The sequence below is a fragment of the Peromyscus leucopus genome, chromosome 11 (assembly GCF_004664715.2).
Source record: "Peromyscus leucopus breed LL Stock chromosome 11, UCI_PerLeu_2.1, whole genome shotgun sequence".
Lineage (NCBI taxonomy): Eukaryota > Metazoa > Chordata > Mammalia > Rodentia > Cricetidae > Peromyscus > Peromyscus leucopus.
The window spans coordinates 45,240,796-45,312,884 of record NC_051072.1 but is presented as its reverse complement, the minus strand read 5'-3'; the positions used below and the strand labels follow the sequence as shown (position 1 = coordinate 45,312,884).

Below are 72,089 nucleotides of genomic sequence, written 5' to 3'. Positions count from 1 at the left end.
ATATCGTGCAGGCAGGTCATTCCCATAGATCACAGAGCTCATAGCTAGGTGAGATTGATGATTAATTTTCTCCTCTGGTAGTGTGTACAGTGCCTTCCAACATTATGAACACCAGTAAGTAGGAATGAAGCTTCTAGGTGGGTACCAGCTCAATTTCTCCACGTTCGATGACATAAGTCAGTACTGTCTTCAGGAAAGCTCAAAGCACTTCCATTAAAATCAGGAACAAGGAAAGGCTACCTACTCTTTCCATATCTATTCAATATAGTGCCTGAAGTATTAGCTAAAGCAATAAGACAACTGAAGGAGATCAAGGAAATTCAAATAGGAAAGGAAGTCAAAAGCATCTTTATTTACAGATGACATGGTTTTATACATAAAAGACATTTAAAAACCCACTAGAAATTCTACAGCTAATGAACATTTTCAGCAAAGTAGCAAGATACAAAATTAACACACAAAAGTCAGTAGCCTTCCTATATACAACTGACAGACTGAGAAAGAAACCAGACAAACAGTTATCTTTCAAAATAGCCTCAAAAAAATGTCTTGGAATAACTCTAACCCAGCAAGTGAAAGACATGCATAGTAAAACCTTTAAGACAATGAATAAAGAAATTAAAGAAGGCATAAGATGTTGGAAAATCTTCCATGCTCATGAATTGGCAGGATTAATATTGTGGAAATGGCCATCCTATTAAAAGCAACCTACAGATTCAACTCAATCCTCATCAAAATTCCAACACAATTCTTCACAGAAATTGGAAAAAAATAATCTTAACCTACACACACACACACACACACACACACACACACACACACACAGAGAGAGACACACACCAGGATAGCCAAAACAATCCTGAATAATAAAAGAACTATTGGAGGTATCACCATCCCAGATTTCAGGTTGTATTGCAGAGCTATAGTAATAAAAACAGCATAGTATTGGCATAAAAAATAGTCACATTGATCAATTAAATAGAATTGAAAACCTGAACACAATCACACATAATATGGACACCTGATTGCTTATGAAGAAACCCAAACTGCGTACTGGAAAAAGGACAGCATCTTCAAGAAATGGTGCTGGTCAAGCTGGATAGCTGCATGTAGAAGAACACAAATAGAGCTGCATCTATTCCCTTGCACAAAACCCAACTCCAAATGTATGAAAGACCTCAATGTAAGACCAGATACCCTGAATCTGATAGGAAAGAAAGTGGGGAGTCGGCTTGAACTCATTGGCACAGGAAAGGACTTTCTGAACAGGGCCCGAGTAGCCTAGCCATTAAGACTGACAATAAATAGGACTTCATGAAGCAAAACGTTTCTGTGTAGCAAAGGACACCATCATTTGAGTGAAGAGACAGCCTACAAAACAGGAAAAGTATTTACCAGTTATACATCTGACAATGGGTTATTATCTGGAATATGCAAAGAGCTCTAAGCTAAGCATCAAGACAAAATAAAGCAATTAGACATGGGGTACAGAGGGAAAAAAAGAAAGAAATGGGGTATAGAACGAAATAGAGAGTTCTCAGAAGATGAAACACAAATGACCGGGAAATACTTTTTAAATCTTCAACATCTTTAGTCATCAGGAAAATGCAATTAAAACGACCTGGAGATTCTATCTTGCCCCAGTCACAATGGCCAAGATTAATAAAACGAGTGACAGCTCATGCTGGCAACAGTTTAGGGAAAGGGAAACATTTATGCATTGCAGGTGGGCATGCAAACTGGTACAGCCAGTATGGAAATCAGTGTGGAGGTTCCTTAAAAAGCTGAAAATAGATCTACCACAAGACTCAGCTATAGACTCTTGGGCATGATACTTGCTCACTCATGTTCAATGCTGCTCTCTATTCAAAATAGCCAGAAATTGGAGACGGTCTAGATGTCCACTGGCTGACAAATATATAATAAAAATGTGGTGTATTTACACAATGGGATATTATTTAGCAGTTAAGGAAAATGAAATTATGATAATTGAAACAGTCATCCCGAGTGATGTAACCCAGACCCAGAAAGACAAATACTGCATGATTTATCTTATATGTGGGTGTCAGCCTTTAAGTGTTAGATGTGTGTGTTTCACTTAGAATATCCACAGTGGTTAGGTAACTTGCAAGGGACCAGGAGGGAGGTGGGGGATCTTCCAAGGAAGGGAAAATAGAAGACAGTGTTAAAAAAGGGTTAAATGGGGTGGAAGAGTCAAGGTATAGAACGGGACACTAACACTACAGCCTTCTGAAAAGTCACATGGAGACTACTATTCTAGAAGCTTCTTGAATTATATAAAATCATTTAAGTGGCTTTGCAATATAACAGGGGTGACAATGTCCCAATTAAGTACCATGTGCTACCAAGTAAAACCCAAGTACCAAGAATAGGTTACATCTTGTTGAGTCCTTGGCCAAAAAGGTTCCTTGGCCTACCCTCAAACATTACAAGTTCTCGCCAATGCTATTGGTTACCCTCTACAACAGGACAACGTGATTCAGTTGTAATAAGCGTTAAGTTATAGATGCTAGATTTACGGAACCTGGCTTAGACTCTCTTGTTCTCCACTAAAGTACACCATGACCCCAGGCACATCCCTTCACTCACTTGGTTAACTAGGGACAATAAGAATATCAACACTAGAGCTGGGCGGTGGTGGCGCACGCCTTTAATCCCAGCACTCGGGAGGCAGAGCCAGGCAGATCTCCATGAGTTCGAGGCCAGCCTGGGCTACAGAGTGAGTTCCAAGAAAGGTGCAAAGCTACACAGAGAAACCCTGTCTCGAAAAACAAAAACAAAAACAAACAAACAAAAATATCAACACTGGGTGATTACTGGGAGGAAGGAATGGGAGACTCCACTGTATTAAGGACTATCAGAGACGGTTAGCACATAACAAGGGCTCTATGATGTCACCTCAGGTCCCCTCCTAAAATCCATCCTAATATAATTTTACATTTTAAAATGTTTTGTGGGCGTGGTGATCTACTGTCACCTTCAATGGATTATGAAATGCCTAGGGCATTAGTGAGGCATACTTTGGGGTGAGTGTTCCTGGGATTAACTGAGGGGGTAAAAGCTACTCTGAATTTGAGTATCATCCCATGGGTTGGAAGGATCTTAGAATGAATAAAAACATAAACTGAGTCCTGGCATCCTCCTTCTTCTGGTCTGCTCAGATCTGCCAAGATACAACCATGCTCCCATTGGCATGGCTGTGAGGCCTTCCTGTGCCCATGCCTTTCCCCTCATCATGAACTCCATGCTCAAACTGTGAGCCACAGCAAATCTTTCTCAATAAATTCATGCTTGTCCGGTATTTAACCACAACAAGGAGAAAGGTAGCTGGCACACTGATTTGTTCTGGTGGTTCATTTCTTTAGAACTACCCTCCATTCCAGAACCTAAATGCCGTTATGGGTCTTTTCCCTCAAACACGGCCCTGCCAATGCCCACATCCTCAGGATTTCCAGGTCAGGGACTGCTACAGAAACACAAGACTATCCAAAAATTTGATTGAGATCCTGCTCATAGTTCAAGGACAGTTGTACCCACCCTGGTGCATCCCAGGATCCAGATGTGACCCAGGAAAACAACTGTAAATAAAACAGCACGACAGCCCTGCCATGCTGAGCTCTGTGGCAGGGCCTCCCTCAAAGCCAGCCATTGTCAGGAAGGTTTGGAGGCTAAGCTGTTTTGTAGTGAGACAGGGACATAATGGGATGAAACAGGCTGCCTACTGTTCCATTGACCTTTATTAAGCACACAGAGGTTTTATATAAAAACACTCACAAACGCACTGCTCGAATGAATTCTGCCAACCAGGTAAAGGCCAACACACATTGGCCTATTCATAAAAGATTGCCCTTTCTCTAACTACCAGAGAGGTCTATAGGAAGAGGCCCAGTTTCATCCATAAAGCTGGGATCTGCTCTATATAGGCTGTCACCAGGCATCAATTAAGCAGTGGAGGGAAGATCATGTCCTCATTTGGATCTGGGCATGATAGCTAAGAGCAGAGTCACTCTGTGTGGTCGTGTCCCCCCCCCCCCCCCCGCCGCACCCCCCCCCCCCGCTCAAGCCATAGAGGACCACATCTCGAGTGTTTAGTTAATTTTCCAGTGAAAGAGAGGATTCTGGTCTTCTTTTTTTAAGGTTTAGTTTCATTTTTAAATGTGTGTACTTAGGTGTGTCTGTTTTGGGGTATGTACACGTGATGGCAGGTACCTGCAGAGGACAGAAAGGACTGAGAACTGAACTCAGGACCTCTGCGAAAGCAGCAGGTGTTTTTAACTTCTGAGCCTCCTCTCTGGTGCCTGGGCTTCTTGGTTAGAACTTAGGGTCAAAAATGATGCTGTTTTTCTTGTCCTTCCCTCCCCGACTTCTTTCCTTCGGTGCTTGAGGATTAACACAGAGATCTTAGGGTTAAATTCTGAAATAAGCTGCATTCAAGGGGAAGAGAAAGATTTTTACTAAGCGATCAGCTGTCTGCTTACCAGAGTAGCACTTAGAAAGGGAACACTGCGGAGTTGGAAGATGACGCTTTCTAACCAGAAATGGCGGGGACATCACCCAACCCACAAACCTCTCTACTGCTAAAGTGAGCTCAGGACCTGCCCTTCTCTTGCACCTTCTCCAGCATCCTCTCTTCCCTCTGCACTCTGTTTATCCACCCAGGCCTCTGTAAACGTGATCACATAGACAGCAAGAGGGTACGATACCCTGCTTTGGGGAAAGGTTCACTCTGGGTTTATGGCTGTCCCCTCCCTCATCCCCGGGCTGCTGTTGGAATGTGGACGATCTCTTAGGTTCCTTTTATGCGTTCTGCAGATATGGCTTGTCATTCATTGGCAGTTGTTTATAGCAAGGATAGGATGTGCTACGAAGGGATAGTACACAACAAAGAGAGATTGGGCTTCCTGCTGCTCTCCTGACATTTATTCAGTTGGAGAGGGGAGTGTGTTTATATCAATATAAAGCAACTGCCGCACAAACAGCCTGCCATAAAGAAGCAAAAGGAAGAACAAAGTAAGGATGGGAGGAGGGAAAAGACCGAGCCTAACATCTGATGAGTGAAACGCTCTCTCTCTCTCTCTCTCTCTCTCTCTCTCTCTCATACATACATACACACATACACACAGAGAGAGCACTCACATACAGGTAGAGAACTGCTATTTCGGTTATTAAATATGTAATCTGGTAATGTTCTGGTAATCAAAGATATGAATTATGCAAATTCTCAAGTGAAATTGGAGCGGGCCAAAGCGCCGTGGTGACAGCTTCCCAGGTAGAACTTTGCAACAAGCAGCTGGTCCGGGGGTCTCCACACGGCTGCTGCAGCCGGAATCGCTGTTTGTGGTACAGCATGGCTGTGCCGACACTTCCACTTCAATTTGTGAAACATTTGGGTGCCACTTAAACCTTAGCAGGGCCACACAGAAACCACCTAACGGCCTCTCTTCCCACCCACCCACCCCCACCACAGGTTTGTGTGGGTGAGTGTGCACGGGTGTACAAAGGTTGATGTTGGAGGTTTTCTTCAAATACTCTCCACCTAATCTGGGGAGAATAGGAACTCTCATTGAATCTAGAACTCACCAGTTAAGCTACATGGTTGACCAGTAAGCCTCAGGGATCCTCCTGTCTATCCTGTCAGTGCTGGAAATACAGACTCTTCCACTCTGCCCTGCTTTTTGGGTCGAGGTTGTGAACTCAGGTCCTAACGTTTTCATGGCAAGCCTTTTACCAATGGAACCATCTCCCATGCCCCCAATAGCGTTTTCTGCTCCTTGCTGTGTGTTTGAGGCAGACTGTGTAGACTCCTAATGTGAGCGTTCACCTTTAGTGGGAAGGGAGTCTGATGGTCAAGTCTAGGCATCAGTGATGAAATCCAAGGTCACTTCCTGCTCCTGAAGGTCTGTTTACAGCTCTCAGTGTCTAGCAAGCACCGGTATCATAGGAAGCAGAGGTAGAACACACACTGCTGAGACCACCCCAGGGCTCCCCAGAGCTTGCAACATGTGTCTCTGGGTGAGAATGGAATCTGCATTTTAAACAAGTTCTCGGGAGGTGGGGGTAGGGGGTGGGGGGGTGGCTGTCGCTGGTCACTTGGGGAACTGCTACTTTAGGGCACCTCAGAAGAAGCCCCAGAAAAGTTCTGTGGTTTCAGAACACAAGCCTGTACTGCCTCTGGTATCCTGGGGGCGAACTGAAAGTCTTCTTGAATCTGGACCCATCCCTCAGACCCACAGCTGACAGGAATGGGCCCATCCCCTAAACAGAAGACAGGAACATTTGAGATGGATGCCTGCCCATGGGCCCTGACACCAGCTTGGAACATCTACAGGTCAGTTGGAGCCAGAGTTCCCCAGAGGCCATGGAGACCTACAAAGAAGCTCCACATCATTCCTCATGGACCGCCACTCTTTATCTCCAGAGTGATAGGAACTGGTTAGCAGTTCCTTCCTCCTCTTATCCAGGATGTTTCAAATTACTTGGTGCAGAAGAGCCCAGGAGACAAGAATAGAGATGCATGAGGGTAAGACATTCTTTCGTCTTGAACATTTGCCAGGAAATGGAAACTATGGACTCACTAATAAAGCAGGCTCACATCACAGGCCCCATCCCCTCTGAACTTACATGCCACTCTTACTTTACTCTTGTTTCATAAGCATTAACTACTTCTCATTAAAATGCATGCATGCATACATACATACATACATACATACATACATACAAGTAAATGGGGCTGGAGAGATGACTTGGCAGGTGAGAGCACTTGCTACTCTTACAGAGGACCTGCATTCAGTTGCTAGCATCCATGCAGTAACTCACAACCATATGCAACTACAGTTCCAGGGGATAGGACATCTTTTCTGAACTCCTCAAGCACTACACACACACACACACACACACACACACACACACACACACACACACACACACACACACACACACAGTGTACACACACAGGCAAAAACCTATACACATAAAAATAAATACAAAAAAATTAAAAACAGTGATACATCACAAAGCTCCTGCACATTCCACAAGTATTGAACTTCAAAGCCAGATTGAAATGTGGGTGTTTACTTGCTGGCTCAGGGCTGTGCTCTCCCATGCTAACCTTGTAATGTGTACTTTATCAACATTGCAACATATCATGGAGCTTTGAGATTGCAAAAGCAAATGCTAAGATCATCATGTGCCAAGCACTGACCAGCTTAGCCCATCTCAAAGTCTAGGTTCTAAGGCAGTCTCTCCAAGAACTGGACATGTGGCCTTGTACAGGGCATTTCATCTTTCTGGGTCCCATCCTCCTTATCTCTTTCATGTGGGCAGTTCCCTTGACCTGCCGGAAGATGGCTGTTTTTCAAGGCTGTAGATTCCATTGTTGGTTAGCTCACAAAGTTAAAAGATTCCTCTGTAATTTATGCCCATGTCTGCCTCCCCTTATCGTCCACTCACTTTTACTAATTGTGCCCTCTGGAAAAACACAGATAAGCTTCTACTCTTTACACAACTTGAAAAGAGCTGTCAAGTTCCCTTTAAATCTTTTTTTGGTGGTTTGCCTTGAGTCTCTCCCTCTCTTGCTGTTTCTCATAACAGATTGACCTAAAACATACCCTAACTCTCAGCAAACAAGATATGGTCAATATATATAAGTTAAATAAATGAATGAAAAATTGGAGCTGGGTATAATGACATACACATATAATTCCCAACATTCAAAAGCCTAAGGCAAGAAGATAGCTACTAGCCCAAGGCAAGGCCAGTCCGGGCTATACTGTGAACTACAGTGTGAGACCCTGTCTCAAAACAGCATCAAGCACATGGATGACACATGGATAAAACATAAATACAACCTTTAAACTATCTAACATTCTCCCCTCATTCTTCTAAATGAGGTGCCAGTCTTAGACCCAATACACCTTTGACAATCACCAAGTGAACACGTTATATCTTCATTTATTTCTGAGTAAGTCTAACATTTATACAACACAGTAATTTGTGGTTATGAAAGAAGCTTACTTACAATGATGAGAGGAGGCTAGTGTGACAGTTGACTCATTTAAATCATCTACGTAGTGAGTGAGCCCTGCTGACTTTCCAATGTCCAAAGCTCAGTTTGACTTTGCTGCATAGGTACTTTATAGCACAAGATATTCTGTAATGGTATCAGAAATTCTGGAAATTTACAATGATTTTAGCTCATATTCCTCTCTACTTGTAAAAGAAAATTTTCCAAGTGGGCTGACAGGGAGTCCAGGAGGATGGTAATTCTGCATGGTCCAGTCTCTACACTGCCCTGAGATTTGAGCTTCCAGGGTATTCAGGTTGTGCAGTTGGTTGATTTTTTATTTTTTTTAAATTTTCAACTTGACACAAACCTAGATATATCTGGGAAGAGAGAATCTTAATTGAGACAATGTCACGGTTAGATTGCCCCCCAGGCAAGTCTATAGGGCATTTGCTTAATTGATAATTGATGTGGAAGGGTACTGACCACTGAGGGTGGTGCCATCCCTGGGTAGGTTGAGCAAGCCATGAAGAGCAAGTCAGTTAGCAGCATTTTTCCATTGCTTCTGCTTCAGACCCTGCCTTCAGGTTCCTACTGAGCTCAGCAGAGATCAGCTGACTACTCCACTAGCCCTTAAACAAAACAGAACAAAAATAGACTCTGTATCTGAGTTTTTGAGCCAAGAAACTCCATAACAATACATCAGAATTTGCTGCTCAGCTTTGGTCTGAGTCATACAATCTAACTCCTAAAAGACAGATGTAGAAACTAAAATATCCCTTTAAATTTTCTAATTAGGTCTGTATTTTGTAATGACTGTGATACTTCTGTGTCATATGAAGGAGCTCTCTTCTAAAAACCTAGGGAACTAAAATAGAGTAATTGATGTTTACTTTATTAAGCACAGAATCAAATGTTCCTGGATCATAAGTATCTCTCTCTAAAACTGAAGTCCTTATGACATCTAAATACTGCCTTTCTCTTTGGGTCTAGATAACTACTGACAAATCCCATTTCTCATCATCTAAACTCCAGGCAATGCTTCTCCTGCCTCTTCGTTCTCTAGATAATAGAGAGAGAGAGAGAGAGAGAGAGAGAGAGAGAGAGAGAGAGAGAGATCTAGGTTGTAACTTTCTTAAGTCACAGTCTATTTGTGAAGGCTTTTAGTTCTGTATCAACATGTTGTTAGAATCTGCCTCTTAATATGAATGACTTTTCATCTATTTTAGCTTTCAAATTATTTAACTTTTAAGATAGATAGTACATGCACATGGTAAAGAATTACTTTTCAAAAAATACCTCCCAAAGAGTAAACAGTGAGAAGTTCTCTCTCAGTCCTGATTCCCATCTCTTCCACAGTTACCAGATGACCATGCAAAGATAATGTACCCACATCTTTCTCTTTTCTGTTACATGATGGTAGCACACAACATACTTTTCTTGCTTATAGATTTATTATGTTTTCTTTATCCTTGGCATAGAATGCCATTGTGGGGAGATAGCCTATTTATGTAATTAGTCCCAGGAACAGTTACATTTAGATCACTTTCAGGTTTTTTTTCCCATTGCAAAAATGGCTACAATAATAATAGTGTTGCTTAATTAACATTCCACACCTGTGCAAGTGTATCTTCAGGAACATTTCTAAATGTACAATTACACTCTTACTGTAACCGAGGTTGCCTAATATGTCTCCATAGCAATGATCTGATTTATATTCCTACCAACAGTTTATGAGGGTGCCTGCCTATTCCATACACTCGCTAAACAGAAAGTTCATTAGTTATCTGTTGCTGTGTAACAAATGACCACATGTTTAATAGCTTAGAACATGTCCTAACTCAGTTTCTGTGAGTTGGAGTTTAAAAAGAGGTTGGCTGGGTGATGCTGTTCACTGTCACTCACAAAGCTGGCCAATGAGGCAGTCATTTCAAGACTTAAGAAGAGTGGAGGGATCAATCTTCAAAATGTCTCACCCAGGTGACTCATGGCAGAAAGCATCAATTTCTTACCATGTGGACTTCACGTGGACTCTGAGGTGTGTTCATATCATAACTGCTCTTCCCTAGAGAGAAGGCAAGCAGGCATCAGCAGTGTCTTTCAAAAACTGGCCTCAGAAGTCACAACCATCATGTCTGTGGTGTTTTGAAAAGCAAATCACTAAGTCCAGCCCATATTCAAAGGGGACAAAGCTAAGCCCTACATCTGTGGGGCAAGACTTCAAAGAATTTATGAATATATTTTAAACCACCACATTAAGTTACCAACTGCTTTTGTATCCTCACTTAAATGATGTGTGGAAATGAATCTATTGTGATTTAAATGTACAGTTTCCTTATTATGAGTGACTGTATATTAGTAGCTTTGTTGGGGGTATAATTGATATGCAAAGAGCTATACATAATACTGAGTACAGCTTGATGCATTCGAATACCACATATAACTTGATCCCATCACCACAATCAGGGTCAGAGACCTGTCCAACCCTTTCCAAGAAAAACAATGGTCACAGAACTTTAACTAGATTAATTAAGAAAAAAAGAGAAAAGGCCACATTGTACAGTCTGAAATGAGGAGGCAGAGAGATGGCTCAGCGGTTAAAAACACTTGCTGTTCTTCTAGCATCCACATCAGGTGATTCACAATCACCTGTAACTCCAGATCCAAGGAGATCTGATACATCCTGGCCTCCAGGGGCATCCATACATGTGACATACAGTTACAGTCTCTCTCTCTCTCTCTCTCTCTCTCTCTCTCTCTCTCTCTCTCTCTCTCTCTCTCTCCACACACACACACACACATACACACACACACACACACACACACAAATAAAAACAAAATAAATAAAAATATTGAAAAAATAAAGTGAGAGATGAGACATTATGACTGAAATCATATAAATCAAATTTATAAAAGAATATTGTCATGTCAGATAACAAGATAAATGGATAAGTGCCTACATAGGTACTGAATCACCAAAAAATGGAAATTTTAAATAGTCCAATAATTGGTAAGGAGCTTGAAACTGTAATCAGAAACTTCCCAACCAAGAAAATCCCAGGCTTTGTTAGCGAATTGTTAGCACTGTTTCAAAGGCCCACTTATCTTCCCTTTCCATCCATGATCTTTGTTGTTTTTCCTGCAGGGGTCTTGGTGTTTGTCTAGGGCTGAGCATTCCAAGTACTTTTCCTGTTTGTTGACTTCCTTCATGGTGGGATTTTCTTTTTCATTTCAATGCTATTATGAAATTAAATTTTCAAATGCTTCTGTTGTCTGCAGCATGTTAAAGCTTAGTAATATCTCAATTCTGAGATTATGCTTTACAATACACTATGTTTCCTTATATATTCCTATGACATTTCTTTTTCAATCGCTTTGATTATCTGAGACATGTTTTAATATAAGGTCTGATGTGAGGACTCAAGTTCTCTTTCTCCAGAAGCTGATGACCCGTAATAACACCAATATCAATTATTCAATAGTTATTTTCTTCTTAAATTAGTTAGTGTGCTCTCAGGAAATCTGAAAGAATTCTAGATATTTCAGACAGAAAGTAATTTGATACGAAGACAGTAAACGGGTAAAAGAAGCAAAAGAGGTAAGGGGTTTGGTTGCTAGGAAGCTGTGGGAGCCTTAGGGCTGGGGACCACTAGGCTGTGCTCACTTCTGAGCTCTACACACACACACAGAGAGAGAGAGGGAGAGAGAGACAGAGAGACAGAGAGAGACAGAGACAGAGAGAGACAGAGCAGAGACAGAGACAGAGAGGGGGGTTATGGGAACCTCACTATAGACATCCGACAGGAACCCTGAGACCTGCCCTTCAATGATGCTGCTAAAAGCACAATGATTCTCATGAGTTCCCATAGCATCCCTGCTGCCTACCACTGGTGGCGTGGCTACCACCAGAAGAAGCCACAGTTGGGTAGAGGTAACACATACCTGGCACTGGCTGCTTCTGTGATAGCTCCGGTGCCTGAGAAAGGCATTTATCCCCATTATTGGGTAATGCCAATAAACTCTCTGTGTATGTGTGTGTGTCTGTACATACATGTGTATGTGTATATTTTAGGAAGCTTCTATATTAGGTTTCCATATGGCATTTTCAAAGATCTTTAGTGGTGGTTATCCTCCCCATACTGTTTTCTATACCTAGCATCCCATCTAGGCTCCATTTAACCTTTCCTGTTCCATCATTCCCTTTTCTCTGTCATGCTATCTTGAAATCTCCACCCCAATCACGGTCCCTTACTAGTTCCTATGGTGATACAGTGTGTACCCTAAATGTGGTAATATATTGTGTACCCTAATAAACTTATCTGGGGATCAGAGGACAGAGCCAGCCACTAGATTAGACATAGAGGCCAGACGGTGGTGGCACACATCCTTAATCCTATCACTAGGGAGCAGAGATCTGTCTGGATCTCTGTGAATTCAAGGCCACACTGGGAACAGAGTCAGGCAGTGGGGGCACATGCCTTTAATCTCAGCACTTGAGATCTCATGCCTTTGCTTGGAAAGCACACATGCCTTTAATCCCAGGAAGTGACATGGCTGGGTAGAGAACAGTATATAAGGCTGGGGAGACAGGAACTAAGCAGCAGTTCAACTGAGACCCTCAGGGGTGAAGACGCAGAGGCTTTCAGTCTGAGGAAGCAAGATCAGCTGAGGAGATGGTGAGGTGAGGTTGGCTGTGGCTTGTTCTGTTTCTCTGATCTTTCAACTTTCACTCCAATATCTAGCTCCGGGTTTTTTCTATTAATAAAACCCTTTTTAAATTCGTGTTACTAGTTCCCTGACTTATATGGGTACTCCAGTTTACATACACACATCCAGTGTATGTATGTAACTAAGTGGATCCAGTGGGGGGGGCGGAGGGGGGAGGAAAGAGTAGGGGATACCAATAGAGCAAGCAAATTCGTAAGTTTGGGAGATAAAATGGTGGGGGAATAGGAGCATAATTGAAGGGGAAGGAATGGGGGGTGGATTATATCAAAACACATTATATATGTGCATTCCATTCTCAATAAAAATGAAAGAAATCCAGAGGCTTCTTACCCCTGCACTCAGCACCAAGCTCATCTCAGCTGCAGAACCTAACTGAAGGCGGCTGACCATAGACTCTGGGAATGCAGTGCATTGGCTCCCAGCCAGGACCTTTGCAACAGAGGAGAGCATGGGAGGCGGGAACAGGGCTAAGCGCCACCATGTCATCAGCCCACCCACCGATGTGAAAGCTGTGTTTATCACACAGTGAGTTCCTCCATGCTCGGAGATCTATCTTCAGATTGGTTTTTTCCATGAGTCTATTTATCTGTCTAGGTCCAGTGTCACATTGTTCTGAATATTACATTTTCCTAGCTGATAGAGGCAGCCACGGGACAGTTATTTTTAATTTTTAGAATTTTCCTAGATCCCCAGCATTGTTTGTTTTCTAGATACATGCACTAATTAGGTTGCCTAGTTCCAAAGCCATCCAGTTTGTGTCTTACCGAAAGCATATTTTGATTTCTGTTTATCTTTGAGAGGACTAAGGTCTTTGTAGAGAGATGCATTAACTGAGTCACAGTTCATCTGTGTCACGCCCACCCCTTGTGGTCATGAGCGGCATTTACACTGTTCTACCTACAGACCATGCAGTGCTTGCGAGGCAAATTCATCAGTATTTAAGTGTTTTGCATTTGTTTATTTCCTATTGGCATAATTTGCATATATGAGGGTTATTGGTTTCCATATAAGATTTTTGTTCAGTTAACTTACTAAATTGACTGACTAGACAATATTTCAGTTTATTCTCTGTTACATTCTTGAGGCAGCCATGATATCTGCTAATGATTATAATTGTGTCTTTTTTCCAACTTTTAAACCATTGACATCTTTCTCTTCTCTGTCTGTGCTTAGAACACCGACAACTGTGATAAATGACACAAGAGAAAGAAGAATGTCCTTCCCCAGCTCCCCATATTTGGATAGTTGCCTCCTCTCATTCCATTAGGCACGAAGCTGGATCTTGCACAATAGGTTAATATATACTGAATCTCATTTTGTGAGGTTTTTTAAAACCAAGAATAGTTGGATTTTCTCAAAGAGATTCATGGAGATGGTCACTTGGTTTTCCTATCTGATCCACTAATGTGAAATACATTAGTAAATACAAATATTGAAACATCCTCACACCCATGGAGTAAATTCCTTTGATCATGCAATATTAATATTTTCATCTGCTTTCTGTTTGTGCATGTTTTATTTAGAGTTGTTCCAGTGCTTGTCAAGAGTGAAGTGAGGCTGTAGGCTACAGCTGCGGGGGCGGGGAGTGAAGGGGTGGGGGTGTAAGGGTGTGCAGGGGTGGGTGGGTGTATGGGTATGTGGGGGATGCAGGGGTGAAGGGGTGTGAGTCAGGAGTAAGGGGTATGTTATGCAGGTGTGTGGGTATGTGGGGGATGAGGGGGTGAGTAGGGGGTAGGGGTGTGTTATGCAGGTGTGTGGGTATGTGGGGGATGAGGGGGTGAAGGGTGTGAGTGGGGGGTTAAGGGGTGTGTTATGCAGGTGTGTGGGTATGTGGGGGGTGAGGGGGTGAAGGGTGTGAGTGGGGGGTTAAGGGGTGTGTTATGCAGGTGTGTGGGTATGTGGGGGATGAGGAGGTGAAGGGTGTGAGTGGGGGGTTAAGGGGTGTGTTATGCAGGTGTGTGGGCGTATGGGGGTGTGGGTGCATGCCTAGAGCCCTCACTCATTTTAAGTTGATTTCTTTCTCTAGCTTCACTGTTGGATAATAACCTTGCTGCTGATATCTTGGGTTCTTTACAGGGCCACCCCCACAATACCAATTTTAATGAAATCCACCTTTTGCACATAAACACTTGACTTACTGTTTGTCCTGGATCATTTCCTTCCATGCCTTTATTTATTGTCAGTTTAACCTTTTGATGTCTGACTTTTCTCAAGAGATTCTACCCTGTGACTTGAAGAAACAGGAGGCAGATGACCAATAGCTGGTGAGCTCCTATCGGCTCCCAGGAGGAAATGGGAGATCTGCTGAGAACTCTTCCAAACATGAAGGAGAACCACTCCAGAAGTCCCTTCCAGAGGACTCTTTCACGTGCATCACCCAGGACTTCATCCCACTGCCTTGGGGTTTAGTTCATACCTGTGAATTATGGAGGAACCACAATAGACACGCCAGCTTCTAACCCCCCTATCGAGGTCTCCTGGAGGCAATGAGGATGGGAAAGCGCGGAAGCTGGCAGCCAGGAGACTCTTGGACAGTATGAGTTTGGATTCCAGAGGGTCTCATTAGGCAGAAAGCAATCTGCAAGCAAAGACAGAATGGGTATTGTTGTTAGCATACAAGATCTGTACTGTAGGCCTGATTTACCCACTCCATAGGGTCAGGAATGAGGAAGCAGCTCCTGAGACACTGTCTGCCATATTGGCTCATAATGCCTTTCCTTGGATGATAACAGATGAACATAGACTAGCAAGGACACTTCATCAACTGGGAAACAACCAGGAGTTACTTCAGTAAGCTTTTATAGGATACAATACATATTAACTTTTTCTGTTTTAAACGGCACACACTTTCAAACCCGGCACCCAAGAGGCAGAGGCAAGTGGATCTCTGTGAGTTCGAGGCTCGCCTAGTCTACAGCACAAGTTCCAGGATAGCCAAGAGTGTAACAAAGAGAAACACTGTCTTGAAAAACAAAAATAAATAAACAAAAATTAGAGAGAGAGAAGTGTGTGTGTGTGTGTGTGTGTGTGTGTGTGTGTGTGTGTGTGTGTTCACCCTATTTTCTGACCGAGTCACCTACTACCTGGAGCTTACCATTTCAGCTAGGCCACTGGCTAGTGAGCCTCTCCCCACCCCCCCCCCCCCCACACACACAAACACACACACACACAATTTCATCTGGGATTATTATCAAACCTCCATGTCTGCTTTTACGAGGGTGCTGGTGATCTCACCTCATCCATGGGCAGTGTTCTGTGCAGGGCAGAGGATATTCTATGAAAAAAAAACCACAACGCTGGTTGAATGGGTGAGTTGATTAAGTATACAGTTAGCCAGAGCAAACAAGTAGCAGGCAGGCAGGCAGACAGACAGACATAAAAACATCATCAAATCAGGTGTTCAAACTATCCAGCAAAACCTGAATGAGAAAGCCCCTTTAAGGTCATCAGCTGGAGTTCCTGATAGAGTCCTTGGCAGAGCAGAGTATCCCCTCAGGTTTCCAAGTAAAAGGATAAACAGCAGCAGATAGAGATGACATCACCAAACTGCACACAAATGACATCCAGGAAACTGATTGGGGAAGTTGGGACCATCAGCTCAAGTTCCCAGGTGAGCTTTCTCTCCATGGCTGAGCTTCCAAGGGCTAAACTTTCGGGTTCTCTGTCCCACAGCAGGCATATTTTTACTATGGGACAAACGACAGTAACTTCTGCTGGAACCAGTTTAACCCCCTCGCTGCTCTCAAGGGCACAGCAGTGTTTACCCTTGAGTTGTTTCTCTCTCCATATCGCAGAGTTGGGGTGGACAGCCCATCTCCAGACAATGGGCCTTGGCAGATGCTTAGAGACACAATCATGGGGTCTGCGATGGGGATAAGGGCATTATCCAGAGCCAGTTTCTCGATATATGAACTCAGATAGCACGTGAGTATTTTCCAGCATAATGTACATCAGCAGCATGCTCGCCCCCGGAGCCATCTCTCAAGCTCGTAACTATTTGTTTCTAATAAAGACTGTATTTCTTTTTTTGGCTCTGCCTACAGTGCTCAAAGCAAACTGTTTTGAAAACAGCAAAACAAAACAGAAGTAGAATAAAATTTTAAACACATTATCATCTATTATAGTGACCTATTGCTTTAACTATGAGGATACTGTCTGAGAAGAGTATCCTCTGGACATCACAGAATACTCTTCCACAAACCAAGATGGCTACAGTGTCCCGAGGTGATTCAATCTTACGGAACCACAGCTGTGATGTGATCGCCTCTTAATCAAAGCATCACTATGCCATGTATGACCGACCACTTTCCCAAACTACAACAATGCCTCAGCATATTTTAGAACTTTTATCTTCCGTGTGGATCAATACCCCTTTCCTTCTAGTAATATTCCATTCTGAAATCATCATCGTCTAATATTAACACGGCACTCCATCTTTCCTTATTGTTTGCACAATTCATCTTTTTCCCATCTTTTAATGTTCACATATCTTTCTATTTAAAGATGTGTTCCCTGATGTGTTTAGATAATTGACATTGATTATTGCTTGATTGGATTTAAGTCTGTTGTGATATCATTTGTCTTATGTCTATCCCCACGGGGTTTTTCTTCCCCTCTGCCCTTCCTTTTCTCTCTTCTTTGAAATTATTGGAATATTTTTTAAATACCATTTTATCTAATAGTGCTATAGCCATATCTCTGGGTTATTACATGTTTACTGGTTACTCCAGAGATTATAATATGACTGCCTAACCTGTCTCAATCTATTCTGAATTAATATTCTATCACTTTTAGTAAAATATAGAAGTCTCACAAGCATTCACATCCCTTTATCCTCTACACTGAGCCCTGTGATATAGTCATTATAGGGATATGCATATGTGTATGCATGTGCTCATTAAAGCTTTGTGAACTGAACATCTTGAAAAACAATGAAATAGCTCATATACTCTTTGGTGAACAAAACAAAACATTGTCCTCTATTATTCAGAGAAGAAATGGAGATATTATTATTATTATTAATGTACTACTGGGTAATTTTTACAAATTTAAGTATTCATGCTTACTGACTTTTATATCACATCTAATTTGCTACTGAGCCAATACAGCAAACTATTAAGTTCAGATTTTCTTAAATTTAGAATTTCCATATTTTTACTGTCTTGCGCAGTTTCTCTGAGGAAGATGTCTATTATATCCAAGTATCTTTATCTTCCCTTCTTTAAGAACACTCACACTTTAAAGACTGCACACCTTTGAACATCTGAAGCTTTGATTTAAATGAACTGTTCTTGTTGACTGTTTGGGGCTAGTCACATTCCTTGGGTCTTTCTATAGTGCAGACGTTAGAATGTTTCCTAGCAATGTGGCATGTGCTGCACAGACTTGTCTAGATAAAAGTCTACAGAATGCGAGCAATCTCATCAGGTTTAGAGTGCAGACACCACTTCACATTTTCTGGGGGTAATTTCAATCTCAGTTCAGTTTTCAAAGTTCTTCCTTGGCTGTTTTAGGTCTGTTCTGCCTTTGTACAGTTCAGGACTGATCTAAATCTCAGGCAGAGATTTAAATACTTGTAGCCGGAAGGTTTCTCCAGTCCTGTCTGGCCTGCAGCCACTTATAAAATAATCACCCAGAGGCTTATATTAATTACAAACTGGATGGCCTGTGACAAGCCTCTTGCTAGCTAGCTCTTTTTGGTTTGGTTTTGTTTTATTTTTCGAGACAGCGTTTCTCTGCATAGCTTAGGAGCCTTTCCTGGAACTCACTCTGTAGCCCAGGTTGGCCTTGAACTCACAGAGATCCATCTGCCTCTGCCTCCTCAGTGCTGGGATTAAAGGCATGCACCACCACAACCCAGCTGCTAGCTAACCCTTATAGTTTAACTCCACTCATTACTGTTAATCTATATATCGCCACATGTTCCATAGCTTTACCTGCACCCCATGACATGCTGCTCCCAGGATGGCAGTCTGGTGTCCCCCCCACTCCGCCTTTCTCTTTCCTGTCTCCCTCCTTGGACTTCCCACCTGCCTCTAAGCTGCCTTGCCATAGGCCAAAGCAGCTTATTTATTGACCAATGGGAACAACATATATACACAGCATACAGAAAGACATGCCCCCAGCAAATACTAGTTCAATCTCTGGATCTTCCTCGAGGCTGCCTTGGGTCTGCTCATTGTATATATGTGACTGCGGAGTCAGCTCAGGACTTCTAGAGGTTCACACAGAAAATCGGATTATATGTTACTAAATTTGATTGTTACATTTTCCCAAATTGTATTGGTTAACATTTCACTAAAGATGGTGTATCTGGGGAGCAGGAGTGCTGGAGGGAGGGTGCAGAGTTAAAAGCACCTACTGCTCTTCCAGAGGACCTGAGTTTGGTTCCCAGCACCCATGTCAGGTGGCTCCCAACCACCTACAACTCTAGCTCCAGAGGATCCAATACTTTCCTGCCTCCATGGTCACTGCACTCATAGGCGCACACAGACATATGACCAAAAAAAATGTTTTTTAAAGATTATGAATCTGTATTCAGAAAGATAATGGCCTATAGCTTTCTTCCTTTGGATGCTCTTGGCCTGGTGGCATTAGAGTAATACTATGTAAAATGAACAGAGATTGCTCTTCTCTCTTCTGGCTTCTGAAAAAGATTGGGTATTTAGAAACTTTTCCAGTGGAACTGCCTGCACATCACATGATAGAGGGGGGGTTCATTTAGGAGAAATTAAAAATTGCTAATTAAATTTCCTTAATAATTATAGAGCTTTTTTTTAATTAAGAAACCTTTTATTCATTTTACATACCAACCACAGACTCCCCATCTCATCCCTCCTTGTGTTCCCCCCTGGCCTCCTCCCCTAACCTCACCCCCAACACCTCCTCCAAAAAGGTAAGGTCTCCCATGAGGAGTCAGTAGAGCCTGGTATATTCAGTTGAGGCAGGTCCAAGCCCCTCTCCCTGCATCAAGGCTGTGCAGGGTGTCCCACCAAAGGTAATGGGCTCCCAAAAGCGAGTTCATGAGCCAGGGATAGATCCTATTCCCACTGCCAGGGCCCCTTGAACAGATTAAGCTACACAAATTGTCTCCCTTATGCAGAGGGCCCAGTCCAGTCCCATGGAGGCTCCACAGCTATTGGTCTAAAGTTCATGAGTTCCCACTAGCTTGGTTCAGTTGTCTCTGTAGGTTTCCCCATCATGATCTTGACCCCCCTTGCTCATTGAAGGCCTTTTCCCTCTCTTTGACTGGACTCCTGGAGCACAGCGTAGTGCTTGGCTGTGGATCTCTGCATCTGCTTCCATCAGTTACTGGATGAAGGCTCTATGATGACAGCTAGGGTATTCACCAATCTGATTACTGGGGTAAGCCAGCTGAGGAACCCTCTTCACTATTGCTAGTAGTCTAAGCTGGGTCATCCTTGTGGATTCCTGAGAACTTCCCTAGCACCAGGTTTCTCCCTGTCCCCATGATGTCTCCCTCTATCAAGATATCTCTTTCATTGCTCTTCCGCTCCGTCCCTGTTACAGCTTGACCATCCTTTCCCTTATGTTCTCATTCCCCAACCCCTACCCTCTATTGCCCCCCCTCACCCTCAGTTTACTCAGGGGATCTCATCTATTTCCCCTTCCCAGGGTGATCCATGCATCCCTCTTAGGGTCTTCCTTGTTAGCTAGCTTCTCTGGAGCTGTGGGTTGCAGTCTGTTTACCCTTTGCTTTATATCTAGTATCCACTTATAAGTGAGTACATACCATGTTTGTCCTTCTGAGTCTGGGTTACCTCACTCAGGATATTTTCTAGTCCCATTCATTTGCCTGCAAATTTCATGATAGCATTGTTTTTCACCGCTGAATAGTACTCCACTGTGTAAATGTACCACATTTTCTTTATCCATTCTTCAGTTGAGGGACATCTAGGTTGTTTCCAGGTTCTGGCTATTATGAATAATGCTGCTATAAACATAATTGAGCAAGTGTCCTTGTGATATGATTGAGCATTCCTTGGGTATATGCCAAAGAGTGGTATCATTGGATCTTGAGGTAGATTGAGTACTAATTTTCTGAGAAACCGCCTTACTGATTTCCAAAGTGGCTATACAAGTTTACACTCCCACCAACAGTGGAGGAGTGTTCCCCTTGCTCCCCACCCTCTCCAACATAAGCTGTCATCAGTGTTTTTAATCTTAGCCATTCTGACAGGTGTAAGATGGTACCTCAGAGTTGTCTTGATCTGCATTTCCCTGATGACTAAGAATGTTGAGCAATTCCTTAAATGTCTTTCAGCCATTTGAGCTTCTTCTGTTGAGAATCCTCTGTTTAGCTCTTACAGAGCTTTTTAAATATCATATCATACTGTACCCTACAAATATGTACAATTACTACATGTCAATTAAAAAACAATTTTGCTTATTGTGATAGTTGTATTTTTAAAGAAATGGTCCATTTTGTGTATATTGTTAAGTTTTTGTGTGATATGTATATGGCTTTTGTAATATTTATTTATTGTCTTTTTATGTATCCTGACATTACCTAGATATCTTGTTTCATTCATGATATCGACAATTTGTATCGTCTCTGTTTGTCATTGTTGCCAAGGGATCATTACATTTATTGATCTTTCCAAAGACCTAAGTCTGATTTATTGAGCTCCTTTTAAACTGTTTTTGCTGTTATTTTCAATTTCTTTCATTCATGCCTTATCTTTACTGGTTCTTTTTTGTTGTTTGTGTTGATTGTGTTCTTTTTTTATGCTTTTTATTCTGGTGTGAAGACTGGACCCAGGGCTGGGTGCATGTCAGGCACACTCTCTCCCACTGAGCCGTGCTTCTGACCTTTCCCTAGGTGCATGGTATAGAAGGGTAGAGTGCTAGTTTGAGATTTTTCCTCTTTTCTAATATAGCCACTTAGGGACCCCAAGTTTTCTCCCCACACTGTTAGCTGTGTACCATGAATTGGCAATGTTGCTATTTTTTTTTCATGTAGTTCACTGTATTTTTTATTTCCTTTGACAGCTCTTGGACCATTGGGCTATTTAGAAGTCTGTGGTTTGGGGATGGGAATGTACCTGTGTAGCAGAGTGTTTGCTTAGCATGCCTGTGGTTCTGGATTTGTTCTCCAGCACCAGAAAGACAAAAACCATAAGATTAAAGTCTTTGTTTGATTTGGTTGAGCCAGAAAACACATTTGAGCGTTTGTTCATTTAAACTTTTGAAGGACTTGTCATGGCTCAGGATACAATTTATCAAGGTATAATTTGCCCTGGTACTTGAAAGATAACCCACTGCTGTTGAATATCATATGTTACAGCTGTTGATTGGATCCTGGCAGCTGATGACATTGTAAATTCTTCTCTATCTTTGTCTAGTTGTTTTATTAACTGTTGCGGGAAGGGACATCAAGTCTCTGTGGTTTGAAAGAAAGTGGCTCCCAAAGGGAGTGGCACTATTAGGAGGTGTGGCTTTGTTGGAGTCCTTATGGCCTTGTTGGAGGAAATATGTCACTGTGGAGGTGGGCTTTGAGGTCTCATATATGCTCAAGCCACACCCAGTGTCTCAGTTCCCTTCTTGTTGCCTCTGAAAGATGTAGAATTCTCAGCTACCTCTCCCACACCATGTCTGCCTGCACACCACCATGTCCCACCATGATGATAATAGACTGAACCTCTGAAAATGTGAGCCACCCCCAATCAAATGTTTTTCCTTTGTAAGAGTTGCCATGGTCACTGCGTCTTCACAGCAATAGAAATCCTAACTAAGACAGTATCCAGTTGTAATTCTGCATTTGTTAATGCTTCTCTGGTCTATCAATGTCTGTTCTGTATATCATGCATCTCCATTGTCCTGTGCATATGTCCTTAGGGCTGCTATATCTCCCAGTAGAATGACCTTTTCACAATTATACAATGTTTTCTTGTCTCTGATCCATTCTGGAGTCTCTTTATCTGATAGTGTTGAAGCCACTTGTGGTTACATGTTTTTCTGTTCTTTTTGCTCTGACTCTGCCTATATTACTATATATGAAGTTTCCATATGTAGCAAATATTGACATCATGGGTTTTAAGTCCACTCTGCTAATCTGTCCTTCTGTTGGTGTGATGAGACCATTTACATTTAACCTAGTTATTGATAGGCTAGCATTAAATTTTTCTATTTCTGTTATCTTTTTGTTTCATTTCTGGATTTGTGTAGGTCATTTGAACTTTTTGTATAATTCTATTTTTACAGATCTAGAATATTTTTATTTTTTTCATTGTGTGCGTGGTGTGTGTGTGTGTGTGTGTGTGTGTGTGTGTGTGGTAAGTGGTTGTGGAGATTGATGGTGGGAATCAAGTTTGATCACTCTTGAACTTCTTCATTGAGGCCAGGTCTTTCAGTCCAAACCAAAGCTCATCTACAGGGCTCTCTATAGGCTCCTAGCTACCTTACTCTGGGGACCCCCAGGCTCCCCTTTCAAAGGCTGGAATTATAGACAGGTTACCACACGCACCTGGCATTTACCTGGGTTCTGAAGACCTGGACTCCAGCCTTCATGCTAATGAAGCAAGTACTTTAACCACTGAGCCATCTTCCCAGTCCTGTCCGGAATATTTTGACTCTCTCTCTTCATAGAACATGTTCAGTTTTCTATTTTTCACAGAGCTGGGGAGATGAACCATGAGAATCTGAGTTTGAGTCTCCAGAACTTCCTTGAGGCTGGGTGCAGTGGAACACATCTGCAATCCCAATGCCCCTCTAACAAGAGGAGAGTTAGAGACAGAATTCCCAGAAGCCAAGGGCCAGCTAGCCTGGTGTACACTGTGGTGAACAACAGAGGAACCCATTTTCAAACAAGGCAGAAGGTGAGGACAGACACTGGATACTGTCCTCTAACCTCTACCCATGTGCCTCAAACACACACAGAGATATCACACACACACAAACACACATGCATCATAATCATGCATGCACACATTTTTTAATCATCATAGAACGCTTATTTTACCAGTTTCAATGAAGTATAAATGTATTGCTCTTTTTTATGCCCTTTACCCTTCCCCATATTTAATATAATTACTTTAGATTCTCTGTACACTTAAACCACCGCACAGTTCAAATTTTCCATTCTACTCTCAAAGTCGGAACATTCACTAAAAGTCTATTGCTACACTTCGAGTAATTTTGCTTGCTGTGTTCTTGATCCTGATGTCTCTTGTGTTCCTTCCTGTGTCTTTTCTGTTTATAGAACGTCCTTTATCTCTTCCTTTAGCACACATTTGCTGGAGATGACTCCTTTTTAGTCTAGGCTTTGGTTTTTGTTTTTGTTTTTGTTTTGTTTTTTTTTAATTTTTGGATGACTTTTTTTCAGGGGAGGAGGGATAGTTTGGTTTCTCTTCATTCCTGAAGGTTATTTTCACTAAATACAGGATTTCTTGTTGGCAGTTACCTTCTGTACACATCCTTGAGAGATTTGTTTTTTCCTGGACCCCATGGTTTCTCATATGGAATCACCATCATTGGGATTTGTTTTTCTTTATGCATGAGATAACGTATCTCCTGCCGCTTCTGGGATTTCTTCCCTTGCCTTTAGTTTGGAGTCTAGCTATGACATGTGTTGGTCTAGACTTCTTTGCATTTATCCCGCTCAGGGTTCATACAGTTTCTTGAATATGTGTCTGTATCCCTCTGTCAAATGTGGGCTATTTTCAGACGTTATTCAGCTGTTTCCATGCCTACTCTCCTTCCGGAATTCAGACGACACAAGCACTCGTACTTTAGGTCCACGTCCCCGTGGCTTGCTCCATCTGTAAGTCTGTCTTCTCTCTGCTGCCCAGGTGAAGAGTTCCTACCATCCATCTCCCAGGTCGCTGCCACTCTCGCGTCTTCCCTGCTCAGCTGCTGAGACATCAATTGGGCTTCCTACTTCAGGTTTTGTATTTTTCACTTCTAAAATTTCCATCTGGTTCTATTTCAGAGCTTCTGTTCCTCTAGTGAGGTTTTTACAAATCTGCTGATTCCTCCCACTTGCCTCCAGTGCGTCTGCAATCACCAGCTGAAGTGTGTTGTGATCTCACCTTAGAACCTTTGTCGGATAATCAGAGACGTTAAAATTATCTGATGGAAAGCCGGTGGTGGTGGTGCATATCTTTAATCCCAGCACTCGGGAGGCAGAGCCAGGCGGATCTCTGTGAGTTCGAGGCCAGCCTGGTCTACAGAGAGAGATCCAGGACAGGCACCAAAACTACACAGAGAAACCCTGTCTCAGAAAACTATATATATATATATATATATATATATATATATATATATATATATATGTGTGTGTGTGTGTGTGTGTGTATGTGTATGTGTATGTGTATATGTATATGTATATGTATATATATGTATGTATATGTATATATTCCATTCTGATTTAGATCTTATTGGCTCGTGTTATAACAAATGATTTTTGCTGACACCTATGCATTTTGGATAATGTGCTATGTGCCTTAGCATCTTATTTAAGCATTGCCTTAGCTGGGGTACACTGGCACCAATCTGGAAGGAGAAAATGGCGTGCCAAATTATTATTTCTAGTGGAAGTTTATGTTTTCTGCGGTCTCTGTTTACATCAAAGTGCATGGGAACAATGCTCCTTGCCATTACCAGGGTTGGTAGAGACCTTGATCCCAAGGGCCCCTCGTGGTACCTTGACACTCCCCAGCAAGGATGTAGAATGTGCACCTTGTTGTTGCCATATAAGAGGCTCCTCAAGTGGTCTCCACTGATGTCACGTTGGGCAATGGAAGGTACTTATTACCACCAAGAAGGCATGAAAGCCTTGGCTCCCGACCACGTGTTCTATGACTCTGCCTTAGAATATGTCACATGGGGCCCTCTTCATAGTCTGGGCACCCAGTTCATCCTTTACCAGTGTTGGAGGGTGGGATCATTGGGGTTTTTTTCTGAAGTATTTGGCCTGAGTAGGACAGCTCTGGAACTGCTAGACTGTCCTTCTCCAAGTCCTGTGCCTGAAAGTGCAGGCTCTCATTGGAACTCTGTGTCTGTCGCCACTAGTATTTCTTCATTTCCAACTCTGGAATGTGTGTGACGAAAGAAGAAAACCCATAGAAATCACTATCACATCTTTTTTCCTTTGTTTTTGACAGTTTCATACATAGATAACATATAGCATGAATGCACTCACCCCCATACCCTCTGGTGTCCTCTTTCATTCCCTCTGAACCTCTTCTTTTCACCTAGTTCCCCAATGGCTGTACCATTAGATAAAATTGCACCCCCTCCTCTAGTGGCCTCTAGCAGTCATCAGCTTCCCAGGAATGGGAGGGGCCTGATGAGTACCCCCTCTATTCATGACCATCACGTCTTCTTATGAGTCCTGAGAACTCTCCCTTGTCTGCCTTTTCTCCATTTCCAGAATCTTTGGTTTGCTACATATATTATTCAGGGACCTTTGCCTTACTTAAGGAGCACGTAGAGAAAAGTATGTCTCTTCATCTCTCTGGAAATGGAAGTCTCTTTCCTGGTATTCTCTGTTTAGGTTTAGATTTGGTTACATTTCTACTCTGCACAATTATTTGCATGTTTTACCATGGACAGAAGAAGCCTTAACAAATCTTGCTGATGATCATTTTATAAACTGGAATAGTCTAGTTGGAAATATTGCAACCAACAGACTCTGGGCTTTCCCCACATTTATTCTGTTCTCACTGAAGAAGAAAACTGCATTCGTATTCTTCTCATGCCTTCTATTTTCCAGACTTTATCCTTGGTTCTGAGAATATAATGAACAAGGTATTATCCTCACCCTCAAGAAGTTTCTATCTAGTCAGGAAGATAGAGAAGTAAAGTCGCATTTTCATATGTACTAGTACGAAGTCTGAGGAGGATACGTCCACCAGAGCAGCCATCTGAAAAAGAGCTCATCTACCAGCCTTTACTGTGATGATGAAAAAAAAAGGGGGGGGCAATTAACCCCCTTTAGCAACAGATGCCAGGCATTTGGGTTTACCATCTAAGCACAGAGATAAAGGAAAAGAGAGAAAGGTTTCCAGATGGAGATCGGGATACCGAGGAAAAGGTGGTGATGCCATGGCAACAGCTAAGCTGAGACTCATGGGTAGGGAAGACATAGCTGGTCCTAGAATTGGAGCACGGCTTGTGGAAGAGAAAAGGCAATGTGTGTACAGTCCGGGACAAAGCAAGCATGGAATTTAGACAAATAAAGCCGTTCACAATTGCTGAGGCACAGAGCTTGAAGAAGGCAAGGTATCAGAAAAGGAGGCCAAAGGGGTGGAGATGGCACTTGAAACAAAAAAAAAAAACAAGGACAAAAAGACACCCTGTCTTATGGCTAGTGAAAAGCTTATAGTTTATCCTGAGGATGTTAAAGTGTTTTATGTAGAACGATGACATTTTTATTTCTGAGTGATGCCTTTGGCTCATGTCATAATTCAGGCACAGATGAAGGTAGCCTAAACCAGGATGATGCTGGGTCGATAGAGAGAAATGATTAATTAGATTTGGGAGAAGAAGGGAGGAGCGAGGAGAGGAGACCGACAAGACCCAGGTTTCTGGCTTACGTTGCTACATGGATAAGGCTATGTATAGAGAAAGGGGATTAGTATGGGACAGACTTGGTTTAAAGTAGACTGCTGAATATATGAAAGTCGGGAAAGGGATCTGAGCAGAGGTTTGGGTTAGGTCGCCATCATCATATGAAAGCCCACGAGGTGGGGCAAAGATCTAACAAAAACAGACAGAATGAGCCATCTCTTGCATGGAACCCCAGATACTCAAGGACTGGGCTGAGGGAAAGCAGCAGCTACACACAACGGCAAGCTGAGAAGAGCAGGCCGAGGCAAACAGATGGACGCTGAAGGGAAACCTCCACAGGAGACAGGTTCAGCATATAGAGTTGTCAAACAGCGTCAGTTCTGAGGTAAGATAAGGAGGGAGAAGTATCCAACCCCTGACTAGTGAGCAAGAGGGCAAGTATGTATACAAAGTCCATACAGAGGCACGGTGGCACCAGCCACTGGGCTGCAGCGGGCTAAGGGGAGGGGAGGCTTGAGGACACGTGAATGCGAGGACATCCCAGCAGTGCTCGGCTCTGTGGCCCATGTGTCTCGCCTACAGAGCCTTGCGTACACTGACGCCCGTCTTGCGAAATTCAGGTTTCAGTGTTTCCTTCGGCCACTGTAACAACTACCACAAATTTAGGATCTTACAAACAACCCAACCTTTCATCATATACTTTGGCCCCCAAGTCTGACACAGATTCAATCTGTCAGCAGGGCTTCCCAGAGACAAGACGGGAGCTGTCCCCTCACCCCGATTCCAGCTTCCACAGACCCCCTTCCTCCATTGCCAAAGGCAGTAACAGAACATCTCTGCCACCTTTGACCTTGGCTACATCTCCCTCTGACGCCCTTCACTTTCCTTCACCACGTTGATGCATTTGTGGGATTACATGGAGGGCTACCCTGGATGATCCAGGACGATCTCTTACCCTCAAATCCCTGACTTAATTCCTGAGATAGTAATGGGTTCTACATGTCTTAATCCAGTGATTACTAAGAGCACAGGCTTACAGAGTGAGGAAGTTTTACAGGAAAAAAAAAAAGAAAAAGTTTTCTTGGGCTTTTGGTTCTGAGGATCCATGTCAAGGGCCTGCATCAGGAGATGGTGTTTTTGTTTTGTTTTGTTCTGCTTTTTTGTGGGCAGTCATGAAGCTGCTCAGGGCATCACCTAGTGAGAAAGAGGTGTGTGTGTGTGTGTGTGTGTGTGTGTGTGTGTGTGTCTCACTCTCTCTGTTTCTCATCAACTAAGCAGTTTCAAGAGTGAGGGCCCTGCCCTGATGACTTTATCTTATCTGAATCACTTCCTAAGACCTCTCCTCCAAACACTATAGTAGGATTAAGCATCCTCCCTTTTTATACCTCACAGTGGGGATCAGTCTCCAACATGAGTTTTGAAAGGGACAGACTATATCGAAGCCGTAAAGGACAGGACATCTTTCTGCCTCCAACACAGGGAGCCCCCTTTTTACCTCCCCTGATTCTGCTCAGCAACAGGATTAAGCTGCACCTGGAGGAGAGAGTAGACAACGGTGGGGTTGATGATTTGGGGTTTGGTTTGATTATATAGCTGGGGTGTTCAATCATAAAAATTAGGCAATCATGAGAACCCCAGCTGTCGTCTTCAGCGGTCAGTTGAATCTTGACAGTGAAATTATATTGCAGAAATACAATTTCTTTTTTTTTTTTTAATTTGCTACTTGCTAAAATCTGCCCAGAGCTCTTTTCTTTCTTCCCCTTACTGGAAACATAACACACTAGAGAAGTTTCGAAACCCACAGCTGTAATTAAAGGGATGAGCCAAAGATATGCGGCGGCATGCTCAAGGTGAGCCTGCAGATACCCGAACCTAGATTTATGGAAAATGAGCTTTTCAGGGCCTGAAAGTGAAAAGGCTAATCAGAAATGAAACCCCATTTCTCCAGCACAGCGGCCTGTGGTTACTTGAGACTGGTCTTTTGTCAGCAGAGGGGCCTCAGAAATCCAAGTGTGTACAGATGATCAAATGCCAAGGTGGCCATATTGTGTGCACGGAAGGCGAGCATGTGTCTTGTTTGGAACAGGGAAGGGTATTCAATTAATCCGGAAATGTTTGCACAAACAAATGATGAGCAAAAGAAAACTCAACTTGAAAGGGGGTGTGAGTCTTCAGGAATGAACCATCCCCACGAGCCTGGCAGCCATGGAATAAATGCGTCAGCCAGCCAGGCCGGAGCGCGGATAATGAGGAGGAGCCGCACACTTGGACAGGTTTCACTAGAGCCAAGGCGTCGTGGCAGATGGACAGGCCCCGGTGCCCGCTGCCATTCTCTGAGGAAGCCACGGAGTTTCTCCAACTTTTCTGGGATCCAGGGCTCAGCTGCTTCCCTTTCAAAAGGGGCCAGAATGGGGAGGGCGCACTTTCAGACTGCGCAGGCATCTGTCATTTCCTTAGTCCCTGGCTAGCAACAGGGGACCACAGAGCGAAGCAACCCAGTCCCACCATCCCACCTCAGTGAGGGCCTTCCTCCTGGTGCCTCATGTTTTCTGCTGTTCTGGAAGCTTTCCACAGTTAACTCTTCGAGGATTGTCTCAGCTCTGACCCCTTCTATCTATCTGTCTGTCTGTCTATCATCTCTCTACCTACCTGTCTCTATTCTGTTTAGATCATTGCCTCATTGTCAAAAAAAACAAATATCCCCACTGCTACTGCCCTGCCTGAGTTGGGTCATGAAATAGCAATTCCTAGAGGCCCGACTTGTCCCCTGCTTGACGGGAAGACTGCAGCCTGACAGCAGTGACTTCAATCCCCTACGGCAGGTCACTTAATAATTTCTCTGTATTGACCCAGTGGAATGGTTGATTGGCGTCACTGTACAAGGCTCTGTACAGTGCTTGCTGCTAGGTAGGGAAACACCTGGGGACTGACATCGTTGAATCTAAAGAGCACCAAAACGTAGCCAGTCTCTCTCTGCCTCTCTCACTTGTCTTCTCCAAGGTGAGACACAAATCTGACCGGCCAAATGTAGGACTGCCCATCTGCTCCTTGCTACCAAGGCAGTGTTCTGAACCACTTCCCACCACGCAACAGAGCATCGCTTCCTGCTGCCATCACCCTTCTTCAGAAGAGCTGGGTCAGACAAGACAGGGTAGCAGCCCTCCCCCCCCCCCCATCATGTTCAATCCAGGTGCATTTCCTATTTGTTGCTGCCCACACGAAGGCCTCTGTATACTTGGTACTTAGGCAGAGCTTGCTTCAGAAGCCCTTGTCACGTCTGGGTTGCTCTGGTATGTTGTAGTTGCCCTAACACAGCAACCCAATGTGCAGTGTCAATCCAAGGTGACGCACCTTAGGGCCAAAGAGAACTGGAACCATGCAGACAGAAGGATCAACAATCAACTGAAAGCCAGTCTAGAAGGGAAAATGATATCAGTTTTTCTCAACCGAGCTGTTTATGGTCCCCTGGACGGCTGAATTGGTAAGATATCGTGAAACCTTAGATTTGAGAATCAACCACTTTGCCTACAACTCAAGTCAAAGTAAAACCCAGTTTTCTTTCCAGAGGTGGATGCCCAGTACACGTTTTCTGTCCCTTACTTTCTGTCCTGTGTGTGTGTGTGTGTGTGTGTGTGTGTGTGTGTGTGTGTTGTTCTGCTTTGATTTTGGTGCTGAGAACCAAACCTAGAGCCTGATTCAGATTAAGCAAGTCATTAACACTTGAGCTGCAACCTTGGCTTTTGAGTACAGCATATGTGTGTCCTTGTGGGCTTTTTATTTCATTTTTTATCTGTAGTGGGTAGCTATTCCAGCTTGGATCTGGAAGTTCCAACCCCCATTGAGACTCTGGCAACTGTCACGCCTAGGAGGTGGGGCCAGGGGAGGCGCCTGGAGACCCAAGAGCTGGATGGACTTAGGATATAAGATAGAGCTACAAAAAATTAGACCCCAAAAGGTACGACTAAGGAGAGATAGATTGAAGACTCTTAATGATTTTCAAAAGTTATTAGGAAGCATTTCCAACTTACTGGGTATCATGGGAATACTCAAAGATGGACTACAAAATTTGGCTAATACTCTAGAAGGGGACAAAGAATTAAATAGTCCAAGAGAATTATCAGCCGAAGCTGAGAAGGAATTGGCTCTAGTAGAAAAGCAATTCGAGAAGCACATGTGGATCGTGTGGATCCAGAACTTAAATGCATTCTTGTCATATTCCCCTCCAGACATTCCCCAACAGGTATTTTGATGCAGAGGGAAGATATTATATTGGAATGGATATTCCTACCACATAAACCAAATAAGAAATTAAAGACTTATATAGAAAAGATCTCTGATTTGATTCAAAAGGGTAAATTAAGACTTCGCCAGTTAACAGGAATGGACCCAGCAGAAATTGTAGTAACGTTTACTAATGAGGAAATTTCATCACTATGGAAAGATAATGAATACTGGCAGAGAGCCTGCAGTAACTTTTTGGGAGAGATTAACAACCACTATCCCAAAAGCAAGAGAATAGAATTCATGAAGAAGGGAGCCAGCGCAGCCGCCATGTTGGTTCTGAGGCGGCTGCTGTGAGGTGCCCATTGAGCAAGCAGGCAGAGAGGCATGTGGAGCTGCGAGCGGGGATCTGCCTGAGTGAGTGTGAGTGACGGCGCCATGAGCGGGGGCACTCCTTACATCGGCAGCAAGACCAGCCTCATCTCCAAGGCAGAGATCCGCTACGAGGGCATCCTCTACACCATCGACACTGAGAACTCCAACGTAGCCCTCGCCAAAGTTCAATCCTTCAGTACAGAAGACAGACCAACAGACCATCCAATACCACCTCAAGATGAAGTCTTTGAGTATATTGTATCCCGGGGGAGTGATATCAAAGACCTCACTGTTTGTAAGCCACCAAAGCCACAGTGTTCTTTGCCTCAGGACCCAGCTATTGTTCAGTCCTCACTAGGTTCATCATCTTCCTTCCAGTCGGTGGGTTCCTATGGACCTTTTGCCAGGATGCCAGCATACAGTCAGTTCAGTCCAAGCACATTGGTTGGGCAGCAGTTTGGCACCGTTGGTGTTTCTGGGAGCTCCCTGACATCCTTTGGAACAGAAGCATCAAATAGCAGTACCTTATCCCAGAGCAGCACAGTTGGTTCTGCCTTCACACAGGATACAAGATCTGTAAAACCACAGCTAGCCCAAGGTCGATCAAGCCCTCAGTTAGACCCTTTGAGAAAAAGTCCAACCTTGGAACAAGCAGTACAGACTGCCTCGGACCACTTACCTGCTCCAGCACCTGTTGGGAGAAGAAGGCCTGTACCAACCAGGCCTTTGCCATCTTATGGTACTGATGGACTTCACAGAACCCTTCAATATAGTCACTGACTCTCAATGTGCAGAGAGAGTTGTTTTACATATTGAAACTGCTGGATTTATTCCTGATAATACAGAATTAACTTCATTATTCATACAATTGCAGGAAATCATCAAAAAAAGGGAACATCATATATATATATATATATATATATATATATATATATATATATATAACACATATCAGATCCCACACAGGTTTGCCAGGAATACCTGTACAAATTAAGACAGACAATGCCCCAGCATATGTCTCCAATAAAATGAGACAATTCTTTGCTTATTACAATATAAAGCATGTTACACATATACCACACAATCCCACAGGCCAAGCAGTCATAGAAAGATCTAATCGAACTTTAAAGGATATACTAAATAAACAGCAACAGGTAACAATGACTCCTAGAAATAGACTGCATAGTGCTTTATTAACCTTGAATTTTCTCAATGCTGATGAGAAAAGAACAACAGCTGTGGAGAGACATTGGACGACAGACAAAACTCCTGAGCTAAACCAACTGGTTTATTTCAAGGATGTGCTGACCTCAGAATGGAAACCTGGATATGTTCTACGTTGGGGAAGGGGTTTTGCCTTTGTTTCTGCAGGAGAAGAAAAGCTATGGATACCAACAAAATTAATAAAAATTTGATTCGAACAGGAAAAACCCCTTGATGAAGAGAAGTAAAAGATCATCCACCAATGTGACATCTCCACAAGTCGTAAGAAAAATTTAACAATCAAAGGGTGGGGTAGGGTTCTGTTTTTGTCTTTCCAGGATAATGGAAATACCCATCTTCCAAAAATCATAAGGCCTTGGATATCTGGATGTTTACAGCAGAAAGAAAGAATCTATTGGTACCAATCTACACACGGTAAAATCTCACTGTCTAACATCTATCTCTCTATCAATCTAGAAAAGTTGTGGTTCCAATTCAATTATAAGCCAAGCTGGCTTTGGAGATGGAATTGGCTCACTCCTTCTCTAAACCCAAGCATATTGCTAAAAGAAAAGCTTGAGAGATTCTTCAGTCCCGTATCAGAAGAGCCCTCTAGTGTGAGACAGAATGAAATGAATAAAAAGGGACCATTGTTTTCCAAATTCTAATTCTCTCCATGCTTACTCTTGATTTCTCAGAATTCTTTCTTACATGCTATGTCCTCTTTAAATCCAAACCTCCCATTTGTGATAACAAATAAGTTTTCCAATAGCAATCTCAGAAGTCTCCAGAAGGAAGATGGGGCCCCAACAACAACTCTCTACCCAATCCAGAATGATGCCATGGTAATCATCATCATACTACACTTCTTGCCAGAATTTCAGACAATCTTACCCATTACTCTAAAACTTGCTGCAGAACCTACAGTTAGTCTAACTGAGATTTAACTATCTGAGCTTTCTCACAGTACCCAACAGAGATAACATCACCCCCTAAACAGCAGGAAGCAATTCTAAGAAAACGACGACCCTTCTCCCTTAGGTTTCATAATTCTCAGGGTTATGGATGATGGTTATAGGGTTGGGGGTGGAAGAAAATATTAGACTCAGTATTCTAAAAAAAAGGGGGGAGAAGAAATGGAATGGATAGGTATAAGATATGATGGTAAATCATTGTATATACTAGTAAACAAATTTAGTAAAATAGCAACCTTAGATAATTTGCACTGTAATTTGTACTGTTATGGATTCTTATATGTTGATACAAATGTAAACTATTTTTATACTCCTGTTTAAGATAATTTGTATATTGATACAAATACAGAACTATATTTGTTATAATGTACATATATTTCTACTCTTATTTGAAATATTTTTATATTGATACAAATGTAAATTTATATCTGTCATACTTTATGTATGTTCTACTTCTGTTTAGGATATTCGGTATATTGATATATATTTAAGATTATTGTCATATTGCATATCGCACTATATATTCCTACCTCTGTTATAAATATCTTGTGTATTGTCACAATTTTGAAGTCATCGTTCTTCACCATACATTTGCTTATAGACTGTTTATCTTGTTTACGTGAAGCCTTCGTCCTTAGGTTATTTCGGTAAATAAGACTTATAGATTTATAGTCACCTATGCCTGTTATCTCTATAGTTAGTTAGGTTATCCAGATTTACAGATACATAGGTCAGATGGACAGGTAATCTTCAAACACTTCATAGACCTAGAGAATATGGCATTTAAATAACTTAGAATTCTGTTGACGTGAGACACAATTGCTCCTGGCTGCACCAATTTGATCCCGAGAGAATGTTTGGCTTCTAAGACATTTCCATTTGGAAGTTTGTCTTTTTGGCACAAAATGGCCTACTGGGCAAAGAACTGCCCTTGCCCTGACAGCTGACAGTACAAATGCAATGCTGTCCTTTCTGGACAAGCGGGACACAAGAAAAGCGACCACTGTACTCTGCCAAGACAGAGTAAGATGGTCTTTCAGAATTCCTGCTTCTGAAAATGGTCTGTCAGATACTCTAGGCCTGTAGCCAATTTGAATGCACCAACAATGCTGAGAAACATTAGGTGACTGTCCAGGCTGCCAGCTGTCTTGTTCTACTCTTGCAAGATTCCCAAAAGTTGCTTGCATCCATCTACCATTTCTCAGGTACCATTATGTTCCTTCTCAGGTCTTTGATGGAATTGAAGACTAGCAGTTATAGTTACAACTTAGTATATATATATCTTAGATAGAACATATTAAGTATTAGATTCAGGTTCTTTAGGATAGGACACCTTTTGGAATGATCTTTATAACATGCCATTTACCTATGCCCTGTACTTCTCTGGATTTTAGTATGTGCTTCTTGCTTGATATTGCTTGCATTGGTTGTAGTTACATCTTATCTAGGTCATTATCCCTCATCATTCCTGAACAATATTTAATAACCATTCCTTTGTATATAGTCTTGTATTAGTTTAGAACCTTCTTATTTAGACAAAAAGGGGGAGATGTAGTGGGTAGCCATTCCAGCTTGGATCTGGAAGTTCCAACCCCCATTGAGACTCTGGCAACTGTCATGCCTACGAGGCGGGGCGAGGGGAGGCGCCTGGGGACCCGAGAGCTGGATGGGCCAGCGCTCTCTCTGTGCGCTCTGTGCCAGGACGCTGAACAGTGAAGGTGGACTGTGCAGAGCTCCAGAGAACACCAGGGATTGCGATACACCTTCCCCAGACCCTGCGACCTACCTTTCCCTTTTTGTAAGTTGCCCACTAAATAAATCTTCCTTTTAATTAAGTGGAGTGGCCTTAATAATTACACCAACATTTATAGTTTAAAACAATTTTTAAATTTAAATATATTTTGATCATATTCTTCCCCTCCCCAACCACTTCCAGATCCTCCCTACCCACCCAACTTTAAGTTCTTTCTCAAAAAAAAATTCCAATATAACAACATAACCCTCCAAAGCCAATAAAATATAACAAAACAACACCCCAATAGAAAAAAAAAAACCCACACTAACCAAATGAAAGCACACACACAAAGAAAGCCTGAACATGATGCCTGCCCTGGAGTGGTTGGTATACATAGTGTCACTCTGTTGGAGAAAATTGATTTTCCCTCTCTCAGCAGGTATAATTGACAGTTCAGTTGTTAACCTTTACCCTAGTGGCTAGGTTTTCATTCATTCATTCATTCATTTTTTTAAAATATCACTAAATAAAATGTGATACGATAAAACAAAAACTACCACATTGAAGTTGGACAAGGCAAACCAAGAGAAGGAAAAGAGCCCAAGAGAAGGCACAAGAATCAGAGACCCTCTTGTCTGCACACTGCTATAAAAACACTACACTGGAACCCATAAAATGTACAGAGGACCTGGTGCAGACCCATGCAGACCCTGTGCATGCTGCCTCAGTCTCTGTGAGTTCAGATAAAGTTTTGATCATGTTGATTTAGAGGTCTAAAGTCTGGCTGCGGTCTCTGTATTTGTTCTCATCTGCTGCAGGAGGAAGCGTCTCTGATGATGGCTGAACAAGGCCTGATCTGCCTCCCTGGCCACAGCACTAGTGGTTGATTTGCTTTGGTTTAATTCAGCCAAACAATCTACCTTTTAACACATGAACTCGGTGTGTTCAAAATTTTCTGAGTACCAGTATGATTGAACTTATTTTTGACACTGTTTCACGTTTCTGCTTTATCTTTATTTCCTATCTCTTTTCCTGCCTTCGGATGGGTGGATAATGTTTTTCTGTATTTTTTTTCTCTGCTTCTGCTAGCTTATGGCTCATGAATTGTGCCTTCCCTCTTTTGGTGACTATCTTTAATTTTTAAACCATAACCATTCAAACATAAGTTTTCTCATGAAGTCTCTTTGTTCATACCTGGCATATTCCTCTAGCACATGAATAGACTTTCACATGTTTACAATAAATGTTGGTTACTCCATGCCCTCATTGGTTATTTATTCCTTTTTCACAACGAGGTTTTCAACACACAAAAGTAAACTTAATGATTTTTAGGCGAATTGTTAAATACAGTTCCTTTATCTGTATGCTCTCCATGTTTTCTGTGGCCTGCTCTCTCTCCCGGCTTTGTTTTATTCTTACAGAAGACTATTTTTTAATGATTAATTTCCAAGGGTGGCAAAGTATTTTAGACTCTAAATCTCTAGAAACTGGACTATTTCTCTCTCATTCTTGACCAGCTGTACCGTGAGGTTGGCAGTTCCTTCCCCTGGAGCTTCGGAGAAATTCACCTACTCTCCATAAATAACGTCACAGGGGGGGAAAGTCTGATGTCACTCTTACTGGTTTCATGCATAGATAAAATGTCTTTTCACTCCGGCAGCTTTCAAAAGCTTTTGTCTGTGTCTTCGGCATCTTTCAGTTTCTCCACCTTGTCTCCACATGAGCTTGCTTTCATGCATCCCTCTTGCTCTCAGGGTGCACTGTCAATCACATCTCTTCACTTCCGGGGCATTCTTACCTGTCATGCTCTCAAACACTGTGTCCCAGTTATTCAAGCTCTTCTTCCAGAAGCTGTGTTTACATGTGCCTCCCAAATGTGCCTGCGGGTTCTTAAAATGCTTTATTTATTCTCAGTGTTGCTTCCTGGTGAATTCTTCAAACATTATATTTAGTTCCATTCATTTACTGTTTCGTTATGACAAGTCTAAAGTTTATTCCATCAGTCAGGTTTCTCAACTTTAATTTTTGTTCATTTCCAACAACATAACTTATTATTTTCTCTCTATGTACCTCTGTTTTTCTACTCACTTATTATTTTCCAGTTACATGTTACAAATATTCATCTTTTTTATTTTGCTCCTTTAATTTCTTAAGTGTTATTATAAAACCCCATAGGGTTGTTTCATGAAATTAATTTTATTTGAAGTGAATTCTCTGGATTATTCATAATATTGTTCACTATTTTTAGCATTTATTTTATCTGTGGGTTTATGAATTTTATTTGCTTTTGTCTACCTTTTATTTAATTTCTATTTCTGCCTAAACCAGATTGCTCTCAAGTCCAACACTGATCTTCATGTGTGGGTTTTTTTTTTAATTTATTTCTTGGTCTCAGAGTAACATAGCCAGTCCAGAGATCACATCTGCATTCTGCTATGACATCATTCCCAGGCCTAGAGCCTCCAGGAAAGTCATCATCCTTCAAGAGAATTAAAAGGTGCAGGACAGATGGCTCAGCAGTTAAGATCACTTGTTGTTCTTGCAGAGGACCTGAGTTCAGTTCCCAGCAACCACATGGCTGCTCATAACTGTATATATGTATATATACACATACATACATACACAGCTTCAGGAGATACAGAGCCCACTTTTGGCCTCCAAATGCACCAAGCATGGATACATTCATACAAGCCATACACTCATACCTACAAAATAAAACTTTAAAAAAGAGCTATTTAAAGGATAGAACATGTCAGCTCCCTTTCTTGAGGAGGGAAGCTGTATCTCAATGCTACAACTTTAAGACAATGATTCGGGCCGCTGTGCCAGCTTGCATCAAGCACATTTGTCAAACAAGAATGAGACACATAGTTACCTGTGTCCAAACCTGGTCTCAGAGCACAGTGGCCTATGATCTGAGTCTGGCTCCACTGATAATCCACTTCCAGTTGGTAGAAGTGTTTGCCATTCATTCATTCATTCATTCACTCACTCACTCATTGAAATATGGTTTCTATATGTAGCCGAGGCTAATTTAAAAGTTTCTATATAGCTAAGACTACTACTGAATTCATCATCTTCCCTCTGCCACTTGAATATTTGATCATAAGCATGCACCACCATGCCTCGGTTTTTCTCTTTCAGTTCTTCCCTTTTTTATTTTACCTTTTTGTATCTTATCTCTACTTGCCTGTATATGAAACATATCAGATAGGTCCATGCAAATATTCACAAAACTATTATGATTGGAATATGGAGACTCCGAGTAGAAAGGAGCTCAAACCTGAGACAAAGATGTTAATCCTTACATTAATTCTCTGGCCTTAGTCTCAGGAACCACAGTTGTATGAGGTTCAGAATCATAGGAACTGGAAGGGATCTGACATCACCGAACCCATCCTTGTTCTGCTGGATCACCAAAATTTCAGAGTTGTTTGTGGCAATCCTAGTTTCTCATCAGTTACTGAGTCTTAAAAAAAAAAAAAAAAAAAAAAAAAAAAAAAAAAAAAAAAAAAAAAAAAAAGGACAAAATAAAATCAAAAAGCAGAGGTGAGAATCAAGTAAGCTGGAAGCCCAGGAGAGCCGAAGGTGATTATTAGTATTATTATTCTGGTGTGACCTGTAAACCACTCGTGAAAACGGACCATGTGCAATGGCAATCGGAATAGCATTTAAAACTTTGAGTGCCTAGGCATTTGTTTCTGCATTCACTATTTTAACGAAGTCTGTGTGTTTGTTTTCTCTAAAGAAAAGAGGGTTCTGGTCAGCAAACCAGAAGGTACCATGTCTCAGAAAAGAGAGGTTTCTGATGTCAGGTGATAAACGTGCTTGCAGTTTCACAGATCAAGGGTGAGAGGCCCTGGTGCAAGCAATGCTCCCCAATGCCCTACCAAGGCTGAGGGAATTGTCCCAGGCCGAATTTCCAGGAAGCAGATTTGAAACAGAGACTAACATATATGAAGTGCTGAAGCACAAACATATTCTCCAAAGGTTCATGGGGTGGGAGCCTGGCTCTCTGGGGGGATGTGAGGAGACGATGTGGAAAATGATGGGAGTCACTGGAGGTTCTGGACCCAGAAGAGAAAGCAAGTCTCCTGGAGCGAGTTATCATGGAAATGAGTTGCAATGAAAGAGTGAGTCTGAGCCTTCCTCTTGCTCTGGTGTCCTGCTTCACCGAGAGCATGCTTCCTCACACACCTGCTTCTGCAATGGCGCCCTCTGCCATCACGTGATGCACCTACGGGCTAGCCATCATAATAACCACTGTCACGCTGGTGGGACAGTCACCCTCCCAAGGTGTGCTCTGAGTAGTCAACTTTTCTTTATAACTTACTTTGCCTGGAGTATTTTGACATCATAATGGAAGGTAGGCTAACACAGAACGTTTTATTGGGGGGTTGCCCCATGGGATCAATAATTCTGAGAGAAAAAGAAGCCGATTGTATAGAGGGAAGTATTGACTGTGGCAAAAGTCCAACAACAGCCAGAGGTAACTCCCCTGGGAACTTTAGAGCTAAAATGCTCCATTAGAATCGCTCCTTGCTTTATTCAACCACCAGGCTTGTACACTGCTATTAAAATCAGGAATCAGTGCTTCAGGACAGGGCATGGCCTTGGGTGAGAAAACTAAATTGACCACCAACTCCAGATGTAAGGATTGTGTATGATTGGATAACTGTAATGATTCTCATGGATTTCTATTTTTAAGACTTATTTTTACTTATGTGTACACGGGGAGAGAGGAGAAAGGATATTGTGCACGTGAGGGCAGGAGTCTGCCGAGGCCAGAGGAAAGCATTGGATCCCCTGGAGCTGGAGTTACAGGTAATTGTGAGCTTCCTGTTTTAATTGCTGGGAAGTAAACTTGGATCTTCTGGATGAAGATCAAGTGCCCTGAAGTGCTGAGCCATCTCCTTCGCCCTTCATTTATTTGTTTGGCGGGAGGGGGAGGGGCATTTTCCCTCCATTCAGACATTTTCAGGGCTCCCTTAAAACCATATTGACCACAGCACTATGCCTATGGTGCCTAATGGTTAAAATGGGCCTGACTGCCCCCAGAAGGAAGCCGATACAATGATGGTAACAGCTGCCCTGTTTTCCTGTGCCAGGATGTGTGGTGGGCAGTATCTGTGGGCATGTGAAGAGGCCACCCTGCCCACCTCTGCTGACTCCCCACGGCCTCCTCTTAGCACATGGCAGGTTCTTCTGCAGTGTATGGAGCCCCAGGAAGTATGGCCCTGACTTTGGAAGACAGATGTGAGTGGTCAGTAATCATCAACAGCACTCCATTGGTCCTGTGTAAGACCTGTGCTGGCTTGACCCCTGCACAGCCGAAAACTCTGGGCACTTGCTAACACTAATAGAGGAAAGGCAGAGAGAAAAGTGGCCTGGTTATCCCATTCATGGAGGATGTTTCATATGTTAGCTTCTAACCCATAATGTGACTGTACTGCCAGATACCGCCTGAACGGCAGCAACAGAGGTTAAGTGAAGCTGGAAGGGTGAAACTTCGATATAATAGGACCTTATGGAAGACGACACCAGGTCTCAGCCACCACCTTGAGCACACACAGAAGAGGCCATCTACAAGTCTGAAAGCTTCCTCGCTAGAAAGCAACAATGAATCTTCGTCTTAGCCTCCAGAACTATGGAAAAATTAATCTCTGGTATTTAAAAGGTGTCTATGTTAATCTGACTACATTTGTTCTGTTTATCTACTATAGGAGAAGTTTCCATTTTGCTGTGTGATGGCATTCTTATAGTGGCTTGTCTATACATGTGTGTGTGAATGTGGGCACACTTATAGCGCAATTCTAATTGGTCTTAATGAAACCCCAGAGTCAGATGTTAGGGCAGAAACTGATAGAACAGAGAAGCAGAGCAGCCAGCCACTAGAAAGACTTCTTACCTCTAGGAATCCTCAGACTGAAAGGGGGCTCCTGTCTCTATGAATCCTCAGACTGGCTGAATCCTGTCTTCACCCACCTGATATTCCTGTCTCCACCTCCCTAGTGCTGTAATTAAAGGCGTGAGCCACCACCACCACCTGGCTCTGGTTCTTTCAGAGAAAGCCAATCAATCTCCTGTAGCCCAGGGTGGCCTTGAACTCCTGATCTTCCTGCTTCCTCCTCCCAAGTGTTGGGATTAAAAGTATGTGCCACCACTACCTGGCCTCTATGGTTAACGAGGGGCTGGCTCTGCCTTTTGATCTTCAGGCAAGCCTAATTAGTTAGAGCACAAAACAAAATATCACCACACACACTGCCATGGCATATGTGTAGAGGTCAGAGGCAAACCTCGGGCGTCCGTCCTTACCTCCTACCTTGAAAGGCAGAGTCTCTTCTCTTGGTTTTCCACTCAGTATGCCAGGCTAACTGGCTCAAGTTTCTGGGACTGTACTGTGTCCACTCGGCATCTCTCGTGTCTCATAGTGACCCTGGGATGACAGGTATGCCACCCTTGACCTGGCTTTCACTTAGGTCCCTGGAATTGAACTCTGGTCCTCAGGCGTGGGCAGCAAGCACCATTATCCACTAGGTCACCCCCCCCCATACACACCCTTTATGCAGTAGTTTTAAGAAACTAGTGTGCTGGTACACACCTGGGATCCTAGCGCTTGAAAGACTCAGGCAGAAGGTTCACAAGTTTGAGGCCAGTCTCAGCAAAGGAAGAGAAAGGGAGGAAGGAAGGAGAGAAGGAGTGAAGGAAGGATGGAACGAATGAAGGAAAAAGACAAGTTTTCAAGATAAAATTCTAGTTCTGGTGCCTTATCTACTACAGAATGGACACAGTGGCTCTTTGGAGCCAAGGTCTTCTGTGGAATCCAATAGCAATTATTTATTTGATCACAGACAGTCAACTGGCATAAGCTACTTGGTGGTCTCTGCTTCTGAACATGCTGAGAGCTCACAGAAAGGAGTATCAGCTCAGCCTCAGGGACAGATACAGAATCTAAAGAACCTGTTCCTTCTGCACCCACTTCGTGGACATAGCTTAAGATTTGGCCCCTAATCTAATCATCCATGTTGCACAATTATAGCATAAACTGAACACAAAATCTACCTGGGTCTCATGTATTATCACTGGGATATTAGTTGAGAAGAGGCAGGATGCTGAGCCTTGGCAGGGGGACTTTAGGGTAGTATGAAAATACTCGGAGGCTTAAATAGGCGACTGGCCCTGGGTTCCTTTTGGTATTGAGCCAGTCCATCCTATCCAAGTCTCTGTAATGTCGAGACCTTTTATCAGGCAGCTTCTTGCACTGGGATTCTGTTCTTCTCCAGATCACACCCCCAATTCTGATCCCAAGAGAGAATCCGTACCATTGTACTCCATGGGGAGCATTTTAGGGGCAGTTCTGGGAAACATGCGGTGTTCATTCATATAAGCCAGATGCCAAAGTGCAGCAGTGTGAGCAGTGTGTACAGGTGATCACAGCGAAGAGCAGAAAGAAACATGAAGCAAGGCTGAATTCACCACATCCATCCCGGACAGCGTTCTAGCTCACGCAGCTGGAAAACAGTTCCACCAGCTAACCTGCCCCAGTTTGATCCCCTGGTATGATGAGTTCTGCATTCTTGTGTCAGTGCCACTACTCATGGGCTTAGGGACACTCACAGTATCCCACACAACATTCTGAGCAAGTAATAATTCATAGTGAGAAAGTGCACCAGTAGCTTCACAATCGTGGAATCCCCTGGCCACACTATGTTCCTGAATTTCCCAGCGGAAACTGGCCTGATAGAACGGCTTGTTACAGACTTAGAGACAGTGTCAGATGGTGTGGTGGTTTGAAAGAAAATGGCCCCCAAAGGGCGTGGCACTATTCGGAGGTGTGGCCTTGCTGGAGGAAGAGTGTCACTGTAGGGGTAGGCTTTGAGGTCTCTTTTGCTCAAGCTTCCCTCAGTGTGACTGTCAGTCGACTTCCTGTTGCCTACAAGATGTAGCACTCTCGGCTACTCCAGCACCATGTCTGCCTGTGTGCTGCCATGCTCCCCGCCATGATGATAATGGACTGAACCTCCAAACGGAACCTCTGAAAATGTAAGCAAGCCACCCCAATGAAATGTTTTCTTCATAAAAGTTGCCATGGTCATGGTGTCTCTTCACAGCAATAAAAACTCTAAGGCAAAAGGGAAAAGCCACCATAAGAAGCTATGTTCTGTACTTCAGGACAGACTACAAGCTTTCAATGTCAACACATGCCCAGAGTCCCTGTTCCCCTAGCTAGATACAGATGTGGAACCAAAGTCAAAAGTTGGCCCCACTCACTGTTAGATCAGAGACTTGCTTCCTGTCCATGCTATCTTGGAGCTGTACCCTAAGAAAGGCTGCTGCCACACACAGTGGAAGAAGAAACTGCCAGCTCTACCTTTGCATTATTGCATCAATAGGGCTGATGCCATCTCAGCAGAAGAAGCTGTGCTTTGAGCACAGAGTGGTGGCCGGAGGTCCCCACTGGAGATAACCTGGGGTGCAGCTTCATATCTCCAAGGGAAGATGAACAGAACAGTGTGGCAATCCAATGAAGTCTTGGCTGCTGCAGACATTGAGTTTCCAGGACTTTTGAATTCATTCACTCTACCGGATCAAGACCTGACCAAGTAGAGTACCAGCCAAGGGGGTTGGTGGTAGAGGGAGGAAGCAATAAATATCAACTACAGTTTCATGATCTATTTGCAGATAAGAGGACAGGCAGCTGCAAATATTTCCATTAGGCTTTGGCTTTTCATTTCTTTCCATCTTGTGACCAGTGTGATGATGTTTAACTTCACAGTTAAGTCAATGCCATCATGAGACATCACATCCAGACCTGTGGGAAATGTTGTATAAGCAGGAAAGAAGCTCTTGGAACAGTTATGACATCTGATGGGATCTTGGGGCGCCCCCTGTCAGAAGAGGGTTCCAACACTGTGGACGGTATGAGGCAAATGAGAGACATGTTAGGTTGCAAAGTGGGAGCCATGAGAGCCAATGGCATGTTCACTTTTATCCATCTTTGTTCACTTCTGTATCCGTCTGTTCTCTGAACTGGACTTCTGAGACTCTCTTTCCCCCCCTGGACTTATAAGTAGTTAAGGCCAATGGAAAGTGGTGGGAGACCAGAGGTTGAGAGGAGGAGAGAGGCTAAAGGCATTCCTCTCCTTCTGGTGGCATCTCTGGTAGTGGCTACATCCTCCCATGACCTCAAGCCCCACCGGAAAGCATTCCATGGTTCCTGCTCCCAACAGTGACCCCAGTCCCTGGTCTCTGACAGTAATGTCTCCTTGGTTTGTCCCACCAATGGGGTGTGCTTTTCACTCTTGCGGTCCATTTCCTGTGCTACACTCCCTTTGATTTAAATATTTTCTGGGCTTTCTGTCTTCATCATGGAGTTTGTTTGGCCAAGCTATAAAAAGAAGTGTTATATTGTTCTACATCTTTTTCTTTACCCCACCAAGGTACTGGGGTCATGCTTTCATTTCAGAGAAAGGGACCCAGCTCACTCTAAAAAAACAAAAACAAAAACAAACAAAAAAACCCTAATGATATATAATTTACATACCATACCCATTTAAAATTTAGAACAAAATGATTAATTATTTAAATCAACTCGCTGATGTTTAGTGTATTGTTCATAAATTTTGCAGCCCTCTTCCCTAATTCCAGAATATTTCATCATCACTGAACAAATCCTCCTCATACCCACTGGCAGCCATGCTCACTCCCTTCTGGCTCTCAGCCTCTGAAACTACAGGTTTTACATCATCTCTAAGGGTTTGCCTCTTCTGGACACTGCATACAAATGGACTCATGGTGTTTGGCCTTTTGTGTCCAATTCCTATAGTGAGCATGATACTTTTTTTATTTTTTAAGATTTACAGCTGGGCAGTGATGGTGCACATCTTTAGTCCCAGAACTTGGGAGGCAGAGGCAGGTGGATCTCTTGAGTTCAAGATCAGCCTGAGTTCTAGGACAGCCAGGGATACACAGAGAAACCCTGTCAAAAAACCAAAATTATTATTATTATTATTATTATTATTATTATTATTATTATTATTTATTTTACTTTAGATGCATGAGTGTTTTGCTCTCATGTATGTCTGTGTACCACATGCATGCCTGGAGCCTGAAGAGATCAGAAGAAGACATTGGATTCTCTATGGCTGTGAGCCACCACCTGGGTGCTGGGAACTGAACCCAGGTTCTCCACAAGAGCAACAAGGGCTTTTAACTCTGAGCCATCTCTTCAGCTCTCAGCATATTCTTAAGCTTCATTCATTCATTCATGCATCAATACTTCACTCTTTTTCATGGCTAAAAAGTACTTAGTTACACAAACATACCATAATTTGCTGATCCATTATCAGTTAATGGGCATTTGGGAGTTTCTATTTTATAGCTATTGTGAATAAATTTCATATTTACTGCTCCACACATTTTTTTTCAGACATGTTTCCAACACTTGGGAACATTCTTCTGGGTCATATGGTAATCCATTTAAGTTTTTGAATTCAATATATAAGGTGTCCTTTCCAAAGCACTTATACCATCTTGTGTATTGAATTCATTCTTTTCAAGAGCTACACAAATTTTCACAGGATGGCAAGAAGGATTTCCTATAATTAATCTGACCCTTCTATTATTAAATACATTTAAGTTCTCTCTGCTTTTTCATTATCATAATTAATCATGCCCCTCCACGGACATATACTTCATGCCTTTTCACAGGTATAAGGACTCCTGGTTATTAAACGGCTACATCAAAGGATACACGTTTGCTTTGAAATGTCCTGAAATATCCCCCAAAGCTTGTTGATTAATCTATAATCCGACAAGGGCAAATGAGACGGAAGGCTTTCCCACAGCCTGCTACCGCCAGACACGCTCTTGGCTTTGGTAAGCTGGCAGGGAGGAGTCTGCCCTCTGCTTTAGATGCACTGCCCTGAGGGTGGGCAGGAAGCACCATCCTCACACGTACTCTTGCCTTTACCGCCCAGACAGAAGCAGCTAGATGGGGTGGCTTCTAGAATCCTTCACAGCTTTGACTTGGGCAATTTCTGCACTCGTGAGAGGTGTTCATTTTGACAGTGCTGAAGCCAGACTGACTTTCCAGAGCATGTGACTGTTTTCATGCGTGTTGTTGCCCAGACTCCCATCGGATGCCACTGATAGGCACATCTCTTTAGAGTTAGCCTGGAGATGGGGGGGGAGGGGTGCCAATACCACTGGGAGATGCTGAAGCTAGCAAAGCCAAGTGGAATTAGGAAAGTGATTTTTCAGCAGCTAAAAATCATTTAAACAAAAAAAAGGATGGATGATTTAATAGAACATTGACCTACTCCCAGGACCCATGAGATAGCTCAGTGTATAACAGTGTTTGCTGCCAAGCCTAGAGCTACATAGTAGAAGGAGAGAACTGAATCCTGTACGTTGTCCTTTGAACTCCCATCCACATGCTCACTGTGTGTGTGGGTGTGTGTGTAAGGATATATATACACACATATGTGTGTATCTATATATACATACATATGTATATATGTGTGTGTGTAAGTAAACAATTGTAGAAAATAATAATTCAGAACTCCCCACATTTACCTAGAGCCCGCTGTTTTCCAAAAATCTCACACACACACACACACACACACACATGCAAGTTTTGAGGTCTCTTTGCTTCAGCAGGTGCCATAACTTTGATAGCCTGTGTGCAAACACTTCCCCAACATGACCATTTAGATAACCCAGGTAACAACATAACTCATGACCTTTCTCATTGCCAACTTCATTAGAGCCGAGTTTCTTCAAACAGAAAGCTCAATACGTTACCCTTATGTCATAAGACAGCTCAATTCTGCTGTCCAGAAGTTCTTGGCTTGTGCTTTGAAAAGCTCTGAAGTGTGAGAAATAGATGTTTAACTTTAAAAAGTTACAACAACTGCTGCTTGTGTGTTACTGAAAATTATCTAGAAGTATGAAAAGTTCAAAGAAATACTGTAAAAATCAAATGAGCCTTGTTCAAGAGCTTACAGTTTAAATGGGAAGACACATTGCAGAGACATAGGACTCTGCTTCATGGCCGCATGTCTAGGTAATGTATGAGTAGGTGCACTAGAAGCGTCGAGGGCTAGGAGTGTGCTTCTGTTGGAAGAGGGATTTCTTTGCATGAGCAAAGCCCTTGGAACAACACCTTAAAAGGATGAGACTATGCAGTAGAGCTTCAAAGAGCACATGGGATTTGAACTGCCCTTAACAATTGCCTTAACTAAGGGACAGAAGGTCAGCAGAAATTGAGCTGGCCAGTCAAGTGCTAGCAGATTTTAAATACCTACCTGGTCTTGAACACTAGGAATGAGCTCCTTTTTTTTTAAGATTTATTTTTCCTTTTACTTATGTGTACATGTTTATATGAGTTATGCCACATTTATACAGTGCTCTCAGAGGCCAGAAGAGGGCATCAGATTTGGAGCTGGAATTATGGGCTGTTGTAAGCTACATGATATGGATGATGGGCATCAAACTCAGGTCCTCTAAAAGAGGAGTATGTACTCGTAAGCTCTGAGCTGTCTCTCCAGCCCGGAAACTGAATACTGTGTATCTTTCCCAGGGGCATCCAAGCCTCCTGATTTCTCATGGCTGTATCCTCAGGTTTCAGTTGCACAAATGTCTCTTTCCTATTTTTATTCTAAAATGATATGCCACTTCCATAGATTAACTTAATATTTGTATTTCCACCTATCTCTCATTGGCCTCTAACCAAAACATACCTGTAAAATTACATGCACACTTTCTGAAAATAGTGAGTACATAAATAAATGCCTAAGCATTCAAAGTTTTAAATGATATTCTGAATTGCCACCACACATGTTCAATCCCTCCTAGTGCCTGACAGGTTGTGCCAGAATAACGTGGTCATTACTTTGAGCCATTACCCTCGGCTCTCCCAGATTCCTCGATTCTCACATCCAATCCTTCCTCTTGTTTGCCCCCTTGGAGACTCAGAAACTGATCAGCTAGTATAGCTCCGGATAACTCTGAAATCTTGCCTATGACACAGATGAGGACAGTGCTTTTCCAGTGACTTAATCATGAGGAACACAAGACCTCCAGGGTCCATCAAGTAATGAAGGGACTTGTGGGGTTATGGAGGAATCCAGCCTGCAGGCTGTCTACGTCACGTGTGGTGGTGACATCGCATGGGTGGCGGTTGACATCAGCCATAAGGGAGCCTGAGAAATACAGGACACCGTTTGTGTTTGTTGGACACTAAGGGCTCCGTCATAGGAAGTAAAAACTGGTGATTGACTTGGAGATCCTCTGGGAAACTCCTTCAAAAGCTGCCCTCAGGGCAGGACTAGTGAGTGGGAATCAGGAACTCGGAGCGATCAACTTAGCTGGCCAGCTACTGTGCATCCAAACAGTCCCCGAGGAGCTCAGGCATCCCACCTGCATGACATCTTTAGGAAAGGCAAATGAACTCAGTGTCCCTCTTTTGTTGTTCTCACCATCCTGCTCCTCAGCCTCCCGATTAGAGCTTGAAAATGGAGGTGACCGTAGTTCTCCATGTGACAGGTTACCACTACAAGCATTTGCTTCCATGGTTGAGAATTCCAGTATGATTTCCTGGGCTAAAAACCAACTTATATGCAGGACTGCTTTCTCTTCTGGAGGACCTAAGGCAGGCCACTTACTTTTCCTTTCCAAGATTCAGAGGCTTCTGCGTCCCTGTCCCTGGCTTAGGGCCTCCTCCCATCTCTGAGGCTGCCATACTGAATCTTTCTCACATTAGGTCACTCCCCTCCCCTTCTTCCACGTTGGAGGACCCTTGTAACTGCATTGGCCCTTCCGGGTAACCCAAGATGCGATCTCCTGGTGATTAGCTACTTCACAGCAACAGTAGATTTACTTCTCCACCACGTAACACAGTACATTCACAGGCCCTCAGAATTAGGACGTACACAGCTGTGGAAGGCCACTCCTCTGATTTCAGATTCCTACAGGACAGATTCAGTCCACAAGCAGGTACTATTTGATCAGTCTGTCATTTTTTTTTAAATATTAACATTTTGGGATATTTTAAAATTAAATGTTTTTAAATTAGGAGACATATTGGAAGCTCAGATCCAGGAACAGGACTCAGAGTTCCTCATTAAACCACTGTCAGGTGGTGAGCAGTAACCACCTGCACACATGGGCCCCCAGGGTTTCCAAGCCACCATGAGCGTTCACACTTCCTGGTACCCGCCTCCCGGACCTGCCTGCCTCCTTTAAATTTGCAAACATTACACCACCAAGTGTGGCACCCACATCTGGATTCCACACTGTCATTTTCCTGACACTGGATGTGACCTCCCCTCTGTTGGCAGCACGTCTGTCCCCTTGCTGAGAACTCCACCCTTGCTCTGAGATGCCATGGAGCCTTCGTCCTGATCTAGGAAGCCAGCCGGCCCACGCTGAAGGAGGGGCCCACCGGGTGTCACTGGGTGATACAGGCACGCACAAAACCCTCAGGGCTCTGTCATAAACATGGGACAGAAGTGTGGCCTGCAACAAGGGACAAGTTTTAAATCACCGTCTCCCCGGTAACACCCTTTCTTTTCCTTTAACTCCACTCCAAGCCCTGTCTCCAGCCGCTGGAATACGATCTCTCTTAATGAATTCCTTCACTCTGATGGCAGGCCCGGTGCTGGCTCCCCTCCAAGCCGGCTCCCGCGTCCTAGCGGGCTTGCGTGAAGGGCAGATCACTTTGCTGCGCGGCTCGCAGCTCCGATGCCCCATTAATAACTGTGCGGCCTGCGCTCAGTCTTCATCACCCGTGTGTTGTGCTACCTGCCGAGCAGAGATCTTCATTAACAAGCAGACCCACGGCCTACTGGTCCAACACCTGAAAGTCACATTCGCCAGGCCCCTATCACAGGCCTTACAAACGGACAGCCAGCGGCGAAAGGGGACCCCCAAATCGGAATGGTGCTCAAACTCACCCAAAGGTCCCAGCGCAAGAAGCCAGGAATAAGTGTTCTCCCAGCTCCTGTCCCGGGTGCCACCTTGGCAATTTTGTGACATCTCTGCATTCAGTGAATACTTTCCTTAAACCAACTGCATAGAGACTCACTTTTCCTTAACCCATCCTTGACAAGGCAGCCATAAAATGGAACCGAGACACACATCTAAACTAAGCTATTCAAATTGGTTCCCTGCCATTATCCCAACGCTCCCTATCTGTAGCTACAACATCACTGAATTATCTCTCTGAACTGTTTACTCTCATCTCACCCCATGGCTGATAGTGGCAGAGTAGAAATTCCAGACCTCCCAGGGAGTGGGTCTTGAAACAGCCCTTACCTTCTAATGTGGGACATACTAGGTGGCTGGAGGGAGGTAGTCAGCTTTCAAGCTGAAGGCTGCAAGCTCAGAAGTGGACACCGATCTCATTTAAGGGTGGACAATGAAGGGAAGAGGGTAGAGAATAAAGCAAGTGTTCCACTCACACTCACACAAGTCACCAGGCCTCAGTGACCAGGGAGCGAGGCACCTACAGAACCACAAGTGACCTCAGGTTCAGTCACATTGAAGCCCAGCTGAGAAGTCCCAAAGAAGGGGCTTTCTAGCTCTGGAACTCTGGACCCAAACATGCAAAGAGAGGAATTCGAAGTACTAAACACAGACCTCAGGACTCCGGGGCATCCTGTGCCACAGGCCAGCTTCCATGGCACTTCTTCCAAAGACAAAACACTACTGTTTTCCCTTCAGTCTCTCTCTCTCCTCTCTCTCCTCTCTCTCCTCTCTCTCCTCTCTCTCCTCTCTCTCCTCTCTCTCCTCTCTCTCCTCTCTCTCCCTCTCCTCTCTCTCTCTCTCTTCCCCTCTCCTCCCCTCTCCTCCCCTCTCCTCCCCTCCCCCTCTCCTCCCCTCTCTCCTCCCCTCTCTCCTCCCCTCTCCTCCCGTCTTTTCCCTCTCCTCCCGTCTTTTCCCCCCTCCTCCCCTCTCCCCTCTCCTCCCCTCTCCCCTCTCCCCTCTCCTCCCCTCTCCTCCCCTCTCCCCTCTCCTCCCCTCTCCCCTCTCCTCCCCTCTCCTCCCCTCTCCCCTCCCTCCCCTCTCCCCTCTCCTCCCCTCTCCTCCCCCCCCCCCCCCCTCTCCCCCTCCCCCCCCCCCCTCCCTCCCCCTCTCCTCCCCTCTCCTCCCCTCTCCTCCCCTCTCCTCCCCTCTCCTCCCCTCTCCTCCCCTCTCCTCCCTCTCTCCTCCCCTCTCCTCCCCTCTCCCCCCTCTCCTCCCCTCTCCCCTCTCCTCCCTCTCCCCTCTCCCCTTTTCTCTCTCTCTCTCTCTCTCTCTCTCTCTCTCTCTCTCTCTCTCTCTCTCTCAACAAATAATGGAAGGAGGAGAGGTCCAGAATTGGTGGTGAGCCTGCATCACTCCATCTTAGGTAAGTCCATACCCAGGGACCTGTTCCCCAAGAATGCAGTGGTTCAGGACCAGTATTTGGTAGTGCTGAGACCGGGGGAGCTGTTAGTGGAATTGTCAGTGGCCTCTAGGGAGCTGGGGGGGGGGGGCTTGTGGGCATGTTGCTTGGGATTCTGTACAAGCTTACGGATCCAGGCACTGGACAATGTGGGGTTCACAGATCCTCTCTGGGAGAGATCATCAGCCCTCTAGACGTTGGCATCAAGAGGTCCCATTTAAGGACTGTGAAGGAGAGTGCTCTTAACAGCCCGTCTGTCACTCACCTTTTTCAAATGTTGAACTGTGTCTGCACGCTACTCACAATGGAAATGGCGGCAAAAGGCTGTTTACCCACCATGAATCTGTCCCGCTGAATGACGAATGAAACCTAAATGCCAGTGGCATGAAGATGGCTGGCGCTATGGAGATACGGAGGGCAAATGTTGGCGCAGAGACGTGGCTTAGCCCTGGTGGGGAACCGTAGCTTTGCCTCTGCTGGTCTTTGTTACCAAACATGGGGGAAGGGATGGCATCCCTCAGCAGAGAGGTTCCCAGCTAAAGGAGATGAGAAAAAGCAGCAAGCTCTCAGCTCTGCCTGGTGCGGTCCGGCTGTGGTCTCTCAGTCGCCCCTCCCACGTCCCCATTTTGGTTTCCGGAATATTCTCTTATATTCTCTTCCAGAATACACCTCTTGCCGTCCTCAGACCCCCTTCCTGTCTCACGTGGAGAAAAAGCAAGAATGGCATATGGCAGTCAATGCATAGGCTGCCTGTCTCCTGATTTCTGCACCATGTCAGTAATGTATAATCAATCATTAAAACATTCAACTTAGTATGGAGACCCACACCACTTTATGGAATCTATCTGCCTTTTTTGCTTGCAGTCAGGGCATATCATACAAACTGGAAAGCTCTCAATCATGTGCTCACCAGTAACACAACAAAGAAACACTTTTGTTCTTATTTCTCTAAGTTTCTTCATTTCATAAGCTGCTGTTTAAACAATAGTGTCAAATTTACATACAGAAATCTCTTGAATGCTTCTCACTTGATGTATACTAATGTAAGAAAGATCTCAGTGTAATGTCATTTTGTACACTAAAAATTAACTAAAAAATAAAAATAAGTATACTAGAATTGTTTCATAGTAGAGCTATAGAAATGGACCTCCACATCTATTTCAATCTTGTTAGTAGCTGCAGAATATTTATCTTGGAGTTACACTTTCATTACTTGCTCAGCCCCATATTTGGGAGCACTTAGATTGTGTCCTGACTTGTTTTTTCACACAGTGCTTACAGTGAACACATGTGTAAGGGTCATGATAAGGATGACTTCCCAGAACTGGGATTGCTGTGTCAAAGGATGGGCACATTTAACATCAGCCTGTTGGGTAGAAATCACAGACAGAATTCTCACAAATAACATGAAGAACAGAACTCTAACTTAGCAAGCAGGAGTCCTTACTGCTTGGCGGGGGGAGGGCTGTGTACCCACCCTTCCCAACTTTTCTCCTGCTCGACACATTTCAGCCAAGACATCCATGTCTTAGATGGCCTCTGTGTGAGCGGATGAATAGAGCTTTCTGTCATCATTGGTTGGGAAACTGGTAAAAACTCATCTGTCCCCAGAACACTGGAAAGTGGCCTCTGTCCGGCTATTCCCAGATATTTTTCTCTCCAACTCAGTCTGGGCAGACACTCAGAAACTTTCGGTGAGCACACAGCATGCGTGCTATGGAGACCTGCTTGGGCACCTGAGCTTAAGGGCTCACCATTCTCGTCTCCCTCTGTTGTCCCCTGGCAAATCCATTCCCCTTAAATGTCTTAATGTCTCTTTCCCGCTTTACAAAGGAACTGAATCTACAGGCTTTTGATTTTCATTTCAAAAATCAATTATATATTGACAATCTCACTAAGCAAGAATAATAGGTTGGTTTATGGCCATGTTCTGCTAGGTTTTGGAGTTGGATCAAGACCACTTAGTGTCAAAACTGCCTGACCATCTGCTCCAGTATCTCCAGCCCGACTCTGTGTGGCATCTCGAAAGTGTAATCATAGATGAAAACATGAAATTTATTCTCTCACTTTAAAATACCTGGAGGGAGCTAATCCAGGGCTTGTGTGCCAGAGCCATGGGGTAGCACAGACCCCGGATTCCTGTATGTTTGTGGGTCCCTTTCTGCCCTCATCATCCATTTGCATTATCAGAGGGCTGCTGGATCTCCAGCCACAATGCCCATATAGATGTACTATAATATAAATAAGGTATTGCAGACGGATGCCAAGTGTCTTCCAACTAGGATGGCCTCCTGGAAGAGGCCTTCCCAGAAGTCCAACTCAAACATTTGCTTACATTTCATTATCCATAACATTTTCTATGGCCCTTCCAGCTACAAATACAGCCAAGAAAAAAACAAACAACAACAACAAAAACAAACAAACAAACAAAACCCTTTCATCTGCAACAGTGGGATTCTGCTGCTTGGAAGACAAGCCTGCATAGTAGAGAAACATACATTTGTCACTCCTGCCCTAGTGTGTCATTCAGGGCCCAGGCTTCCTGTCACCCTCACAGCCTGACTGCCCAGGCTGGGACTCACACAGGAAGGCGCTGTTTACCATGGCCCCAAAGAAGATGTCTCAGCAACATCTTTTCTGACCTCGTCTGTACCGCCAACAGTGCTAGCCTGCTGCACCATATTCTTTCTTTCTTTCTCTCTCTCTCTCTCTCTCTCTCTCTCTCTCTCTCTCTCTCTCTCTCTCTCTGTCTCTCCTACTTATTTCTTCAGCTGTTTCATCCTTTCTTCTTCCCAACCCCCCCCCCCAAATTAGAGGGGTTGGGACTGTGAATTCCTCTTCCTTTCTACCCTTGACCCTGATGTCCCATCTATATCCCAACTACGTCCCCGGCTTCCTTTCCCAGGGACAAAATGAGGGAGAAAACTTTAGATGCACTTCATAATATTTTGAAAATACTAGCCTTATCACAGCAGTATCCCTTTTGTTTATAAAGCATATTGTAAGTAGGGGCCTTTTAGATCAACAATGGAGTTGAGAGGTCAGAATGTGACTTAATACGGGACACTTTTGCCACAGTGTGTGGCATAATGGAAGGGCTTAATGGATGCCAGCCATTATTGTTATTTCAATGGTAAAACAGTCTGCCTGGCTCTTCCTTTACTCTTTTTATTGCTCCCAAGCAAAGAACACAGACTCCACCTCACAAACTCGGTCATCATACCACATCAGAGTTTCTGTTTTGCTTAGGTTTAAAGCCCGTTTTCTAGCAACGGGGGGGGGATTTTTTTCCCCTAAGGAAAGGAAGAAGTACTAGGAAAGCTAACTTCTTTTTTTTTTTTTTTTTTTTTTTTTTTCAGGAACAAAGAACAATACATGTTTGGAAAAAAATAAATTACAACAAAATACAATCTAAGAATCTGAAAACCCCCAGGGCATAGTGGCACATGCCTTTAATCCCAGCACAGACACACATATTTCTGTGATGTACATAGTGAGTTCCAGATCACCAGTCAGGGTTACAAAGTGAGACCCTGTCTCAAAAAAACAAAAAACAAAAGAAAAACTCCAATAAGCATATTAAACACCATATAAAACAGAAAATTGCATGAGGTTTCAGCAATTGCCTTAAAACCCCTTAATTTCCTTTTTTTTCTTTATACTCAAAGAAAAAATATAAAATTAAGAACTCAATTATCTTCTTAAATCATTGTCATACTGCATTGAAATGCATAAATGTGTAATCAAATTACTCACATTGCATATAGTGGAGAAAGTGGTGTGGGAATTGTGTCATGAAGTGTTTTTCCTTTCTCTGCTACTACATTTTTTATTTTATGTTTTATTTATTAGTAGTACACCTGATTTTAGGGGGTGAGCATGCCATGGTGTCCATTGGTGGTCAAGTCTCCCCTTCCTCCTTCACATGGGTTCTGGGGATTGAATTCTGTCATCGTTGAAAAAGCAGCTTTGCCTGTGGAGTCATCTTGCCAATCCTATAGTGCTACATCTTAGTAATATCTTATTTCAGCTTTCCTTCAACACGTGGAGGGGAGGGGAGGGATGAAATCCAGGCTCCCAAGCATGCTAGACAAGCACACTACCATTGATTGATTGATGCTTCCTCATCCAAGTTTGCTTTTTTTTTTTTTTTTTTTTTTTTTGAGACAAGGTCTCACTACATTTCCTAGGCTGGTCCAAATTCCTGGGCTCAAGCAATTCTCCTGCCTCTGCTACCTCAGCAGTTGAGACTCCAGATATGCACCACCATGTCCAACTCTGAGTGCTATTTCATTTGAACCAAATTAACGTTTAAAGCCTAAGTGTGCCAGGTCCACGCCACTGTGTGGGGACAGTCCTCATATGTGTGGCGTATAAACACAGGGACTAAACCATTATTATCTGGCACAATTCTCATCCAAAAGAGGAGGAAAGCAGTGCATTGATCATTGTATTCTCCTGACAGGAGAGGGCATCCATCTTGACAGGGGGAAGCTCTGTTTGTAGTCTTGCATGTCTGCAAGTCCCACAGTCCAGCTTCTGGCTCCACACTTTCTAGACCCTTATCTCCTCTCGCTGTCTGGAGCCTTGGGACACACTCAGATCACAGCAGGATTTTTGGTCTCACACTTCCGTGTCACAGTGCCAAGTGAGCAGCTCACACTTCCTGAAAGCAGTTCCTTCAAAGATATGCCTAGTTACACCCAGAAGTAGCTGTCAGCTACCACATTCCCTAAACACACTGTCAATTACCAAACTGCACACCAGACATAAGAGAGCAGAGAGTCTGAGTCCGACAGTGGTCTTAACCAATCGCAAGGAAATGTTTACATATTCTGTTCTTCATTTATCTACTTTGAGACGGTCTCACTAGGTAGACCAAGTTGGCCTGGAACTCTGAACATGAACCACCACACCAGGTTTGCAAATTTTATAAACACGTAGCCCAGATGATTTGATATCTACACACATTTTAGCAGGTTCATTGTTAACACTTTTTACAAGTCACACTCATTTGCTTATTTTCCCACCCCAGTTAATATATAAAACCAACATCACCTCAGATAGTTAGTAATCACAAGCTGAAGTTTCATCAGCAAATTCCAGTGTATAGCTTTTAATTAGTAAAATCCTAGAAAAAGGATGAATCACCATGCCAGGCTTGCAAATTTTTACAAATATATGGCCCTGGAAAGGCTTTGCTGGGGCCCTTCCCAGGGATTTGGAATAAGCCATTCGGGAAATGTCCTTGACACATCATTAGCCTAGCAATAAAGGTTTGTCTTTAACTTAACTGGATCTCTCTCTCTCTCTCTCTCTCTCTCTCTCTCTCTCTCTCTCTCTCTCTCTCTGTGTGTGTGTGTGTGTGTGTGTGTGTGTGTTGTCAGGGATTGGACTCAGGATGTAAAGCTATATCCTTAGTCCTCAGCTTCATCTTTTAAAATAGAAAAATGGTAGCTGGAAAGATACCTCAGTGGTTAAGGCCCTTGCTGCATAATCAGAAAGACAAGAGTTCAGATCCAGCACCCACATAACACACACTAACACACATACAGAAAAATAAACAGATACATCTTTATAAATAAAATGGAATGGTTGCCTTACTGTGGATTTATATGTATTAATATTTAAAATATTGTATGTAGACTATGCTTGTATTAGAGCATAGAAATTACAGCTGTTTGTTCTTTATTATGATCCTTCTTGGTTTGATTATCCTCTGAGGTCTCATGTGCTGAAATTTAATTTGTGGGGAGTTAAAAGGATGAAAATTTGACCCAACTGTGGAGGTGCTGAGCTAAAGCCTCAGGTGATTAGGATTTGATAAGATCCCTTCACTTTCCTGTTATCCGAATAAAAAGAAAGGCCAGAAGAGTCATAGGACATGCATAGTTCATCTCCAGCCACAGGATGTCCGGCACCACTCTAGGTCTCTGCCAGCTAGAAGGCCTTCACCAGATGTGGCCACTCAATGCTGCAACTCCAGAACCAAAATAAACTTATTTTCTTTCTCTTAAAGATTTTAACTTTGTAGCTAGAGTTTTCCGGCCTTGCCCACAGTCAGGACAAATCTCTCTCACCCGCCAGTCCCACAGCCGCTCAGACCCAACTAAGTAAACACAGAGACTTATATTGCTTACAAACTGTATGGCCGTGGCAGGCTTCTTGCTAACTATTCTTATAGCTTAAATTAATCCATTTTCATAAATCTATACCTTGCCACATGGCTGGTGGCTTACTGGTGTCTTCACATGCTGTTGGTCATGGCGGCGGCTGCAGTGTCTCTCCTCCAGCCTTCCGCTTCCCAGAATTCTCCTCTCTCCTTGTCCCACCTACCTCCTGCCTGGTCATTGGCCATCAGTGTTTTATTTATATAGAACAATATCCACAGCACTTCCCCTTTTTTCTTTTTTTTTTTAAAAAGGAAGGTTTTGACTTTAACATGGTAAAATTACATATAACAAAACAATTACCGAGCAAGAATTATAGTTACAATATTAAAGAAGATGTCCTATCTATCTTATATTTGTGAGTTTAAGGTTTTATATCTAACTCATCTTTTATCATAACTGAGGAAATTACAACTATCTAGTTTTCAACCACATCAAAGACCTGAGAAGGAACATAATGGTACCTGAGAAATGGTAGACGGATGCAAGCAACTTCGGGAATCTTGCAAGAGTAGACCAAGACAGCTGGCAGCCTGGACAGTCACCTGATGTTTCTCAGCATTGTTGGTGCATTCAAATTGGCTACAGGCCTAGAGTATCTGACAGACCATTTTCAGAAGCAGGAATTCTGAGAGACCATCTTACCCTGTCTTGGCAGAGTACAGTGGTCGCTTTCCTTGTGTCCCGCTTGTCCAGAAAGGACAGCATTGCATTTGTACTGTCAGCCGTCAAGGCAAGGGCAGTTCTTTGCCCAGTAGGCCATTTTGTGCCAAAAAGACAAACTTCCAAATGGAAATGTCTTAGAAGCCCAACATTCTCTCGGGATCAATTGGTGCAGCCAGGAGCAATTGTGTCTCACATCAACAGAATTTTAAGTTATTTAAATGCCATATTCTCCAGGTCTATGAAGTGTTTGAAGATTACCTATCTATCTGAAATATATCTATGTATACCTAGAAGACTTAACTAACATGGCTACAAATATGATTATCATAGATGACTGATTATTAATCTATTTTTAATCATCCATTACAATTTTAAATGAGTTAAACATAATACCTCAAACAAGAATAGAAATATATATATACAGTATAACAAAATTAACTTTAAGTTTGTATTAATAAACTAAAATTTTTACCAATGTAAAACATTTTAAACATAAACTAAAATCTATACCAATGTAAAACATTTTAAACAAGTTGTTCTTTAAAAGTAGGTTCATTAATCTACCCTTTTATCTTATCATCTCCATATCCTCCTACATATCTATATTATATCCCCTTTTCTTTTTTAGAAAGAGATCACATTTATAATCAACCTGTTTTAAATAAAAATATTGGTTTCTCTCTGTCCCACACCAGAGGGCTCTTCTGATTTGGGACACAAGAATCTCTTAACCATTTTTTTTTTTTTAAAGCAATATGTCTGGGTTTAGAGGGGGAGTGAGCCAATTCCACCTCTAAAGCCAGCTTGGTATATTTGGGAATTTGGGCGTAGCATGTCTTACTACTTCCTGCTGGAGGGGGGCGCTGTATCTTATGGGGATGCAAAGAAAATTTTAGACCTATGGGGTAGTCCGTGAGGCTGTATTGTTTGAACCAGTTGCCTTGAAACCGCTCTGGATGTTGGATCATCTGGGCCATGGTGTCATCAGAGTCCTTTCAGGGGTCTTGGCTGGTGAAACCTGATGTATCTTAATCTGGAACAAGTCCACAGCCTCTGGCTTTCTGTGGAAACAAAAGCAGAACCTCTTTTCCAAAGTAACATATCCTTATATCCAAATGTTGAAGTCAAGGTACCTTTAAAATATACATTTTGGCATAACTCAACAGGTTTTGTAATCAAATGTTTTTCTTTAGTTATGAATATCAAAGAGAACATAATCCAGATTCTCTGTGTGGTAGCCATCTTTATGTGGCTTATGTTTTATATTACCTTGAGCCTTGAGCCTATTGCTTTAAACTGTACCATTGTAAGCCTGAAACGGCGCTGTGGCTGCTGGCTCCGCCCACTTCAGCTTCCCAACATGGCAGTGGTACATTTTGCGCCAGCTCTGGGAGTCATCAAGTCTCAGAAATAGTGGGTCTAAGCTTTTATCAAAGCAGCGTGTAGCCCAGAAACCTTTTTTTTTTTTTTTTTTTTAAAAAAATACTAGTAAAGACTAAATCTACCACACAGCTTAATTTGCCGCTGGCAGATGCCTCATTTCCGCCATACTGCCGGTCAAACGCACCCGCCAGGAACCCGCCAGTGTCCAAACTTGTGTTTTGCCGCATCTAGCTGCCCGTATGAGACAAGAAGCAGGAACCTGGTTTTGGCTCTGTTTAGAATTGGTTATTAAATATTTTCAGGTTTAAGGTGGAAACTCGAGCCGTTGGGCGCCATTTGTAGCTGGAGGGCTTCTCTCCAGGTTCCCCAAGCCCCGCAGTCCCACAATCCACTTATAAAATAATCACTCAGACGCTTATATCACTTATAAACTGTATGGCCGTGGCAGGCTTCTTGCTAACTATTCTTATAGCTTAAATTAATCCATTTTCATAAATCTATACCTTGCCACATGGCTGGTGGCTTACTGGTGTCTTCACATGCTGCTGGTCATGGCGGCGGCTGCCGGAAAGCTAACTTCTAATTAACTCTGTTCCTGGGTGCCACGAAACTGTGGGTGAGTCAGAGGTCTTTAGGGAAGGGGGCTAATTGGAAGAGGAAAGATTGATGGAGGTCAGTGTGGCCAGCGATGGAGAATTATGGCTGGAGGCCGGGTCAGCTGACGTCAGCCCTTTCCGAAAGGGATCTCATCGCGGGAGTGTAAATTACTTCTTACCCCTAGTGACCCCCCCACGCTTTATATTGTTTGTGTAACACAAACTCAAGAGAGCATGCGAGCTAAATAAGGCGAGATGAGAATTGATCTATTGACAGTCAGTCGGGAAGCTGACTCCAGACGTGTGCTTGGGAGTCAACAGAGGCTCTGAACTGGAATTGAGTTTCAATAGATTCGAAGAAACATTAGAAAGAAAACAAGGGTGTACATTCAGTTTTCCCAGGTGCACAGCGTCCTGAATCTGCCAAATGTGTAGACTTTCCTGGGAATGAGCAAAAAAGCCCTAGAGATCTGGAGTTATGGGCATGACCGTAATTTCAATTGAGAGAAAACTATAAACGAGAAAATTTGCAAGTTAGAGGCCCTTCAAGTACAACCCCTAGAAATGTAACAACAGTACAAAAAGCCACCAAAAAACAGTCACAGGTTCAGTCAGGACCAGGGTCCATTCTCGGCTAGGAACTTTTTTTGGGTTTTTTGTTTGTTTGTTTGTTTGGGTTTTTTTTGGTTTTGTTGTTGGTGGTTTGGTTTGGTTTTTTTTGTTGTTGTTGTTTTTGGTTTTTTTTGTTTTTTGAGACAGAGTTTCTCTGTGTAGCTTTGCGCCTTTCCTGGAACTCACTCTGTAGTTCTTGAACTACACTTGTGGCCTTGAACTCACAGAGATCCACCTGGCTCTGGCTCTGGCTCTGCCTCCCGAGTTCTGGAATTAAAGGCATGCACCACCACCGCCCGGCTAGCTAGGCACTTTTGAGATCAAGCAAGCTGAAGGAAGCTGCACATTGGGGTAGAGAAACAGGGGCCTGAGGTGGATGTAGTAAGCAGGGTTCGAGAGGCCAGAAGAGGCATCAGCAGCCATCTAGGAACCGGAATCCCCAAAGAGCTAGGAGGAGAATGTGTCCCCATTTCTCCCAGTCACTCCTTCAAAGGAGCTGAGTGAAGTGTAGCCAACCAAAGATGGCCAGACATGTGCTAACTGTTTATCTCCTCTATGGGAGGAGCTTCCTAAGGAACGCTGGGATCTATTTCCTAGCAGGGTAAATGTGAGGAGTCTGTCCATGTGTGTGGACTGGAACCCCACACTAGGGTTGGCTCAGAGGATGATGGGGAAAGGGCCGAGGAAGCTTGGACTCCCTGGGTGATGCTGACATAGAACCAACATCCGCCTGCACAATCTCAATGGGTACCTCAAACAGACGGTGCAAGTGATGCTGCTATATGCATGCTACACACAGGGGAGGAAATCGAGGCACAGAATGGCTGTAAGATTTACATAAAAGTACAGATTTTTGTAAGAGTGTTTGGCCTGCATCGATGCCTGTACACCGTGTGCATGCCTGGTGCTCAGAGAGGCCAGCAGAGGACGTCTGTTATGGGCAGTTGTGAACCACCGTGTAAGTACTAGAAATTGAACCTTGGTTCTTCAGGAGGGAAGCTTTTTAACTCCTCAAAAATTCATAAAAAGGGAACTTGGGAGACGGCTCAGGAGCTTTACTTCTGGATACAGGCTCCAAATTAAAAAATCTTTCCTTTTTATATAGGTTCTGCAGATTAGCCCACACCGGTCCCAAACTCATGGCTGCCTTCCAGCCTCAAGCTCCCAGAGTGCTGAGATTAAAGGCATAAGGCACCATACCAGGCTGATTTTTGTTTTAATATTAAGTGGAAAATGCTACGTTAGGATAAATTTTTGTAAGGCAATTTTCAGCTAATTACAGAATTTTTAGTTCCACTCAGGGCTGTACTTTACCGTGGTTAGGCCTATACTTGTGTATAATTTTCTCTGGGTCTTTCCTTTTTAAAAGCTCACATCCACGAATAAGTTCAGAACACTCAAAGAATGACGAGTTGCCTTGAAATCACAGCTGGGGCTCCAACTGAATTTTTTAATTATTTCTTTTATTTTTGGAGATTATAATATAATTATATCACCTCCCCCCTTCCCTTTCCTCCCTCCAATTCCTGCCATGTACCCCTCCTTGCTCTCTTTCAAATCCATGGCCTCTTTCTTCATTAATTTTCCAACTGTGTTTTGAGGTTACCCTCTGACAGCCTCTCTTGGGGAGAGTCCTACAGCACCTGGCATGGAGTCCAGGCTGCTTAGCAACTGTGGGCTGCAAGGCAGGCTGGACTCCACACGGCTCCTGACTCACATTTTTACTCTCTTATGGTAGCTGTCAGTTTCCCTAAGAAATTTTAGCTTTATTGCAGAAATAAAAAAAAAAAAAACCAGCCTTAGCCATTTGTGTTCATATTTTACAATTCATTTTGAGAATTAATGTTTTATAAGAAAATTATTTTGATTTAAAAATATGACTTTTAAAAGGTTTATGGTCTTCTTAAGTGAAACTTTCATTATGCCTTGGGGCCGGCAGTTTTTTTTGAGAGGCATAGACACTGTGGTTATTGATGTATTCTTGCCCTTGTGAATTTCCTTTCACGTTCTGAGCAGGAACATGAGAAATTATTTTCTGTATATAGCTTCTCCCCTCTTTCCACCTCTGCCCCTCCTGTTGGCTGCTGCTTTTATTTCTTCCTATCTGTGAAAAATAAAGTAACTCCTCTTATCAATGGGTAATTTTTTTAAGACTTAAAAAAAAAATCTTCTTTAACCAAGCTGGAGTTAAAAGGATGAGCATATCCTCATCAAGGTGTAGGGAACCAGATGTGATAAAAGACAGTCTCGCTTCTCCACACCTGACCCCCTCCTCCCTAGCCTTCCGTTTTCTACCGTCTTTCCTGGTCTATGTTGGGATGATGGATTTCATTTTTCACTTCCACATGATGGGGAGAAAGAGACATGAAGGCGGCTACAGTGGCTGCCTTATGTCCTTCTGGGGGATCTAGAAGGTGAAAGACGCCACACTGAAATTAGAGACACTGGAGTCACTTATCAGTGACCGGAACACAAGAAACCACCCAAGACATGGCTGAAGTCAAAACTGTCTCTCATGGTCTCTGGACCCAGAGGAAAGTGGAACTTGTCTGGTCTGGTTCAAAACGTATGTCTGTGCTCTGCTCTGGCCTGGGCACAGATGTGTGATCTGAACTAGGCTTGCACAGGACAGCTCTCCTGTCTTTCACGCTCCTCTCTCCTCTCTCACGTCAGCCTAGGTGTTCCCCGGGTGGTGGCAAGAGGCCAAGAAAAAAGAAGGGACATGAACACACATGGCTTTTCAAGCTTCTTCTCGCACCAAGTTTATTATCTCATCTTCCAAGCCTGAAATTAAAGTGGGAGGGACCAAGATCTCCTGGGCAGAGAGCCTAGTATTGGGAGACCGGTAACTCAACCCATCTTCCCAAGCCTCCAAATTAAAGCTTCAAGCTGGGCAAAAAGGATCGTTTTGAAAACAAAATAGAGTAGACCATCATTATTTGTGGGTTCCATGCTTGCAAATTTGCCTTACTTGCTAAAATACATTTGTAACCTCAGAATGGTGATTCATAGGCATGCGCAGAGCTGCAAAAGAGCTGACTCATCCAATGCACGAGTTTCCCCGTGAGGACCAAAGCCAGGCTTTGCATCCCTGTTTTGGCTCTTAGGCTGTAAGCAAGTGTGGTCTTTATGGCATCTCTGGTGCCACATTTTTAGCGGTTTGTGCATTTTATTAATGAGTCCACTGTTTCAAATGGCCCCCAAGAGCAGGACGGCAGTGTTGGCCGGTGTTTCTGAGAATGAGGCCATGAAGTACCTCATGGAGAAAATATGTGTGTTAGGCAAGCTTTACTCAGGCATGAATAGAGCACTGTGTCGTGTGTTTATAAATCAATTATGTATTAATCAAAGCATCTTTGCACAGATAAATACTTGAACTTATGGGATTGACAAAATGTGTCCGGTGTCACATGAACCGAGCCCTGCATTTCCCCTAGAAATAACTATGCAGCAGCCACTCAACTGAGTGTTGACAGTGACTTGATAGGACTTGATAACTGAATAGTGAAAACCAACAGTGCCTCCAAGTGTGTTCAATACTCTCTTCAAAAAAAAAAAAAAAAAGATATCAAAATAACCAATGCTCTAGTCTCGTGACCAGATTAAATTTCAAATTTCCAAAACAACTCTCTCATGCAAATAACTCCAGGGTGTCCCATCAAACAACTTTAGAGTGAGGTCTAGCTAGTGGAATGACACTTACCAGCGAGACTCCTAGTAACACCCCTTCTAATTTCACCTTATGGGTAACTCCAGCTAAGACAATTTAGTACTAAACACACAAAAACTGTGAGAATAATAAGGATTCCAGAGAGTAAACCAGGATGCAAAATGTAGTTCTCAGTATTTGAATGAAATATTAATCAGGAAAGAAAAGCGCCATCCTAAAATAAAAGCCAGGGGAAAACTTTAATATGGTTTGAGGGATACTTCCATTATATGAGGAGTTTCAAAGACCTTTATCTTCTTAGGACAGTGTGTCTCCCAAAGCATCGAGCCACCCAGAGGTACATTTAGGCATGCTAAAAAGGCCAGTCATGTTCCAAAGCACAGACTCTGTATTCAGCAAGCCAAGTATCTGGGCCCTGCCTTTCTAATGGCTCGATGACATGGTAAAAGACTCGTGATGAGGACCAGCACTTCTCCATTCAAGAGATGGCGGTGAAAAAGCAGTAAAGGAAATATCCCTGCACTCTATGAGTATCCTCTGGATCCTGGTGCCTGGCTGGGAACTTCCCACAAATGACCTCACATAGTCATCACTATCCTCCAAGGGGTACCATCACTACCCCATCTCATTCGTGATAAGACAGAGGCAGTGAGGTCAGACAATTTTGCCAAGAACTGGGGTTGGCAGAGTCAGAAATTAAAATCCAGGCATTTTGACTCTACCTCCCTTGTGGTGTTTGTGACAGTGGCATGAGATGATGGTGGATGAGGATGCTTGGCACAAAGCCAAGAGTACACTTCAACAAATGCTTTCAAGTTTCTCTCCAGTAAGAAGGTACATCCTTCCTGGTTTATGCCATACCTCTAACAGTTCATAGAAGCTACACAGAGGATGTGGGGGGGCCTCTGAAGCACCATGGGAGAAAGTCTTGCCCCACCAGGAAAATCCTTCCTAATGCCCCCTGGAGAAACTGTTATCTGACATCATGAACAGACCGTAACAAGTAAAGCTGGAAAACGAGATCCATGGGTTCTGGTTATTAAAAATAAACCCTGGGTAGTTTATCTCATCTCTCCTTAAAGATCTTTATTTAAACTATCTGATTTGTTAGCTTGTTTTTGTCCACATCTCAGATGTAACTATCTTGTTTTCATTAAAAACATCGTATGAGTGAGGCCAGCTGTATAAACTTCACATCTCGTAGGCTAAAACAAAGCACGCTTTGGAAGAACTCGAGAGAAAGCATTGGCCTCTGGTGTCCTACATTTGCTGAAATAGACTCCCTTGTCATCCGTACGCCTGTTTTATCAAGTCATTTGAAGCTAAGGCAGGACAGATGAGCAGAGATGCATATGTGAGCTGGACATCGGAGTAGACATTGCTGACTGTCCTTTCACCTTGAGAAAATAGCATGACCACTGTGAGTGGCCCTGGTCCTTACTGAGTCCTCCAGGTATCCTGCCAGCTCCAAGAGCCCATGAGAAAAAAAAAAAAAAAATAAGAAACATCCGGGACCCATTGCTGACTGTACAACAGACTACGAGTGTGAGTCTCAAGACAGATGGATGTGTGCTACAATGGAATCACTGCCAGTCTAAGTGTGCAGGGAGCGAACTCAGGCGTGTGAATATACGTCTTAGTCCACTCCCTACTACTATAATGGAATAGTTGAAGCTAGAGAATGAGTTTTCTTTAACTGCCAGTTTTAGAGGGATGGCCCTCTCCAGGGGGTCCCCTAGCCATGCCACATCATGGTAGATGATGTCATGATGGAATCATGAGTGTCAGGGAGGGGTCATGGGGCAAGACAGAAAGCTAGACTAGGGAAAGGCCAGCCTTGATCCTTAATAACCACTCTGATGTAAGAACAACCTAATTCTTCAGGAATACAGTGTCCTCAGGATGTAATTACCTCCCACTAGACCCCACTTTTTAAAGGTCCATACCACAGCCCACTAAGAGACCAGCATGTGAGCCCCTGAGAGATGCAACTCAAACCACATCCCAGCCACAGCACAATCATCCTGTTTGAATCACAAAGCTGTCCATGTACTGACTCTTGAGCCCCCAGGACAGACACAAAAACCAGTCTGTGTGATTAGCTCAGCAGAAGGAGGTAGAGGTGGCGGGAGAGATCTTTTTCAACCTCATGTCATGTTGTAGCACTGAAATTTTGATTTAAAAGAATATTCGAATGATCAGGTGTCAAACCTACACTGCATTGAGAATCGCTCAGCCCTCTCATCTACAGATGAGCAAAAAGCAGAAAACTCAGGGCAGAGCAAGAGATCTGGGAAGAGCTCTGAGAAGATGTAGCACAGGCTGCCCCGGCTCCTCTATTGCCATCCTTCCAGATAGATTTGCCCCTCCAGTCAGTGTCTTGTTCAGCCACTGTCAGAGAAGCTCCTCCTGCAGCAGATGGGAATAAATACAGAGACCCACAGCTGGACAATGTTCAGAGAGCGAGAGACCTTGGAACAGTCAGTGCTAAAGGGGAGGTCTCCGTCAAATCCCTCCCCTCACGGGTCAAAGAACCAGGTAGAAGAGGCGGCAGAAAGACTGTAAGAGCCAGAGGGGTGAGTGACACAAGAAAAACATGGCAGGACCAATGCACATGGGAACTCAGAGACTGTGGCAGCATGCACAGAGCCCACAATAGTCTGTGCCAGATGGAGTCCCAGCTCTGAGAAGAGAAGTAGACCCGTGCCCCAATCCCTAACTCAGAACCTAACTACAGTCAACCACTCTCAAATGAACAGTGAATTTTCTCCACCAGTCTTATCGAATATACAAACCTCTCTTAAGGCCAGGCCCCATGTCCAGCAGTAGCTGGGCAACACAACATGAACTCAGTGGCATTTTTGGAGGCTCTTTATATCATAATACTTTATCAGGGTTTTGTTTGTTTGCTTGCTTGCTTGGTTGATTGTTTTAGGTTTTTGTTTTTTTAACCTTACAGATACTATGCATATATATTATGGTTTCTGGTTTTGCGAATTTATGAGATTTCTGTTTGTGCAAATCTGTGTGTCTCTCTGTGTCTCTTGCACCTTTTCATTGGCTCTTTTTCTTCTGTTTGTTTTTGTTGTTGATTTGTCAATTCTGATATATTTGCTTCCATTTTATCTCATTTTATTATTTCTTTAGATGCCTGTTTGTATCCTAAGGACCCATAGTGTATCCTAAAAAACAATATGGACTTGGGTAGGTGAGGAAGTAGGGGAGATCTGGGAGGAGTTGGGAGAGGGAAAACCATAGTAAGAATATACTGTACTAAAAATCTATTTTCAATAAAGATCTAAAAAAATAAAGAAAAAGAAAGAACGCAAGCTATGATCTATGTAGAGACAGGAAGTGGGAAGCAAGCCTGCAAGGTCAGGAGCCATCTATGAAAGAAAGAAGAACTGCTTTGGAGAGGGGACTTTGATGTGCTTGTGGTCAATCTATAAGGAAAGCTAACTTAGGTTCTTTCTTAGGGAAAGAAAAAAAGAAAAGAAACCATGGAATCAACGATTTGAACATAAAGCTGAAGGTAAAATGGTAATAAGCTGAAGGCTGTACCGGGGGGAATTTTTATTAAAACAATAAGACGTTTCTATGAAATCACACCAGAAGAATCAAGAACAGGTAATACTGAGTGTGGGGATATATAGGAATAGCGTGGGAAAGTCACAAGTAATCAAACAGGGAAAAAATAGAAGAATCCAGAGAATAAAGCACCAACCATTATATAAGGTGTAAACACCAAAACTCAGAGAGTGGGGAGGGAGAGAGGTGGGGAGGAGAGAGGGGGAGAGTGGGGAGGGAGAGAGAGTGGGGAGGGGAGAGAGAGTGGGGGAGAGGGAGGGAGAGAGAGTGGGGGAGAGGGGAGAGTGGGGAAGGGGAGAGAGGGGGGAGTGGAGGGAGAGAGTGGTGGGAGAGGGGGGATAGAGTGGGGCAGAGGGAGGAGACAGAGTGGGGAGAGGGAGAGAGAGTGGGGGAGAGGGAGAGGAGGGGAGAGGAGGAGGGGGGGGGAGAGGGGAGAGAGAGGGAGAGAGAGTGGGGAGAGGAGGAGAGAGAGAGAGTGGGGAGAGGAGGGAGAGAGAGTGGGGGAGAGGAGGGAGAGAGGAGGGGGGAGAGAGAGAGAAAGTGGGGGAGAGGGAGGGAGAGAGAGTGGGGAGAGGGAGGGAGAGTGGGGGAGAGGGAGGGAGAGGGAGAGAGTGGGAGAGAGGGAGGAGGGTGGGGGAGAGGGAGGGAGAGTGGGGGAGAGAGGGAGAGAGGGTGGGGAGAGAGGAGGGGAGGAGGGGGAGAGGGAGGAGAGTGGGGGGAGGGAGGGAGGGAGGAAGGGAGGAAGAGTATCTCACATGATTGGGAAGGTAGACTATGCATGGCGTGGGGAGAAGAAAAGAATTTAGGACAGAAGAGGAGACAAGAGAGGGTTAAGGGGAAGAGAGAGGCAGGACCTGCTTCTCTCAAATGTAGAACTCACATGTTTATACACACAGATATATTTGTGAACACATGTAAACATGCATACACGTGATTTACATAGATTATAAAATGTCTGTTATCTTACAGGCTCGTAAAGCTATATTATCAGAATCTTTGCATGATTAAACTGTCTTTCTATGCCAGGCACGGTGGGCATGCCTAATATCCCAGTACTTGGGAGCCTGAGGCAGGAGGATGATTTAACATGAAAGCAAAAGGGAGACAGACTATTGTGAGTAGGAAGAGGATCGGTCAGGGGCAAGAGAGGGTAATGGAGAATAGCTATGAACAAAGGACATACATACACGTATCAAAATGTCACAATAAAGACCACTTTTTCTATGTACACTAAAAATTTTAATAAAAAGTTAAAAGGAATTGCTTTTAAGGCAACAATGAGAATAGAAAATGCCGAAGTAGCATCATGAGCCACTTCTTGACAGGGTGAGTTTCCTAAAATGAAGACATAGAAAAGAAATTTTTTCTGAAATAAAGAAATGAATCCAACTGCTTAAGCTCTCCCAATATGAAACTTTCATTCAAGGAAACACAGTCTCAATCTTTTGAGCCATGTTTTAGGAGGACCGTCCCTGAAGTTAAATATTTTTTTAAAAGAATCCTATAGGTGCTCTGGAATTAAAATACATTCCCCAATGGAGAACTTCTGCCTTCCTTTTAGTAACATTTAATGCAAAAATTTGCTAGAACAGTACCTACAAAATCCAGATAATGGGAGCTGGAGAGATGACTCAGCAGTTAAAAGCACTGGCTGTTCTTCCAGGTGACCCAGGTTTGGTTCCTGGTACCCACGAAGCAGCTCACATCCATCAGCAACTCCGGATCCAGGGCATCTGACGCCCTCTTTAGGCTTCCTCAGGCAGTGCATGCACATACTTCACAGACATACATGCAGGCAAAGCACCCGTACACATAAAACACAAATAAATTTTTAAAAGGAGAGATTCTCTTTTTTGAAATTCTTATGATGAAAGTGTGTTGACTAGTAAGCATATGCCTTCTGTATAAAGCTTGTGGAACAATACTTGCTTGTTTTATTTAGCTTTGCTTCTGTTTTTGGAATGGTCTCATTATATAGCCTAAGTGGGCCTCAAACTTACAATCCTTCTGCCTCCTAAACATTGGGATGACAGTTGTGTGCCACCATGCCCAGCAAAGAGAGATAGATTTTAACAGTGCAAAGTTTCTGGTGTATAACACTTTATGAGTCCTTAAAATAAAAAGAACTGGATAACCAGAGGTAAGTAAAAATGTTTAAAGTCATGCCATGAATGGGAAAGCCATGGATGAAAGGACTGTTGGTGACCACTGGGTGTGTAATTGTCTTTCCAGAGCTCGGCTCCACTTACGTTATAAATCTTGGAATTACTTTAAAAAAAAAAAAAAGACTAAGTGAGATAAGGAGAAGGACCTAAAAGTGTGAATATAATTTTTTCTTATTTTGCAATGGGTTATAAAAGTTTTCCAAGACTTAACTATATCAAAGTTTCAAATATTATTATTATAAGACAAAAGTGTACAGAAGAATTGATGAAACAAAAATTAGGAAAATGACAAAAAACAAAATACAATTAAATAAATATTTTTAAAAAGCCACATGCTAACACACATAAATACATGTGTGTGTATGCCCTTAAAATGCAAAGAGGTAAACCTACTGACTAAAAAAAGAGTATCGATTGTATTAGCAAAATGTGTCTTCCATGCTAGGCAAAGCAAAATAGGGAGACTTGGATAAGAATTGTAGAGCACACTCGTGTATTGATAGTCTGAAATCACTAAGAAAATAATACCGGTATAAGGAATGATGGGCTCCCAAAGACTACAGGCCTTCCTGCTCCCTCAGCCTCACAACTCCTCCCTGACTCCTTTCCTGGGACCTCCCATTGCCAAGCAGCCCCTTCCTCTCTTCTGCATTAGGCTGCCCAACTCCCTACCAGCCTTTTCCAAGACCCAGCACAAATGGTACCACCAGGTAGGTCCTTCTCCTTCCTTCTCCCTACACCACCCAGCTCCCCACCCACCTTTCCCAAGACCTCATATAAACGGGAAAAAAAAGCCAGGCCAGAAACTAATAAAATTGAAAGAAATTTTTAAAAAGCAATATAAAGAATCAATGAAGTGAAAAGTTGGCTCATTAATTTCATTATAAGATAAACAAGATGGTAAACCATTAACCAAAGTAACTAAAAGAAAGGGAGAGAAGACACAAAATTAGAGGTGAACAATAAGAGATCACAACAGATACCTAAGAAAATTATAAGAACATACTTTAAAAACCTAT

The 72,089-nt window shown here is 43.3% G+C and overlaps 1 protein-coding gene across 1 annotated transcript; it reads left to right on the top strand.

Annotated features, from left to right (window-relative positions):
- Positions 1-31,942: 31,942 nt before the first annotated feature.
- LOC114704043 (protein LSM14 homolog A-like) lies at positions 31,943-50,780 on the top strand. The gene is made up of 2 exons (XM_037209546.1): positions 31,943-32,618; positions 50,446-50,780. The coding sequence occupies exons 1-2, from the start codon at positions 31,943-31,945 to the stop codon at positions 50,778-50,780; spliced, it is 1,011 nt and encodes a 336-aa protein (XP_037065441.1).
- The last annotated feature ends 21,309 nt before the right edge of the window (positions 50,781-72,089 follow it).

Bases quoted from the DNA above. Each gene is read 5' to 3' on its own strand.
- LOC114704043 (XM_037209546.1), top strand. From the start codon at position 31,943: ATGAGCGGGGGCACTCCTTACATCGGCAGCAAGACCAGCCTCATCTCC. The intron at 32,619-50,445 runs GTACTGATGGAC...CTCTGATGGCAG, and splicing joins CAGGCCTTTGCCATCTTATG to GCCCGGTGCTGGCTCCCCTC.